This window comes from Somniosus microcephalus, chromosome 4 (assembly GCF_052327205.1).
Source record: "Somniosus microcephalus isolate GS21.2 chromosome 4, FLI_Smic_1.0, whole genome shotgun sequence".
Classification (NCBI taxonomy): domain Eukaryota; kingdom Metazoa; phylum Chordata; class Chondrichthyes; order Squaliformes; family Somniosidae; genus Somniosus; species Somniosus microcephalus.
Window position 1 is genome coordinate 65,587,341 of NC_140990.1, and position 72,089 is coordinate 65,659,429.

Genomic DNA, 72,089 nt, shown 5'->3' on the forward strand with positions numbered 1-72,089 from the left:
GGCCATTTATCACATTGCTGTTCATGGCAGCTTGCTGTGTGCAAATTGGCTACTGCATTTCCTACAACAGTGAATGCTCTTCAAATGTACTTTGATGTTGTTGTACTTCAATGTTGTTGTACTTCATTGTCTGTAAAGCATGTGAGGTGCTACATAAATACAAGTCTTTAATTAACAAAGGAGAAATGGCCCAAAAAAGGAACAGTCAGTAACAGGACAACAATTAGTCTCCTCTTATTATGGGAGAAATCAAGGTCTCGACACTGTGTTTGAAACAAAGCTGATTTATTTGTCAGATATTAAACTCCAGCCCAGTTACAGAGGAAACAAAGCCCAATTGTCAGAATGAACATGGTTCAGTCCTGGATGTGATTAATAACAGCAGAATCCAACCCCTGCAGTCAGTCGTGAACTCGCTGGTGTGTCAGCAAGTTGGCTGAACGAATGAATCCTCACACACGGAGCAGGTGAACGGCTTCTCCCCAGTGTGAATGCGTTGGTGTTTCATCAGATCATTTCTGCTTTTAAAGCTCTTCTCACAGTCAGAGCATTTAAACGGTCTCCTGTTGGTGTGAACAAGTTGGTGTATAGTGAGGTGGGATGACAGAGTGAATCCCTTCCCACACACGGAGCAGGTGAATGGCCTTTCCCCACTGTGAATGCATTGGTGAGCCACAAGGTGGGGTGAATTTGTGAATCCCTTCCCGCACACGGAGCAGGTGAATGGCCTCTCTCCAGTGTGAAAATGCTGGTGTCTCAGATGGAGAGATGATTTAATGAATCCCTTCCCACACATGGAGCAGGTGAACGGTCTCTCTCTAGTATGAACTCGCTGGTGTTCAGTGAGGTTGGATGAATGAGTGAATCCCTTCCCACACACGGAGCAGGTGAACGGCCTCTCCCCAGTGTGAACTCAATGGTGTGACTGGAGGCCGGATGGTGAAGTGAATCCCTTCCCACACATGGAGCAGGTGAACGGCCTCTCCCCAGTGTGACTGCATCGATGGGTTTCCAGCTGGCATGGGTAATTGAATCCCTTCCCACAGTCCCCACATTTACACGGTTTCTCCGTGGTGCTGGTGTCCTTGTGTCTCTCCAGGTTGGACGGTCAGTTGGAGCCTCGTCCACACACAGAACACGTGTACGGTTTCTCCCCGCTGTGAATGGTGCGATGTTTTTTCAGGCTGTGTAACTGGTTAAAGCTCTTTCCACAGTCAGTGCACTGGAACACTCTCACTCGGGTGTGTGTGTCTCAGTGCTTTTCCGGCCACACTGATGTTTGAAATTTTTTCCCACAGACAGAACAGACAAACATTTCTCCTTCCACATTCAATAGTCGATGATATTCAGGTCCTGATGAATCGAGTGACTCTGTCAGATCTTGACATGATGTTTGGTTTGAGTTTCCCGTCTGTAAATCCTCCCCTTCTAATACCCTGTAAAAGGAGTTTACAAAAGTCATCACTGTAAGTACAGGATAGAAATTCAGAACAGACAATTCTAGTTTCTATGGAGCATTCTTTCATAAAAACATAAGAAACAGGAGCAGGAGTAGGCTTTTTGGCTCTTCGAGCCTGCTCCACCATTCAATGAGATCATGGCTGATCTTCTACCTCATCTCCACCTTCCTGCACTATCCCCATATCCCTTGATTCCCTTAATATTCAAAAATCTATCGATCTCTATCTTCAATATACTCAACGACTGAGCCTCCACAGCCCTCTGGGGTAGAGAATTCCAAAGATTCACCGCCCTCTGAGTGAAGAAATTTCTCCTCATCTCAGTCCTAAATGGCCGACCCCTTATTCTGAGACTGTGAGCCCTGGTTCTAGACTCCCCAGCCAGGGGAAACATTCTCCCTGCATCTACCCTGTCGAGCCCTGTAAGAATTTTGTATGTTTCAATGAGACCACCTCTCATTCTTCTAAACTCTAGAGAATATAGGCCTAGTCTACTCAATCTCTCCTCAGAGGACAATCCCCCCATCCCAGGAATCAATCTTGTGAACCTTCGTTGCACTCCCTCTATGGCAAGTATATCCTTCCTTAGGTAAGGAGACCAAAACTATGCACAATACTCCAGGTGTGGTCTCACCAGGGCCCCAGTAAGACGTCTTTACTCTTATACTCAAATCCTCTTGTAATAAAGGCCAACATACCATTTGCTTTCCTAATTGCTTGCTTTACCTGCATGTTAACTTTCAGTGATTCGTGTACAAGGACACCCAGGTCCATCTGAACACCAACATTTCCCAATCTCTCACCATTTAAAAAATACCCTGCTTTTCTATTTTTCCTACCAAAGTGGTTAACTTCACATTTCTCCACATTATATTCCATTTGCCATGTCCTTGCCCACTCACTTAGCTTGTCTATATCCCCTTGAAGCCTCCTTGCATCCTCCTCACAACTTGCATTCCTACCCAGTTTTGTATCATCAGCAAACTTGGAGATGTTACATTTAGTCCCCTCATCCAAATCATTGATGTAGATTGTGAATAGTTGAGGCCCAAGCACTGAACCTTGCAGTACCCCATTAGTTAAAGCCTGCCAACCCGAAAATGACCTGCTTATTCCTTCTCTCTGTTTTCTGTCTGTTAACCAATCCTCAATCCATGCTAGTATATTACCCCCAATCCCATAAGCCCTAATTTTGTTTAACAACCTCTTGTGTGGGACTTTAATCAAAGGCCTTCTGAAAATCCAAATACACCACATCCACTGGTTCCCCCTTATCTATTCTGTTAGTTACAACCTCAAAAAATTCTAACAGATTTCTCAAACACGATTTCCCTTTCATAAATCCATGTTGACTCTGCCCAATCCTGTCATTATTTTCTAAGTGCCCTGTTACCATGTTCTTAATAATAGATTCTAGCATTTTCCCTACTACTGATATCAGGCTAACTGGTCTGTAGTTCCCCAGTTTCTCTCTCCCTCCTTTCTTAAATAGTGGGGTTACATTTGCTACCTTCCAATCTGCGGGAACTGTTCTAGAATCTATGGAATTTTGGAAAATGACAACCAATGCATCCACTATCTCTATAGCCACCTCTTTCAAAACCCTAGGATGTAGGCCATCAGGTCCAGGGGATTTATCAGCTTTCCACCCCATTAATTTCTCCAGTACTACTTTTTTTACTAATACTAATTTCTTTCAGTTCCTCATTCTCGTTAGACCCTTGGAACTTCATTATTTCCGGGAAGTTTTTTTGCGTCTTCTTCTGTGAAGTGAAACAAAGTATTTGTTTAATTTCTCAGCCATTTCCTTATTCCCCATTATAATTTCTCCTGTCTCAGCCTGTAAGGGACCCACATTTTTGCTAATCTTTTCCTTTTTACATACCTATAGAAGCTTTTACAGTCTGTTTTTATGTCTCTTGCTAGTTTACTCTCATATTCTATTTTCCCTTTCTTCATCAATTTCTTGGTCCTCCTTTGCTGAATTCTAGAATCCTCCCAATCCTCAGGCTTACAACACTTTTTGGCAATATTATACGCCTCTTCCTTTGATCTAACACTATCTTTAACTGCTATTGTTAGCCACGGTTGGACCACTTTCCTGTGGGGTTTTTGTGTCTTAAAGGAATGTATATTGGTTATAACTTATGTATTAATTCTTTAACGCTAGCCATTGCTCGTCCACTGTCATACCTTTTAATGTAGTTTCCCAATCTCCCTTAGCCAACTCGTCCCTCATACCTATGTAGTTTGCTTTGTTTAGATTTAAGACCCTAGTTTCGGATTTAACTAAGTCACTTTCAAACTCAATATAAAATTCTATCATATTATGGTCACTCTTCCCTAAAGGCCCCTTTACTACAAGGTTATTAATTAGCCCATTCTCATTGCACAATACTAGATCTAAAATAGCCTGTTCCCTCGTTGGTTCCTCAACATACTGATCTAGAAAACTATCTTGCATACATTCCATGAATTCGTCCTCCATACTATTACTGCAAATTTGGTTTGCCCAGTCTATATGTAGATTAAAGTCCCCAATGATTACTGTATTACCTGCGTTCTATGCACCTCTAATTTCCTGATTTATACTCTGCCCTGCATTACAACTACTGTTTGGGGGCCTATAAACAACTCCCACCAATGTTTTCTGCCCCTTGCTGTTTCTTAGCTCCACCCAAACTGATTCTACTTCTTGATTTTCGGAGCTCAGATACTTTCTCTCTCCTGTCTTCTCTCCTGGTTGTAATCTCTGGATTACTCCCGGTGCCACGTGCTAGTGAGTATAGGAATAGGAGGATAGAACAGATGAATGCGTGGCTAAAGGGATGGTGCAGGAGGGAGGGCTTTAGTTTCCTGGATCACTGGGTCTGCTTCTGGGACAGGTGGGACTTGTACAAGTCGGACGGTTTACACCTGAACCAGAGGGGAACCAATATCCTTGCGGGGAGGTTTGCTAGCACTGCTGGGGGGGGGGGGGTTTAAACTAATTCGGCAGGGGGATGGGATACAGAGTGGAGCTATAGTAGGGGGTGATGTACAGCCAAATAAGGAGGAAAAAACAAGTCAGCAGGGAAGGCAGAGCAAAGATGTGAAGGCAAAAGGGAATATGGCAGGGCTGGACGGCATTTATTTTAATGCAAGGAGTCTTGCAAATAAGGTGGATGAACTGAAGTTGTTGTTGAACACATGGGAGTACGATATTGTTGCTATCACGGAGACATGGTTGAGGGAGGGTCAGGACTGGCAGCTAAATATTCCGGGGTATAGAATCTTCAGGCGAGACAGAGGGGGGTGTAAAAGGGGAGGGGGTGTTGCAATATTAATTAAGGAGTCTATTACTGCTGTAAGGAGGGATGATATATTAGCGGGTTCCTCTAATGAGGCCATATGGGTAGAACTTAAAAACAAAAAGGGGTCAAGCACCTTGCTGGGAGTGTACTATAGGCCCCCAAACAGTCAGGGGGAGATAGAGGAACAGATATGCAGGCAGATATCAGAAAAGTGTGAAAATAATAGGGTAGTAATAGTGGGGGATTTCAACTTCCCCAATATAAATTGGGATAGTCAGAGTGTGAAAGGCTTGGAGGGAGCAGAATTCTTAAAGTGCATCCAGGAAAGCTTTTTGAGCCAACATGTAGAAAGTCCTACAAGAGAGGGGGCGGTACTGGACCTAATTCTAGGGAATGTAGCCGGGCAGGTGGTGGAAGTGTCTGTAGGAGAGCATTTTGGCGATAGTGACCACAATTCGGTGAGATTTAAGGTGGTCATGGAAAAAGACAAAGACGGCCCGGAAATCAGGGTTCTAAATTGGGGGAAGGCCGATTTTAATAAGATAAGACAGGATCTGGCAAAAGTGGACTGGGAGCAGCTACTTATAGGAAAATCCACATCAAAACAGTGGGAGGCTTTCAGAAGGGAAATAGAGAGAGTACAACACCAACATGTTCCTGTAAAGGTCAAGGGTGGGACCAACAAGCAAAGGGAACCTTGGATGACAAAGGATATACAAAAATGCATTAGGAAAAAAAGGGGGGCTTTTGGCAGTTACAAAAGACAAAAGATGGTGGAAGCCCGAGAGGAGTATAAGAGGTGCAGGGGCATACTTAAAAAGGAAATTAGGAGGGCGAGGAGGGGCCATGAAATAACACTGGCGAGCAAAATAAAGGAAAATCCTAAGATGTTTTATAAGTATATTAAGGGCAAGAGGATAACCAGGGAAAGGGTAGGGCCCATTAGGGACCAAAGTGGCAAGCTGTGTGTAGAGCCAGATGAAGTAGGTGGGGTTTTAAATGAATTTTTTGCCTCAGTGTTCACTATGGAGAAAGACGATGTAGACATAGAAGTCGGGCAAGGGGACTATGACATACTTGAACATATTAGCATCGAGAGGGAGGAGGTACTAGCGGTTTTAGCAGGCCAAAAAGTGGATAAATCCCCAGGCCCGGACGAGATGTATCCCAGGCTGTTGTGTGAGGAAAAGGAGGAGATTGCAGGGGCTCTGACACAAATTTTCAGAACCTCTCTGGCCACAGGGGATGTACCAGAGGACTGGAGAACAGCTAACGTAGTACCATTATTCAAGAAGGGTAGCAGGGATAAACCAGGGAATTACAGGCCAGTGAGCCTAACATCTGTGGTAGGGAAATTATTGGAAAAAATTCTGAGGGACAAAATTAGTCTCCACTTGGAGAGGCAAGGATTAATCGGGGATAGTCAGCATGGCTTTGTCAAGGGTAAATCATGTCTGACAAATCTGATTGAATTTTTCGAGGGGGTGACTAGGTGTGTGGATGAGGGAAATGCTGTGGATGTGGTTTACATGGACTTCAGTAAAGCTTTTGACAAGGTCCCGCATAGGAGACTGGTCAAGAAGGTAAGAGCCCATGGGATCCAGGGGGCCTTGGCGCGTTGGATCCTAAACTGGCTGAGTGGCAGGAGGCAGAGGGTGATGGTCGAAGGTTGCTTTTGTGACTGGAAGCCTGTGTCCAGTGGGGTACCTCAGGGATCGGTGCTGGGTCCCTTGCTGTTTGTGATCTACATTAATGATTTGGATGAGAATGTAAAGGGTATGATCAGTAAGTTCGCGGATGACACGAAAATTGGTGGGGTGGTAAATTGCGAGGAGGAAAGCCTCAGGCTACAGGACAATATTAACGGGTTGGTCAGATGGGCGGAAAAGTGGCAAATGGAATTTAACCCTGAAAAGTGCGAGGTGATGCATTTTGGACGGACAAATAAGGCAAGGGAATACACAATGAGTGGTAGGACCCTAGGAAGTACAGAGGGTCAGAGGGACCTTGGTGTACATGTACATAGATCCCTGAAGGCAGCGGAACAGGTAGATAAGGTGGTTAAAAAGGCTTATGGGATACTTGCCTTCATTAGCAGAGGCATAGAATATAAGAGCAGGGAGGTTATGATGGAGCTGTACAAAACGCTGGTGAGGCCACAGCTGGAGTACTGTGTGCAGTTCTGGTCGCCTCACTATAGGAAGGATGTGATTGCTTTGGAGAGGGTGCAGAGAAGATTCACCAGGATGTTACCTGGGATGGAGCGCCTCAGCTATGAAGAAAGACTCAACAGGCTGGGGTTGTTTTCCTTGGAGCAAAGGAGGCTAAGGGGGGACCTGATTGAGGTGTACAAAATGATGAGGGGCATAGATAGGGTAGATAAAGAGGAACTTTTCCCCTTAGTAGGGGGGTCAATAACAAGGGGGCACAGATTCAGGGTAAGGGGCAGGAGATTTAGGGGGGATTTGAGGAGGAACTTTTTCACCCAGAGGGTGGTTGGAAGCTGGAACTCACTGCCTGAAAGGGTGGTAGAGGCAGGAACCCTCACAACATTCAAGAAGCATTTGGATGAGCACTTGAAATGCCATTGCATACAAGGCTATGGCCCAAATGCTGGAAAATGGGATTAGACTGGACAGGGAGGGATGGGCGGCGCAGACACGATGGGCCGAAGGGCCTCTTTCTGTGCTGTAAAACTCTATGACTATGACTCTATGACTATGACTGTCTTTATCCCATCCTTTATTATCAGGGCTACCCCTCCTCCTTTTCTATTGTGCCTATCTCTTCTAAAAGTTATGTATCCTGAAATATTTAGCTCCCAACCTTGGCCACTTTGCAACCACATCTCCATTATGGCTATTAGATCAAACCTGTTCATTTCTAGCTGCGTTATTAATTCATCTATTTTGTTGGGAATGCTTAGCGCATTCAGATAGAGTGCCTTTAGCTTTGACTTATTTCTATTTTTCCCTGATGTCACCTTAGTCACTGATGCCTTATTACCTTTGTTACTCACTCTGTCCCTTCCTGACTCACTCTGCTTATTTTTATCCAAAACTCTACACTGCTCTAGAGCCATTACATTTCTCTTGTTGCTTTTAAATTTACTCTTTCCAGAATCCTCCCAACCCCCCTTCATTAGTTTAAAGCCCTGTCTATTGTCCTCGTTATTCGTCCGAACGGAACAGCTCCCTCTTTCCCCAGCACTGGTGCCAGTGCCCCATGAACCAAAACCCCTTCCTCCCACACCACTCTTTGAGCCACACATTTAAACCTCTAATCTGTTTGTCCCTACACCAATTTGCACGTGGCTCAGGTAACAATACAGAGATTATTACCTTTGAGGTTCTGCTTTTTAATTTGGATCCTAGCTCCTCAAACTCCCTCTGCAGAACCTCATTCCTAGTTCTACCTATGTCATTGGTTTCTACATGGACCACGACAACTGGATCCTCCCCCTCCCATTTCTTCTTCAGCTGCGAGGAGATGTCTTTAACCCCGGCACCAGGCAGGCAAAGGCTGAGGCTCCTCCAGCACTGCACCTGGGGACCCCTTACCTGCCTGAGTTGCAGTCACACCCTCCTGGATCAAAGGTAACTCTCCCCATCCCTGATGCCCCGCAATGTCTGCACCTCAGACTCCAGCTCAAAAACTCTGAGCTGAAGTTCCTCAAGATGCAGGCACTTACTGCAAGCGTGGTTGTCCGGGATCACAATGTTCTCCACAAACTCCCACATGCTGCAGTTGTGGCACAACACCTGCACTGCCAGCCCAATATGACCTTGATTTATTTAATTAAATTTAATTTGTAATTAGGTAACTTAGTTTACAGTGTAGTTTCCTGACTACTTACTTGATCTAGATTAATTAACTACCTGTAACACAAAGCACTACAAGTAGTTTAGGCAAAAAGCAACAACTCCTTCCCACTCTTTTCAAATTCCCAAACAAAGCAGTCTGTTCAAGTCCACTGCGTTTAATCCCGCTCTGTGCAGACCACGCAGAGACTGTGCTTTCCTCTCTTGTTCCCCCAAAGCTGTAAATCCCCGTCCCACACACTCTCCCTCCTCCCTGTGCTGGAATCCAAACCCATTGCACCATCTCCAACATTTCTTTCCTCCACTCCCAGTTTTCCCCCTCCCTCTGCTCTGGTTGGGTTCAGTTCTCCACCCGCTGTGTGCAGAGTGAGAATAAAATCAATGAGTCAATGATTGTCTCTCCTGGTCACTGGGACCCTGAAGCCCCGCCCACTCACTGTTCCTGGCCAAGATGGTCGCGCATGCGCCGTGATCCCGCCCTGTCCAAGATGGCGGGCAGTGACCCCGCTGACCTGGGCGGCCGGGACTGACACTGCGGGGCAAACACGGGGCCTGAGGCCTACACCGAGTGTTTATGAAGCTTCCCAGACCACCCACGGCTCCAATTCCTCCCAGAGCCCACAATCTCCTACCACCTACTAGTACGATAGCAAAATACTGCAGATGCTGGAAATCCGAAATAACAACAGAAAATGCTGGAAAAACTCCTACCGCCTCCCGGGAGTGTCTCTTCCGTCTCACTCTGTCTCCGCCACTCGCACTGCACATGCTCAGAGCACAGCCCCGTTCTGCGCACTTGGCTCCTGTAGTCATTGATAGGGCACATTCTGCCTCGCGGGGGATTCTGGGTTACTCAACCGCCATTGAAAGCCCCTATTGAGAGGGGCATTTTTTGACTACCAGCAGGGCCGACAGTAAGTAGTCCCACTGTCACCAGACAGGAACAAAACCGCTTAGGCAAGTGCACCACAAATATGAAACAAACAGTAATAACTATGTAGTGTACAGTGACACACACAAATACGATGGAAAGATGGCTACAAACTTCTCTTAACTCCTACCCTCTGATTTCTGTTTTGTAACCATCTTTCCATCCATTCTGCTGCCTGGCTCTTCACTGCACAAGGCCTGACTTTGGTCATCTTCTAGATCTTACATACAGTTTATGGATAGCAAGCTGGATACAAAACAGAAAACAGAGCGTCTGGGTTAGGATAGCTATTCAGACTGGCAAAAGGTGGAAAGTGGTGTTCCACAGGGATCGGTGCTGGGATAACTGTTTACATAAACGATTTGTACTCGGGAATCAGAAGTACAATTTCAAAATTTGTTGTTGGCACCAAGTTGGAGGGTTGAACACCAACGCCCCTCCGGAACCTTCTTCTCCTTCACTTTCCTCTGACCCCCCTTCTCCCAATCTCACCCCCTGCCGCGTTTTCACTATCCCCTCTGACCTTCCCCTCTCTGACCCCGAACGATCAGTCCTCAGCAAAGGCCTGAGCTTCATCCCCTTACGCCCCCACCTCAAGGAATTTCGAGCTCGGCACGATGTTGAGCTCTGTTTCTGCCGCCTTCGTCTCCGTGCCCACTTCTCTGGCCAGGAGTCTTCCCCCCGCACGACTGACCCTTTCTCCCGCTTGCAGAATTCCCGTTCTACCTGGACCCCTCCCCCTGGCCTCTTACCCTCTCTAGATCATTTCATCGCTAACTGTCGCCGTGACATCGGCCGTCTCCATTTCTCTGCTCCCCTCACTCACTCCAACCTACCTCCCTCTGAACTTGCAGCACTCCATTCTCTTAGATCCAACCCTGACATTGTCATTAAACCTGCTGACAAGGGTGGTGCTGTTGTTGTTTGGCGAACTGACCTCTACCTAGCGGAAGCTGAACGCCAACTCTCCGACACCTCCTCCTACCTCCACCTGGACCATGACCCCACTACCGAACATCAAACCACCGTTTCCAAGACTGTCATAACCTCATCTCCTCTGGAGATCTTCCCCCCGCTGCCACCAACCTCATAGTTCCTCAACCCCGCACATCCCGCTTCTACCTCCTTCCCAAGATCCACAAACAGGACTGCCCTGGTAGACCCATCGTTTCAGCCTGTTCTTGCCCCACGGAACTTATCTCTTCCTATCTCGACTCTATCTTTTCTTCCCTTGTCCAGTCTCTTCCCACCTACATCCGCGACTCTTCTGACACCCTCCGCCACTTTAACAGTTTCCAGTTTCCTGGCCCCAACCGCCTCCTTTTTACCATGGACGTACAATCCCTCTACACCTCCATCCCCCACCTTGAATGGAGGCCCAACCAGACCCCATCCACCACTACCCTCCTCCGCCTGGCTGAACTTGTTCTCACATTGAACAACTTCTCCTTTGACTCCACTCAAAGGTGTTGCTTTGGGTACTCGCATGGGTCCTAATTTTGCCTGCCTTTTCATGGGATATGTGGAACACGCTTTGTTTCAGTCCTACTCGGGTCCCCTCCCTCACCTCTTTTTCCGGTACATTGATGACTGTATCAGTGCCGTTTCCTGCTCTCGCCCTGAACTAGACAATTTCATTCACTTTGCCTCCAATTTCCACCCTTCCCTCACCTTCACATGGTCCATCTCCGACTCTTCTCTTCCCTTCCTCGACTTCTCCGTCTCCATCTCTGGGGATAGGTTATTGACCAACATTCACTACAAGCCCACTGACTCCCACAGCTACCAGGACTACACTTCCTCCCACCCCACCTCATGTAAGGACTCTATTCCATTCTCCCAGTTTCTCCGTCTCCGCCGCATCTGCACTGGTGATGCACCTTCCACACCAGTGCTTCCGACATGTCTTCCTTTTTCCTCAACCGAGGATTCCCCTCTAGCATGGTTGACACAGCCCTCGACCGTGTCCGTTCTATCTCCCGCACTTCTGCCCTCACCCCTGCCCCTCCCTCCCGGAACCACGATAGGGTTCCCTTTGTCCTCACCTTTCACCCCACCAGCCTCCACATTCAACGGATCATCCTCCGCCACCTCCAAAGTGATCCCATCACCAAACGCATCTTCCCCTTTCAGCATTCCGTAGGGACCGCTCCCTCCGAGACACCCTAGTCCACTCCTCTATCACCCCCAGCACCCCTTCCCCTGGCACCTTCCCATGCAAGCGCAGGAGGTGCAACACCTGCCCTTATACCTCCCCCCTTCCCACTGTCCAGGGCCCCAAACACCCCTTCCAGGTGAAACAGCGATTTACTTGTACTTCTTGCAATCTAGTATACTGTATTCGCTGCTCACGATGCGGCCTCCTCTACATTGGGGAGACCAAATGCAGATTGGGTGACCGCTTTGCAGAACACCTCCATTCAGTCCGTAAGGATGACCCCGAGCTTCCGGTCACCTGTCATTTTAATTCACCGCCCCATTCCAGCTCAGACCTCACCGTCCTCGGGCTCTTGCATTGTTCCACGGAAGCTCACTGTAAACTCGAGGAACAGCACCTCATCTTCCGATTTGGCACTTTACAGCCTTCCGGACTCAATATCGAGTTCAACAATTTCAGATCGTAACCTCGGCCCCCATTACATTTTTACTTATTTTTTATCCACACCTTTGTTTTGTCCCTTCCCCCCTTTTTCTCTCTCCCACATGGCAGCTGTCTCCCATCTGCCAGCACATTTCACACCGAATCTAGAGCCGTCTTTTGTCTCCACTGTCCTATCACCATCTTGTCTCGTTTTGAATACCTCTTAATGTCTCTTCTCTTTTGTTCTCTCCCAGCCCGGCCTCTTAATCTATTTCATTCCCTGTGCTTTTTCAGTCTTGACAAAGGGTTTGACCTGAAACGTTAACTCTGTTTTTCTCTCCACGGATGTTGCCTGGCCTGCTGAGTTTTTCCAGCATTTTCTGTTGTTATTTCGGATTTCCAGCATCTGCAGTATTTTGCTATCGTTGGAGGGTAAAGTTATTACTGAGGAAGACTGCGACAAAATACAAGATATTAATACCTTTGCAAAATGGGCATGTAATTGGCAAATGAATATTGTTGTGTATGTACCTTTTGGAGAATAACTGGTCTCAGACTGCAGTACCGGCAGTGACCACCCCTGTATAAAAGGCGCTAGTGAGCCTCTGTAGTTTCAGTTTCCCGATTGACTTCATTCAGTAAAGACTTGTTTTGTTCAACTCCTGCTGTCCGTGTCTCAATCATTCACGGACATAATAAATATCAAAATAGATAAGTGTGAGGTGGTGTATTTTGGAAGGAGGAATAAGGAGGCCACCTACTACTTGGAAAGTAAGAATCTAAATGGGGTAGAAGAGCAAAGGGATCTCAGGGTCCAGATACACAAATCACTAAAAGTAGCGACGCAGGTTAATAAGGCCATAAAATATACAAACCAAGCACTGGGGATCTCTAGAGGGATAGAATTGAACAGCAGAGAAGTTATGTTAAACTTGTATTGAACCTCAGTTAGACCACACTGGGAGTATTGTGCATAGTTTTGGTCTCCATATTATAAAAAGCAGAGGCACTGGAGAAGGTGCAAAAAAGATTTGCAAGGATGATCGTAGACCTGACAGGATATACTTATCAGGAAAGGCTGAACAGGAATGGCCTCGCCTCTCCCTAACTCTGTCATCTCCTCCAGCCCCACAACCATCCGAGTTATCTGCGCTTCTCTAATTCAGGCCTTTTGAGCATCCCCGATTTTAATCGCTCAACCATTGGTGGCCGTGCCTTCAACTGCCAAGGCCCTAACCTCTGGAATTCCCTCCCTAAAACTCTCTGCCTCTCTTAAGAGGCTCCGTAAATCCTACCTCTTTGCCCAAGCTTTTGCTCACCTGCCCTAATATCCCATTATGTGGCACGGTGTCAAATTTAGTTCTATAACTCTCGTGTAAAGTGCATTGGGTGGCTTTACTATGTTAAATGTGCTATATAAATACACGTTGTTGTTGTTGTAGTAACTCTGTGACTGTGCCTTCTGCCTGATGATGGAGCTGGGAAAGCTTTTGCTATTATTACCACATTTGTGCAGCATCATCTTTTCCAAAGATCTCTGAGCTTCTCTAATGGCTGTTTTTGTCTCCCTCAGTTGTGGGCGATATTTGTCCCTATTCTCCTGTAAACTGAATTCATCTTGTTCCAAACTGGGTTCAATGTAAGACAGTTCGGGGAGTCAGGCATCATTCACCCCTAGACCTACGCTGGCAGGTAAAACCCCAGACGGTTCCTTAGTAAGGATTCCACTGGTTCCTCGCCATATATTTGTCAGGATACTGAAACCCAGCTTCCTTACCATCCACTCCTGGAGGCCCCACTCCCTGAGCCTACAACCTTCAGCAGGGTTAGTGGTGGAGTTCCACAGCGGGAGTGATCCCAGAGTAACTGTCGGGATCGCACCCCCGTGGATGTTCCAGGTCGTGTATTTTTAGTTATCCTGGTGTCTAACACGCACACATCAATAAAACAGGGAATTCCTGGAAACACGCTGCAGGTCCTTCTTTATCTGGAGATCAAATGTCTGTTGTATAATTGTACCAGCAGTTAACAGGCTCCTGTGAACCCCTCCGTCTGCTATTTTAATGCAGACTTTAACTAACTTACTTTAATTGAATTAATGCCTGCCTTAAAATGGTAGACTCAGGACGGTCACACAAACATGTTAAATCTTCATAGAATAATTACCACAGTCATTTTTGACTGGAAACTTAAACCTGCTGTTTCACTTTCAGTCAGGAACAGATCGCAGTTTGACACCAATCTCTGATTTGACAGCACGTTTCCAGCATTCACCGTTGTTCTTCCTGACTCTAAACACAGTTGTAAAGGAGCCTTCTGTTCTGTGCCTAGGTGCTCTGGACCATGGCAGAGAGCGGCTGGGACACATTTCTTACACGCCTCAAGATTACCCGCACGGGGACTCTGCTGTCAGTGAAGAGAGATGAGAAAGACCAAAGTGCCGTTTGCCCCTCTCAGTGTGGCCCTGAAGGACTGTCCAGGCTGAAGTTCTGTTCCAGCCGTACGATCCTCCCCCAGATTGTCCTTTCTGAACTCCAGCCAGGTGATGCTAAACACTCAGGTGGGAAAGACAAAAATCTGCAACAATGTGTTTAAAACAAAGCTGATTTATTTGACATCTATCCAGAATATTAAACTCCAGCCCAGTTACAGGAGTTACTAACATCAGCAGAAACAAACCCCAATTTGGACAGGTTGGGTGATTGGGCAGATGCATGGCAGATGCAGTATAATGTGGATAAATTGGAGGTTATCCACTTTGGAAGCAAAAACAGGAAGGCACATTATTATCTGAACGGCAATAGATTGGGAGAAGGGGAAGTGCAACGATTCCTGGGTGTCCTTGTGCACCAGTCGCTGAAGATAAGCATGCAGGTGCAGCAGGCGGTTAAGAAGGCAAATGGTATGTTGGCCTTCGTAGCGAGAGGGTTTGAGTACAGGAACAAGGATGTCTTGCTGCAGTTGTACAGGGCCTTGGTGAGACCACACCTTGAGTATTGTGTGCAGTTTTGGTCGCCTTATCTGAAGGCTGGTGTGTCAGAAGGTGGGATAACTGAGTGAATCCCTTCCCACACTCGGAGCAGGTGAATGGTCCCTCCCCAGTGTGAACTCGCTGGTGTGTCAGCAGGGTGGATGAATCAATTAATCCCTTCCCACACATGAATCAGGTGAATGGTCTCTCCCCAGTGTGAACTCACTGGTGTGTCAGCAGGGTGGATGAACGAGTGAATCCCTTCCCACACATGGAGCAGGTGAACGGCCTCTCACTGGTGTGAACTCGCTGGTGTGTCAGCAGGGTGGATGACTGAGTGAATCCCTTCCCACACATGGAGCAGGTGAATGGCCTCTCACTGGTGTGAACTCGTGCGATGATGCCCTGAACCTCTTCCCACAGTGAGAGCAGCTGAACAATGTGTAAGCGCTGTGAATGTGCTGGTGCTCTCTCAGTGCCTCAGGGCGTTTATATCTCTTCACCCACTCGATGCATTTAAACTCTCTCTCGTTAGTGTGAACCCACTGATGTATCAGCAGGGCAGAGAAATAAGTGCATCTCTTGCCACACACGGAGCAGGTGAACAGCCTCTCCCCGGTGTGATCGCATGGATGAACTACAGAATTTATTCATCCCTGTTTGGCATAAAAATAAAACAAAAAAGGTGACTCAACATTGGCTAACAAGGGAAATTAGGGATAGCATAAGAGCCAAGGAGAGGACATATAAATTGGCCAGAAAAAGCAGCAAACCTGAGGATTGGGAGCAGTTTAGGATTCAGCAAAGGAGGACAAAGGGATTAATTAAGAGGGGGGAAATAGAGCATGAGAGTAAGCTTGCAGGGAACATAAAAACTGACTGTAAAAGCTTCTATAGTTATGTGAAGAGAAAAAGATTGGTGAAGTCAAGCGTAGGTCCCTTGCAGTCAGAATCAGAGGAATTTATAATGGGGAACAAAGAAATGGCGACCAATTAAATACATATTTTGGTTCTGTCTTCACAAAGGAGGACACAAATAACCTCCCAGAGATGTCGGGGAACATAGGGTCTGATGAGAGGGAGGAACTGAAAGAAATCAGTATTTGTAGGGAAATGGTGTTAGAGAAATTGATGGGATTGAAGGCTGATAAATCCCCAGGGCCTGATAATCTACATCCTAGGGTACTTAAGGAAGTGGCCCTAGAAATTGTAGATGCATTGCTGGTCATCTTCCAAAATTCTGTAGACTCTGGAACAGTTCCCATGGATTAGATAGAGGATCAGCCATGATCTTATTGAATGGCGGAGAAGGCTCGAAGGGCCGAATGGCCCACTCCTGCTCCTAATTTTCTATGTTTCTACACATGGTAGATGAAATTTAATGCAGGAAGGTGCGAAGTGATACATTTTGGTAGAAAGAATGAGGAGAGGTAATATAAACTAAAGGGTACAATTCTAAAGTGGGTGCATGAACAGAGAGACCTGGGGGTATGTGTGCACAAATCATTGAAGGTGGCAGGGCAGGTTGAGAAAGCGGTTAAAAAAGCATACGGGATAAATAGAGGCATAGAGTCCAAAAGCAAGGAAGTTATGATGAACCTTTATAAAACACTGGTTCGGCCTCAACTGCAGTATTGAGCCCAATTCTGGGCACCGCACTTTATGAAGGATGTGAAGGCCTTAGAGATGGTGCAGAATAGATTTACAAGAATGGTTCCAGGGATGAGGGACTTCAGTTACGTGGAGAGACTGGAGAAGCTGCGGTTGTTCTCCTTAGAGCAGAGAAGGTTGAGAGGAGATTTGATGGAGGTGTTCAAAATCATGAAGGGTCTGGACAGAGTAGATAGAGAGAAACTGTTCCCATTGGCGGAAGGGTCGAGAACCAGAGGACACAGATTTAAGGTGATTGGCAGAAGAAGCAAAGGCGACATGAGGAAAAACTTCTTTATGCAGTGAGTGGTTAGGATCTGGAATGCACTGCCTGAAAGGGTGGTGGAGGCAGATTCAATCACAGCTTTCAAAAGGGAATTAGATAAGTGCCTGAAGGAATTTTTTTTCGAGGGCTACGGGGAAAGGGCGGGGGAGTGGGACTAGCTGCAGAGAGCTGGCACGGGCTCGACGGGCCAAATGGCCTCCTTCTGTGCTGTAACCATTCTATGATTCTATGTGAGAGGTCAAAAACAGAATCTATTTGGTTAGATTTAAGGAACAATAGAGGAGCCATTACGCTACTGGGTGTATACTATAGGCCACCAAACAGTGGGAAGGAGATAGGGAAACAAGTTTGCAGGCAAATTACAGAAAGATACAGGAACTACAGTGTAGTGATAATGGAGGGTTTCAGTTATCCTAATATAGACTGGGATAGTAACAGTGTAAAGGACACAGAGGGGGAGAAATTCCTGAAATGTGTCCAAGAGAACTTTCTTAAACACTGTTTCTAGCTCAACGAGGAAAGAAGCAGGGCTAACTTAAATGAGTTAAAAAGGGATTTGGCCCAGGTGGATTGGAATCAAAAATTGGTGGACAAAACAGTAATTGAACATTGGGAGGCCTTTAACCAGGAGATAGTTCGAGTACAGAGTAGACACATTCCCACAAAGGGGAAAGGAGGGGCATCCAAAGCTAGAGCTCCCTCGATGACAAAAGATAGAGAGGTTAAAATGAGACAGAAAATGAAGCTTATGACAGAATACAGTAGAGAACCAAGCTGAATATAGAAAGTACAGAGGAGATTTAAAAGTGAATAAGAGGGACAAAGAGAGAGTATGAGACTAGATTAGTGTCGTGAGCGAAAACTTTTTTACGCAGCGAGTGGTTAGGATCTGGAATGCACTGCCTGAAAGGGTGGTGGAGGCAGATTCAATCACGGCTTTCAAAAGGGAATTGGATAAGTACCTGAAGTAAAGAAATGTGCAGGGTTACGGGGAAAGGGCGGGGAGTGGGACTAGCTGAAGTGGTCTTGCAGCGAGCTGGCACGGGCTCGACGGGCCAAATGGCCTCCTTCTGTGCTGTAACCATTCTATGATTCTATAAAATATTAGAAAGTTTGTTCCACAGAATCACAGAAACCCCACAGTGCAGATAGAGGCCATTTCGGCCCATCGAGCCTGCACCGACACATATCCCACCCGATCCCCGTAACCCCTACACCAACACATATCCCACCCTATCCCTGTAACCCCACATATTTAATCCCCCTAACACTAAGGGTCAATTTATCATAGCCAATCAACCTAACCCGCACATCTTTGGACTGTGGGAGGAAACCGGAGCACCCGGAGAAAACCCACGCAAACACGGGGAGAACGTGCAAACTCCACACAGACAGCCGCCCAAGGCCAGATTCGAACCCGGGTCTCTGGCGCTGTGAGGCAACAGTGCTAACCACTATGCCACCGTGCTGCCGGGGTTTATCTGCTTTTATTGATGAATTTAAAAAGTCTCTATTAAAACCTGAGCCAGTGTGTTGTGAGACAAAGAGCCTTGTGTCCAATAAGGGGAATAAAGGCCCACAGCCTCCCCTGGCCCCGGGCCCTGAACAAGGGACTGGAGAAACTCGCTGCCCTGCGAATCAGACAATCAGCCGGCGCTAGTCCCGCCCCTCGGGCTCCCCAATTGGTTGAAGGACCCGCTGCCGGCTCGCTCCTCCAGCCGCCCCCGCACTGCTCGCTCCCTATTGCTCGGAAGCTCCCATCAATCAGGCCGTGGGCCCAGGTCACGTGTCCCCGAGGAGATCACGTGGACCGTCCAACTGACGCCACTTGGTCCGGGGCCTCGCTAACTGTCAAGTTTTCCTATTTCTGTTATTCTCTCCCGATCCGCCCCTCCCCCCCCACCCCGCGCGATTCTCCACCCAATCGGAGCGGAGAAAACTCACTTTGCGTCACCGATCGTGACTCTGAAACCGACACCAAGGCCTTTCCCCGGAATGTCCCGCGCCGACTCCAGCCGACAGGATCCGAGTGCGCAGGCGCAGCTCCGAGTGGGGGAGGGGGGTTGGTCCCCTCTGGGTATGCGCGGTTGTTACACTTGGTGACCAGGAGGGGTCACTGTGCCTTCCTCGGCACAAACCGCCTTTCCGAGTGCGCATGCGCGGACTCTCGGCTGTGCATCAGCTAGAAGAGGTCGCTGGTGAGACCACTGAAGAAAGAAAGACTTGCATTTCTATAGCGCCTTTCACCACCACCGGACGCCCCAAAGCTCTTAACAGCCAATGAAGTACTTTTGAACTGTAGTCACTGTTGTAATGTAGGAAACGCGGCAGTCAGTTAATGCACAGCAAGCTCCCACAAACAGCAATGTGATAATGACCAGATAATCTATCTTTTTGTGTTGATTGAGAGATAAACATAGGCTCGGAGACTGGGGATAATTCCCCTGCTCTTTCCCACATTACAACAGTGACTACTTCATTGGCTGTAAAGCACGTCAAGACATCTGGTGGTCATGAAAGCACTATTTAAATGCAAGTCTTTCTTTCTTGAAATAGTGCCATGGGATCTTTTACATCCACCTGAGAGCAGACGGGGCCTCAGTTTAACGTCTCATCTGAAAGACATCACCTCCGACAGTGCTGCACTCCCTCAGCACTGCACTGGAGTGTCAGCCTAGATTTCTGTGCTCAAGTCTCTGGGCTGGGGCTTGAACCCACAACTTTCTGACTCAGAGGTGAGAGTGCTACCAACTGAGTCACAGCTGACACTAAAGAACAAGCAGTTCTGACGAAAGGTCATCGACCTGAAACGTTAACTCTGTTTCTGTCTCCACAGATGCTGCCTGACCTGAGTATTTCCAGCATTTTCTGTTTTTATTTCAGATTTCCAGCATCCGCTGTATTTTGCTTTTGTATCGGATCTTTTATGTCCAGTTGTGAGGGCAGAGGGGACCTCGCTTGAACGTCTTGTCCGAAAGACGGCACCTCTGACAGTGCCGCGCTCCCTCAGTACTGCATTGGAGTGTCGGCCGACATTTTGTTCTCAAGTCTCTAGAGGTGGACTTGATCCCACAACCTCCTGACTCAGAGACAAGAGAGAGAGAGAGAGAGAGTATTCCCACTGAGATACGACTAACACCCGATCATTACTGTAGATTGTTTCAGTTCTCATACCTTCAGTTAGCCTCATGGACAAGTCCCAACTCCCCAAACCTTCCAGAGTGCCTCCCCTAGCCTTGGTATCCAGGGGAGGTATCGGTAACATGTCCGTGTACCTGCCCCGGAAGTGTTTGATGGGACAGTGTAGAGGGAGCTTTACTCTGTATCTAACCCGTGCTGTATCTGCCCCGGGAGTGTTTGATGGGACAGTGTAGAGGGAGCTTTACTCTCTATCTAACCCGTGCTGTACATGCCCTGGCAGTGTTTGACAGGACAGTGTAGAGAGAGCTTTACTCTGTATCTAACCCGTGCTATACCTGCCCTGGGAGTGTTTGATGGGACAGTGTAGAGCGAGCTTTACTCTGTATCTAACCCGTGCTATACCTGCCCTGGGAGTGTTTGATGGGACAGTGTAGAGGGAGCTTTACTCTGTATCTAACCCATGCTGTACCTGTCCTGGGAGTGTTTGATGGGACAGTGGAGAGGGAGCTTTACTCTGTATCTAACCCATGCTGTACCTGCCCTGGGAGTGTTTGATGGGACAGTGCAGATCAGGGGTTCTCTGAGGCCCCTCCTGTGTTATAAAAATTCCCCGGACCCCCTGTAACACAACACAAGTATCCATTGTCTGTAAGCGCTTTGGGACATCCTGAGATCACAGAAACCTCTCTGTAAATGCAAATCACTGCTTTAGTTTTTGAAATAAATAGTTATTTGACGATTAAGTGCAGTAATAGTATGTTTTAAACTCCCTCCTCCTTGATTCTCCAATACAAGAGGCCTAGTGACCACATAAGCTGCCTTGTGACCACCTTCCTTCCAGCCCATGTGATCTGCTCACCTGAGCAAAGCCCAGCTCCCAGGCGGTGGCGGGGAGTGCACTGATTTGCCCTTTATCGCCCCGCCCACCCCCGCAGCCGCCAATCAGAGAGTGAGTAGGGTGCAGTGGGCGGGGCTGGCCTTTGATTGACAGTTTGGGCTCCCGCTCGCGGCGCTTTGAATTTCGCCCCAACAATGGACGGCGGTTGGAGGCGGGACTTGGTCCAAGCGGATTGGCTGCTGGCCTTTGATTGACGGTTGACGGGACCAATCCCCAAGGCCACGGGCTGTCCTGCTCAGTGGCGCCGCCTGGTGTGAGGGCGAGCGGCGGCTGGAGCTGCGGGTCCCGCAAACTGCGCCTGCGCACTGCTCCTGTTCCAGTGGGAGAAGGTGTTAAACGGGCTGGGCTCCTGGGATTAGGAATGGCCCCACCCTCCAATAAACCCCAGCCTGGATTTGTAGGGGGGAAGGGGGGAGATGGGGGCAACAGGCTGGATGGAGATGAAGGGAATCTGGATCAACCCAATTGGCAGCGAGCGAGGGGCGGTTTCCGCAGCCTTGGCCCCATCGCGCCCCACATCGCTTCCCCCGCGGCTGCTCAATGGGAACTGAGCCGGCGCCCGGTGTGAGGGCTGCTTGTGAGAGAAAGAATGAAAGAGGGAGAGAGTTTCTGGGCCCACCCCTTGAAACCTTCTCACGCACCCCAGTTGAGAGCCTCTGATCGACAAGAGGCGCTGCAGCAACTCGCCAAGGCTTCTTCGGCAGCACCTCCCAAACACGCCACCTCCACCACCTAGAGGGACAAGGGCAGCAGGCGCAGGGGAACACCAGCACCTCCAAGCTCCCCTCCAAGTCACACACCATCCCCACATGGAAATATATCGCCGATCCTTCATCGTCGCTGGGTCAAAATCCTGGAACTCCCTCCCTAACAGCACTGTGGGAGCACCTTCACCACACGGACTGCAGCGGTTCAAGAAGGCGGCTCACCACCACCTTCTCAAGTGCATTTAGGGTTGGGTAATAAACACTGGGCCATCCAACGATGCCCACATCACATGAATGAATAAAAAAATCTTTTCTACCACAGTCGTTAAATATAGGAATACCATATCTTCTCCAACTTTGACGAGGTTATCCTGTGCAACCAACCAATCACTGACCCGAATCTCCTCCTGTCTGATATAAACCGACCCCACAGTCACTAACACCAATCTCCTCCTGTCTGATATAAACCAGCCCCACAGTCACTGACACCAATCTCCTCCTGTCTGATATAAACCAGCCCCACAGTCACTGACACCAATCTCCTCCTGTTTGATATAAACTAACCCCAGTCACTGACACCAATCTCCTCCTGTCTGATATAAACCAATCCCAGTCACTGACACCAATCTCCTCCTGTCTGATACAAACCAACCCCACAGTCACTGACACCAATCTCCTCCTGTCTAATATAAACCAACCCCATAGTCACTGACACCAATCTCCTCCTGTCTGACATAAACCGACCCCACAGTCACTGACACCAATCTCCTCCTGTCTCATATAAACCAACCCCACAGTCACTGACACCAATCTCCTGTCTGATATAAACCAATCCCACACCCACTGACACCAATCTCCTCCTGTCTGATATAAACCAGCCCCACAGTCACTGACACCAATCTCCTCCTGTCTGATATAAAAAAAACACAGTAACTGACACCAATCTCCTGTCTGATATAAACCAGCCCCACAGTCACTGACACCAATCTCCTCCTGTCTGATATAAACAAACCCCACAGTAACTGACACCAATCTCCTCCTGTCTGATATAAACCAACCCCACAGTCACTGACCCCAATCTCCTCCTGTCTGATATAAACCAACCCCACAGTCACTGACACCAATCTCCTCCTGTCTGATATAAACCAACCCCACAGTCACTGACACCAATCTCCTCCTGTCTGATATAAACCAACCCCACAGACACTGACACCCATCTCCTCCTGTCTGATATAAACCAACCCCACAGTCACTGACACCAATCTCCTCCTGTCTGATATAAACCAGCCCCACAATCACTGACACCAATCTCCTCCTGTCTGATATAAACCAGCCCCAGTCACTGACACCAATCTCCTCCTGTCTGATATAAACCAGCCCCAGTCACTGACACCAATCTCCTCCTGTCTGATATAAACAAACCCCACAGTAACTGACACCAATCTCCTCCTGTCTGATATAAACCAACCCCACAGTCACTGACCCCAATCTCCTCCTGTCTGATATAAACCAACCCCACAGTCACTGACACCAATCTCCTCCTGTCTGATATAAACCAACCCCACAGTCACTGACACCAATCTCCTCCTGTCTGATATAAACCAACCCCACAGACACTGACACCCATCTCCTCCTGTCTGATATAAACCAACCCCACAGTCACTGACACCAATCTCCTCCTGTCTGATATAAACCAGCCCCACAATCACTGACACCAATCTCCTCCTGTCTGATATAAACCAGCCCCAGTCACTGACACCAATCTCCTCCTGTCTGATATAAACCAGCCCCAGTCACTGACACCAATCTCCTCCTGTCTGATATAAACAAACCCCACAGTAACTGACACCAATCTCCTCCTGTCTGATATAAACCAACCCCAGTCACTGACACCAATCTCCTCCTGCCTGATATAAACCAGCCCCACAGTCACTGACACCAATCTCCTCCTGTCTGATATAAACCAGCCCCACAGTAACTGACACCAATCTCCTCCTGTCTGATATAAACAAACCCCACAGGCCCACAAAGTTTAAACTCAGCCCGTTACTTGGTTTGGACTTGTCCCCATTCCCATGCCAAGGGTATTGCTGTACCAGGCGGGAGGGGCAACATTTGAGGATTTGCCACCAATTCCCATTCCCCTTCTTTCTGGTGGATAATGGAGGTTCCACTGTGTGTAATGTGCAAGTCAGTAAGAATTGTCAGCAAGGATTTTATACCAAAGATCAATTTAGGGTTAAAGTAAAATTCATAATTTTATTGTAAAATAATTGAAGTAAAAGTTCATAATTTTATTGCAAACAAATTTCTGACGCGAGTCCCTGAATTAAGGAGAATGATCACAGACAGCGGCTCTTAAAGGGACACTGCAGCCCCAACAAGTCAATCAGTTATATATCCAGAATATTAAACTCCAGACAGTTATAAGGGTTAGTAACATCAGCAGAAACAATCCCCAACTGTCAGAATGAACATGGTTCAGCCCCAGATTAGCGTGTAAAGTTAAGGCACATGGGATTGGGGGCAAGGTACTGACTTGGATAGAGAACTGGTTGGTAGACAGGAAGCAAAGAGTTGGAATAAATGGGTCTTTCTCCGAGTGGCAGGCAGTGACTAGTGGGGTACCGCAGGGATCGGTCCTTGGACCCCAGCTATTCACAATATATATTAATGATCTAGACGAGGGAACTAGATGTAATATCTCCAAGTTTGCAGACGACACAAAGCTGGGTGGGTGTGTATGCTTTGAGGAGGATGCCGAGAAACTCCAGTATGATTTGGACAGGTTGTGTGATTGGGCAGATGCATGGCAGATGCAGTATAATGTGGATAAATGCGAGGTTTTCCACTTTGGTGGCAAAAACAGGAAGGCAGATTATTATCTGAATGGCAATAGATTGGGAGAAGAGGAAGTGCAACGATACCTGGGTGTCCTTGTGCACCAGTCGCTGAAGGTAAGCATGCAGGTGCAGCAGGCGGTTAAGAAGGCAAATGGTATGTTGGCCTTCGTAGCGAGAGTGTTTGAGTACAGGAACAAGGATGTCTTGCTGCAGTTGTACAGGGCCTTGGTGAGACCACACCTTGAGTATTGTGTGCAGTTTTGGTCGCCTTATCTGAGGAAGGATGTTCTTGCCATGGAGGGATTGCAGCGAAGATTCACCAGACTGATACCTGGGGTGGCAGGAATGACGTATGAGGAGAGATTGGGTCGATTGGGCTTGTACTCGCTGGAGTTTAGAAGAATGAGAGGGGATCTCACTGAAACTTATAAAATTCTAACAGGACTAGACAGACTAGATGCAGGAAGGATGTTCCCAATGGTCGGGGAGTCCAGAACCAGGGGTCACAGTCTAAAGGTAAGGGGTATGCCATTTAGGACAGCGATGAAGAGGAATTTCTTCACCCAGAGAGTGGTGAACCTGTGGAATTCTCTACCACAGAAAGCAGTTGAGGCCAATTCATTAAATATATTCAAGAAGGAGTTAGATATATTTCTTAAGGCTAAAGGGATCAAGGGGTATGGGGAGAGGGCAGGGACAGGGTACTGAGTTTGGATGATCAGCCATGATCTCATTGAATGGTGGAGCAGGCTCGAGGGGCTGAATGGCCTCCTCCTGCTCCTATCTTCTCTGTTTCTATAATGTGATTAACAGCAGCATTAACAGCAGAATCCAACCCCTGCAGTCACTTGTGAACTCGCTGATGTTTCAGCTTGTTGGATGAATGAGTAAATGCCTTCCCACACACAGAGCAGGTGAACGCCCTCTCCCCAGTGTGAACTCGCTAGTGTGTCAGAAGGTCGGATGACTGAGTGAATCCTTCCCGGCACACGGAGAAGGTGAACGCCCTCTCCCCAGTGTGAACTCGCTGGTGTCTGAGAAGGTTGCATGTCTGAGTGAATCCCTCCCCACACATGGAGCAGGTGAACGGCCTCTCCCCGGTGTGACTGCATCAATGTTTTTCCAGATCTGACGGGTAATTGAATCCTTTCCCAGTCCCCACATTTACAGTCCTCACATTTCTCCGTGGTGCGGGTATCCTTGTGTCTCTCCAGGTTGAATGATCAGTTGAAGCCTCGTCCACACACAGAACACATATACAGTTTCTCCCCGCTGTGAACGGTGCGATGATTTTTCAGGCTGTGTAACTGGTTAAAGCTCTTTCCACAGTCAGTGCACTGGAACACTCTCACTCGGGTGTGTGTGTGTCTTGGTGCTTTACCAGTCACACTGATGTTTGAAATCTTTTCCCACAGACAGAACAGACAAACATTTCTCCTTCCATATTCAAAGGCTGATGATATTCAGGTCCTGATGAATCGAGTGACTCTGTCAAATCTTGATGTGATGTTTGGTTTGAGTTTCCCGTCTGCAAATCCTGCCCTTCCAACTATTAAAGGAGTTTACAAAGTAATCACTGTAAGTACAGGATAGAAATTCAGAACAGACAATTCCAGTTTCTGTGGAACATTCTTTCCTCTCTTGTTTCCCCAAAGCTGTAAATCCCCGTCCCACACACTCTCCCTCCTCCTGTAAAGGGTTTCCCTTGAGAGATTTCCCTGAGGTTTCTCTCTCTAGAGGCCTCACTGTCTTGCACAGTAAAACCTTGAGTGGTTCGACCCACTCGCCCCTTAGATTCTATACTCTGGACTTAGGTGCAGGAACTACAATGTAGAGAAAACTCTTGTAGACCAAGTTTGATGAAACAAAATGAAATTTTATTGCATAAGGAAAAATATCAAATCAAATGCAAGCAGATAAGAGAGTACATGGGAGGGAAAAACACACAAACAAATCATAACGACACAGTACTAACTAAGGCAAATACAGGCATCTTATACTCTACAAAGATCATCATGAAATAAGGAAACACACGGAACATCGAGGGACAACAACTCATGTTAATTGTACCCTTAAATCCACCCCCTTATTAAACCTATCTAGATCTGATTGTGAAGGGCCAGAAACATGCTCACCAATCCCACTAGGAAGTGCAAGGTTTTGAAATCGAGTCTGTGTTTGGTCCTTTCAGGCGTCTCGTCTCCATGTGGATCGTGGAGCCCCTGCGAGCTGTGCCACACCTCCCTCCTGAGGTGGGGGTCGGGGGCGGATGGACACCGGCGGGCCTGGATGTCGGCGGGTGTGGTGTATGTAACTTGTTCCACCTTAAGAGAACTTAAACCTGTTCCACCTTAAGAGATGTACTACATTCTCTGGCTGCTGTATACGGTAATACCGGTGCTGACCACACTGGTATATAAGTGCTGTGTAGTAATTTGCTGGGTAGTTCAGCCCTGACCTTCAACTAGTAAAGACCTGTTAAAGTTATTCTTGTGGTCTGTGTGCATTGATTCATATTAACCATAACTGGAACACACAGACTTAACAGTGGCGACGAGTACGATCTTACCCTGCGGCAGAGATACATCCAAGGCAGTTTAACGGGCGTCGAGAAGAGGCGTCCGCCCTCATCATCCTGCTGAGAAAAGACTCGGGTCTGAAGAGCAAAGGAAGAATCCTGACACGAAGCCTTCCATCAGCGACAGGCAGTGATCATCCCTTCTACCACGGTGGTGGGTAAGCCGATCAGCGACGAGCAGCAAGTCGGCCACGTTGGCTGTGGAGTAGGGGAGGGAAAATGGAGGATATAAGGGCGGAGAACTCGACCACGGCCAGGGAAAAGAGCCGGACAGAAGTCGGGGCCAGAGGTGCTGAGACTGGGGCAGCGTAAGGCACGGGAGCCGCGGTGAATGCAAACGCAGCCGGTGTAAAAGACCGGGCTGCAAGTGGGCTGGGAGACGCAACAGCGTCGAGAGAGAGCTCGACCGCGACCGGTGAAAAAGGCCAGGCAGCTACCGAGGCTGCGAGGCGCAGCGACCGGGACAGCGTAAGGCGCGGGAGAAAATTTAAAAAAACGCGGAGAACTCAGCCGCAGCCGGTGGAAAGGACCGGACTGCAAGAGGGGCTGGGAGGCACGAATTGAGAACCGCTGGGGAGGTGCGAACGGCAGCAATACGGCAATCGCCATTACAGCCAGCGGGGGAGAAAGGCAAATGCGGGAAGCCACCATTTTCATAGGCGGGGGAAGAAGACAAGCGCGTGAAACCGCCATTTTAAAATAAAAGAAAAAAAAAAATTTTTTTGTTTCTCAAGAAGATTGCAAGGATGCCGAAGCGTGGCAACATCAACGATTTCGATGCCGATGTTGAAGATTGGGCCACGTATGTAGAACGCATAGAAGTTTATTGTAAAGCAAATAAGATATCAGATGAGGATAAAGCACTAACCTTATTAAACTTAATGGGTGCGAAGACATACGGGCAATTGAAACACCTTCTATCACCAGAGAAACCGGCAGATAAGACTTTTGCGGATATTGTTACCGTCTTGAAAAATCATTTAAGCCCCACGCCGCTGATGCTAGCGGAATGATTTAAATTTTACAGCAGAAAGCAGCTGAAAGATGAAAGCAATACCGAATTTTTAATTGAATTGCGTAAGCTAGCAAAGTACTGTCAGTTTGGAACAGGACTAACAGATGCGCTAAGAGATAAATTTGTGTGTGGATTGTTAAAAGAAGAGACACAAAAGCGACTGCTTGAGGAGAATGAGCTGACGCTTGATAAAGCTGTCGCTATGGCAGCATCGCACGAAGCCGCAGCGAGAGGCACGGCGGTAATGCAGCTACAGTCACCGGAACTCAGCACAAATCAAATGGTCTTGGGTACAGTAAAATGTTATCGTTGTGGAAAGACAACGCACGATCAGAACCAGTGCTGGTTCAAAAATAAGGAATGCAGAAAATGTGGCAGGCTTGGTCACATAGCTAAAGTATGCCGGTCAGGAGAGAAGACCAGCAACAAAAAGTCACCGCAGGGAAAGTACAGAAAGGTACACAAGGTGACAGAGAATAATTTGAACGAACAGAAGTCAGATTCAGACGCCAGCAGTAATGAAATGGGTAGCTTAAGAGTACACAACGTTGGTAAGGAAGCAGACCTCCAGACAATTTGGGTCACACTTCAGATAGCAGGAGTCCAAGTGAAGATGGAATTGGACACTGGATCAGCATTGACGGTCATGAATAAGAAAGATTACAAAAGGTTATTCCAACATATTCCCCTACGGGATACGGAGATTGTATTGAAAACATACACGGGGCAAAGAGTATACCCCATCGGAAAGATAGAGGTAAAGGTGGTCCACAAGGGCAAAAAAAGTATGAGGAATGGACTTATATGTGCTACCTGAAGGAGGTCCACCACTACTGGGACGGGAGCGGATTAGAAAAATGAATATGGACTGGCATTCCTTAAAAGCACTAATGGTAGATGCCAGGGAAACAGATGTCAAACCTAAACGATTGTCCAGAATATTGGACGATGCTAAAGAGGTGTTCCAGCAGGGACTGGGAACACTGAGAGGAATTACGGCAAACATCAAGATTGAAGAACATGCACAACCAAAATTTTTCAAAGCCAGACCGGTACCCTATGCGATACGACCTGCTGTGGAAGCGGAGCTGGAAGCGCTAGAACGTTCAGGAGTACTGTCTAAGGTAGACTGGAGTGAGTGGGCTACGCCCATTGTTCCCGTGATGAAACGTCCTTTGAGCAACAAGCCGGGAGAACCAGGGAAGGTTCGCATCCGTGGAGATTTCAAGATCACTGTTAATCCGGTGCTTCACACGGTGCAGTATCCGCTTCCGCGGATTGAGGATATCTTCGCTTCATTGTCGGGCGAGAAACACTTCACCAAGATAGACCTGGCGCAGGCGTACTTACAGATGGAAGTTGAGGAAGAGTCACGCCAGTACCTCACGATCAACACGCATAGAGGCTTGTACCGGTATAATAGATTGGTTTTTGCAGTGGCATCGGCTCCAGCAATTTGGCAGAGGGCCATGGAGCAGGTATTACAGGGAATTCCAGGCACACAATGTTACCTGGACGATATTCTGATTACAGGAGAGGGTGACGAGGAACACCTCGCAAATTTGGAACTGGTGCTCATCAGATTGAAAGAATATGGACTTTGAGTTAATCGGCAGAAATGTGAGTTCTTTCAGAAGCGGATCTCGTACTGTGGCCATGTCATTGACCAGGAGGGGCTTCATAAGTCTCCTGACAAGATCGAAGCTGTTGTGAAGGCTCCCGCTCCGGATAATGTATCCCAATTGAGGTCGTTTCTAGGGTTGATTAACTATTACCATAAGTTTCTGCCAAATTTATCCATGGTGCTGCACCCGCTGAACGCTCTTTTGCAGAAGGGAGGACCATGGAAGTGGAGCGAGGACTGTAAGAGGGCCTTTCGCGAAAGCAAGGCATTGATCACCTCAGAGGAAGTGTTGGCTCACTTCAACCCAACGCTGCCTATTCGTTTGGCTTGTGATGCTTCTCCATATGGTATTGGGGCAGTACTCTCACAAGTTGCCAAATGGCCAGGAGAGGCTTAAACGGCTGGGAACAGGCCCATCTCATGTTTGGAATTACCTCCATTGTTTTGAATGGCCTGCTGATCTCATATCTAGTCCTGGGTGCTGTTCTCATGAATATGAAATTGTCCCCTTTTGTCTGGGGCAGCATCTTGATGGCCTCTGTCTCCAGGCCGATCTTGACTGGATCTGCATCTAATCCATATGCATATGTGTGGGTCTGGTTTCGTTCTCTCAGAAACGGCTTCCAGAACTTAATGTGGGTTGAATCCACAAAGTTGTCTGAGGTTGCGCAGGAACCATTATAAAGTGTCCCAATAAGCTGGTCACATGGTATGGCGGCCATTTTGTATGCCCCTTTTTCTGGGCTACTTTTAAAACAGTCTTTAAAATCATGGCCTCTTCTGCCATTTGACCCTTATTAATATAAAGTCCAATTTTGCGAATCCTACAACTCCATTATAAGAGTGGGGAGAGAAGCCAGGTAACTACAGGCCGATCAGTCTAACGTCACTCCATTATAAGAGTGTGGAGAGAAACCAGGTAACTACAGGCCGATCAGTCTAACATCACTCCATTATAAGAGTGGGGAGAGAAACCAGGTAACTACAAGCCGATCAGTCTAACATCACTCCATTATAAGAGTGGGGAGAGAAACCAGGTAAATACAGGCTGATCAGTCTAACATCACTCCATTATAAGAGTGGAGAGAGAAACCAGGTAACTACAGGACGATCAGTCTAACATCACTCCATTATAAGAGTGTGGAGAGAAACCAGGTAACTACAGGCCGATCAGTCTAACATCACTCCATTATAAGAGTGGGGAGAGAAACCAGGTAACTACAGGCCGATCAGTCTAACGTCACTCCATTATAAGTGTGGGGGGAGAAACCAGGTAACTACAGGCCGATCAGTCTAACATCACTCCATTATAAGAGTGGGGTGAGAATCCAGGTAACTACAGGCCGATCAGTCTAACGTCACTCCATTATAAGAGTGGGGCGAGAATCCAGGTAACTACAGGCCGATCAGTCTAACATCACTCCATTATAAGAGTGAGGTGAGAAACCAGGTAACTACAGGCCGATCAGTCTAACATCACTCCATTATAAGAGTGGGGAGAGAAACCAGGTAACTACAGGCCGATCAGTCTAACATCAATACATTATAAGAGTGGGGAGAGAAACCAGGTAACTACAGGCCGATCAGTCTAACATCACTCCATTATAAGAGTGGGGAGAGAAACCAGGTAACTACAGGCCGATCAGTCTAACGTCACTCCATTATAAGAGTGGAGAGAGAAACCAGGTAACTACAGGCTGATCAGTCTAACATCACTCCATTATAAGAGTGGGGAGAGAAACCAGGTAACTACAGGCCGATCAGTCTAACATCACTCCATTATAAGAGTGGGGAGAGAAACCAGGTAACTACAGGCTGATCAGTCTAACATCACTCCATTATAAGAGTGTGGAGAGAAACCAGGTAACTACAGGCCGATCAGCCTGACATCACTCCATTATAAGAGTGGGGAGAGAAACCAGGTAACTACAGGCCGATCAGTCTAACATCACTCCATTATAAGAGTGGGGAGAGAAACCAGGTAACTACAGGCTGATCAGTCTAACATCACTCCATTATAAGAGTGTGGAGAGAAACCAGGTAACTACAGGCCGATCAGTCTAACGTCACTCCATTATAAGAGTGTGGAGAGAAACCAGGTAACTACAGGCCGATCAGTCTAACATCACTCCATTATAAGAGTGGGGAGAGAAACCAGGTAACTACAGGCCGATCAGCCTAACATCACTCAATTATAAGAGTGTGGAGAGAAACCAGGTAACTACAGGCCGATCAGTCTAACGCCACTCCATTATAAGAGTGTGGAGAGAAACCAGGTAACTACAGGCCGATCAGTCTAACTTCACTCCATTATCAGAGTGGGGAGAGAAACCAGGTAACTACAGGCCGATCAGTCTAACATCACTCCATTATAAGAGTGGAGAGAGAAACCAGGTAACTACAGGCCGATCAGTCTAACATCACTCCATTATAAGAGTGGGGAGAGAATCCACGAAACGACAGGCCGATCAGTCTAACATCACTCCATTATAAGAGTGGGGAGAGAATCCACGAAACGACAGGCCGATCAGTCTAACGTCACTCCATTATAAGAGTGGGGGGAGAATCCAGGTAACTACAGGCCAATCAGTCTAACATCACTCCATTATAAGAGTGGGGAGAGAAACCAGGTAACTACAGGCCGATCAGTCTAACGTCACTCCATTATAAGAGTGGGGAGAGAAACCAGGTAACTGCAGGCCGATCAGTCTAACATCACTCCATTATAAGAGTGGGGAGAGAAACCAGGTAACGACAGGCCGATCAGTCTAACATCACTCCATTATAAGAGTGGGGAGAGAAACCAGGTAACTGCAGGCCGATCAGTCTAACGTCACTCCATTATAAGAGTTTGGAGAGAAACCAGGTAACTACAGGCCAACCAGTCTAACATCACTCCATTGTAAGTGGGCGGAGAGAAAGCAGGTAACAACAGGCTGATCAGTCTTTGTGATGAAATATGCCATTCATCAGGCACTGTATTTCCTGTGTTTAGTTTAGTTTCAGTTTCATTTCCTTACCTGTATTGTATTGTGTGTAGGGCTCCACCCATACCTGGCCCCTACTTAAGCAAGCCCCAGCATGTCTCACAGCAGTACAGCAGATCTCTGGATGAGAGACACTTCTCCAATGTGTATTACTTTCTGAGTTAATAAAAGCCTTGCTTTGCTCCGTTACCGTCGAGCCTCGGATTCATTGAGGCACATCAATTTAATTAACTCAATTTTCAACGCAACGGACCAACTCTTGAAACCTGAACATTTGGATTTGGACCCGCATGCTTCGGATGCATCAGCATGATTCGGACACTCGTTTAAGTGTATGGAATTCTTCCTGGACAATTCCGCAGCCATCACAGGTGCTACGGACGCTGAGAGTATGAAACTCAGAATCCTGCGGAATTGGGTAAGCCATCGGGTTTACCCCCTCATCCAAGACGCCGACACGTACCCGGCCGCCTGCGCCACCCTAAAGGCGCATTACCAGCAGCCTACGAACGAGGTGTACGCTAGGCATCTGCTCGCTACTCGCACACAGCGACCTGGGGAATCGCTGGATGAGTTCCTAGTCACCCTGAAAACGCTTGGCAAGGACTGCAAGTGCCAAGATCTAAAAGCCGCATTGTGCACTGACGAGCTTGTAATGACGAGCTTGTTCATGATGCCTTTATCGCAGGCCTCAGCTCCACTTACATCCGGCAGAGACTACTGGAAAAAACGGGATTGGACCTGAAACAGGCTGTGGACACAGCGCGATCCCTGGATGTGGCCCAGAGAAACTCGGACGCCTACTCTTCGGCCCGCGCCGCCCACGCCGCCACGTGTGCACCAAGGGCGCCGCCATCTTGGAAGGCATCTTCCCCGCCCGGCAGCCCAACACCGTCGGGGCCCCGCTCTCCCCCCAGAAGCCCTACGACAGCCGCGACACGTCGGGGCCCCAACTGCTACTTCTGCGGGCAGCCGAAGCACATCAGAAACCTGTGCCCGGTGAAAGGCACCACCTGCTTTAAGTGCGGTAAGAAGGGGCACTTTGGGAAGGTGTGCAGAGGGAACCACGCTGGAAAACCCGCCACCGCCACGTGTGCGCCGTGGGAGCGGCCATCTTGGACTCTATCTTGCCCGACCTCGTGGGGTCCGCCATCTTGTGAGCAGACAGCGTGGACGCCATTCTGTCTCGATCAGGGCCCTACAGTGGCATCAGTCACAGTGGGCCAGACCAGACCGCACCCGCTATCCAAATCAATGGTGGACATCGAGGTAAACGGGTGCGGGGTTAAATGTTTAATTGACAGTGGAAGCACGGAGAGTTTTATCCACCCTGAACTAGCACAACAACTCTCTCTAACGGTGGTCCCTGCTCGGGGCACTATCTCTATGGCTGATAAAACCCAGAGATCGACCATTATGGGTTACTGCGCGGTACAATTGTCCATTAACGGAACTGTATACGATAATTTTAAATTACTAATCATGAAGAATCTATGTGCGAGCGTGATCTTGGGCCTGGATTTCCAGTGCCACCACCAAAGCATCACGCTCAATTACGGTGGGTCCCAGCCGCCCCTCACAGTGTGCGGTCTGGCTACCCTGAAGGTAAAGCCGCCTTCGCTATTCGCGAACCTTACTCCCAACTGCCAGCCAATAGCGACCAAAAGCAGGAGGTACAGCTGGGAGGACAGGCGGTTTATCGCGACCGAGGTAGACAGGCTCCTGAAGGAGCGCATTATCGATCGCAGCAACAGCCCGTGGCGCGCCCAAGTGGTGGTGGTGAGGGGTAGCGAGAAGAAGCGGATGGTGATAGATTATAGCCAGATGGTTAATCTATACACCCAGCTAGACGCCTACCCGCTACCCTGCATATCCGAGATGGTGAACCAACTCGCCCAATACCGGGTGTTCTCCACCATCGACCTCAAGTCAGCGTACCACCAGCTCCCTATCAGACCAGAGGACCGCCCGTACACCGCCTTCGAGGTGAACGGACGCCTCTACCAATTCCTCAGAGTCCCCTTTGGGGTGACGAATGGGGTCTCGGTCTTCCAGAGGCAGATGGACCGCATGGTCGATGACCACCACTTGCAGGCAACCTTCCCCTACCTCGACAACGTCACCATCTGCGGTCACAACCAGCAGGATCACGACTCGAACCTCGAGAGGTTCCTGAAAACCACACAAAAACTCAACCTCACTTACAACGAGGACAAGTGCGTTTTCAACACCACGCGCCTCTGCATACTAGGCAGCGTGGTGGAGAATGGGGAAATCGGACCAGACCCCGACCGATTGCGCCCCCTACGGGAGCTCCCCCTGCCCAACACTCCCAAAGCCCTGAAAAGGTGCCTGGGGTTATTTTCTTATTATGCCCAATGGGTCCCCAACTACTCCGACAAAGCCCGCCCCCTCTTGAAAGCATCCTCTTTTCCGCTCTCTGCTGAGGCCCATGCCGCCTTCAAAAGCATTAAGCGGGATATTGAGCGGGCCACGCTACAGGCAGTGGATGAGAACACTCCCTTTCAAGTGGAAAGTGGTGCGTCTGACTTTGCCTTGGCGGCCACCCTCAACCAGGCGGGGTGGCCCGTAGCTTTCTTCTCGAGGACCCTCCAAGGGCCCGAGATCAGACACTCCTCTGTGGAAAAGGAGGCCCAAGCCATCGTGGAGGCAGTGCGCCACTGGCGGCACTACCTAGCCGGCAAACGCTTCACCTGTAGTGTATGTAACCGTTCCACCTTTAAGAGAGCTATTTTAGTAACCGTTCCACCTTAAGAGAACTATTTTAAGAGTTGCACTACTTTATCTTGGCTGCTGTATACTGTAATACCGGCGGTGACCACACCGGTATATAAGTGCTGTGTAATGACTTATTGGGCAGTTCCGCCCTGACCTTCGATTAGTAAAGACCTGTTAAAAGTTACTCTTGTGGTCTGTGTAGTAATTCTCATTATAACACACAGACTTAACAGTGGCGGCGAGTACGATCTTACCCTGCGGCAGAGATACATCCAAGGCAGTTTAACGGGCGTCGAGAAGAGGCATCCACCCTCATCATTCTGCTGAGAAAAGACTCGGGTCTGCAGAGCAAAGGAAGAATTCTGACATGAAGCCTTCCATCAGCAACAGGCAGTGATCGTCCCTTCTCTCACGGTGGTGGGTAAGCCGATCAGCGACGAGCAGCCAGTCGGCCACGTTGGCTGTGAAGTAGGGGAGGGAAAAACGGAGGATATAAGGGCGGAGAACTCGACCACGGCCGGGGAACAGAGCCAGACAGAAGTCGGGGCCAGAGGTGCTGAGACTGGGGCAGCGTAAGGCACGGAAGCCGCGGTGAATGCAAACGCAGCCGGTGTGAGAGACCGGGCTACAAGCGGGCTGGGAGACGCAACAGCGTTGAGAGAGAGCTCGACCGCGACCGGTAAAAAAAGGCCAGGCAGCTACCGAGGCCGCGAGGCGCAGCGACCAGGACAGCGTAAGGCGCGGGAGAAAATAGCGGGCTGGGAGACGCAACAGCATCGAGAGAGAGCTCGACCGCGACCGGTGAAAAAGGCCGGGCAGCTACCGAGGCTGTGAGGTGCAGCGACCGGGACAGCGTAAGCGTGGGAGAAATTTTTTTTAAAAACCGCGGAGAACTCAGCCGCAGCCGGGGGGGAAAGGACCGGACTGCAAGAGGGGCTGGGAGGCACGATTTGAAAACCGCTGGGGAGGGCGAACGCAGCAATACGGCAATCACCATTTCAGCCAGCGGGGGAAGAAGACGAGCGCGGGAAACCGCCATTTTTGAAAAGAAAAAATAAATAAAATAAAAATTTCTTTTTGTTTCGCAAGAAGATTGCGAGGATGCCTAAGCGTGGTAACATCAACGATTTCGATCCCGATGTTGAAGATTGGGCCACGTATGTAGAACGCATAGAGATATATTGTAAGGCAAATAAAATATCAAATGAAGATAAAGCACTAACCTGACTAAACTCAATGGGCGCGAAGACATACGGGCTATTGAAGCATCTTCTATCACCAGCTAAACCGGCGGATCAGACTTTCGCTAATATTGTTGCTGTCCTGAAGGATCATTCGAACCCCACACCGCTGATGTTAGCGGAACGATTTAAATTTTATGCGAGAACGCAACTGAAAGAGGAAAGCAACGCGGAGTATTTAATTGAACTGCGTAAGCTAGCGAAATACTGCCAGTTTGGGGAAAGCCTGACAGAGGCACTGAGAGACAAATTCGTGTGTGGATTGTCGAAAGAAGGAACACAAAAGCGGCTGCTTGAAGAGAATGATCTTACACTTGATAAGGCTGTCACTATTGCAGCATCGCACGAAGCCGCAGCGAGAGGCACTGCAGAAATGCAGCTGAAGGCAGCGGTACTCAGCGTAGATCAAATGGCTTTGGGTACAACAAAATGTTATCGTTGTGGAAAGAAAGCACACGATCAGAACCAATGCTGGTTTAAAAACCAGGAATGTAGAAAATGTGGCAAGCTTGGTCACATAGCTAAAGTATGCCGGTCAGGAAAGAAGACCAGCAACAAAACGTCACCGCAGGAAAAGTGCAGAAAGGTACATAAGGTGGCTGAGAAGAGTTCGGATGAACAGAATTCGGACTCAGACTCCAACAGCAAGGAACTGGGTGGTCTGAGAATTCACAATGTGAGTAAGGAAGCTGACCGACAAACTATCTGGGCCACACTGCAGATAGCAGGAGTCCACGTGAAGATGGAATTGGACACCGGATCGGCGTTGACTGTCATGAATAAGCAAGATTACAAAAGGTTATTCAAACATATTCCCCTACGGGATACGAAGATAGTATTGCAGACATACACGGGGCAAAGTGTATACCCCATCGGAAAGATAAAAGTCAAGGTGGTACACCAGGGTAAAGAACACCAAGGAATGGACATATATGTACTACCTGAGGGAGGTCCACCACTTCTGGGACGGGAGTGGATCAGGAAAATAAATATGGACTGGCACTCCCTAAAAGCAATAACGGTAGTTTCCGGAAAAAACAAAGATGTCAAACCTGCACGATTGTCCAGAATATTGGATGAGGGCATATGCAGCAGTGACAGTGACAAAGCAGAGAGTGAGAACTCGGTGAAGATAATCAGCTCAGACTCTGGAACTGATGATGGTGAGACCAGCCCATGTGCAAAAGACAAGTCTAAAATGGACTTGCAGACTAATGATGGAAAAACGAAGGAGTGCATAAATGCTTCAGAAGAGAACAAAGTATCAGAACAGAATTCCACTGAACAACAACAACATAGTTTGACAGAGAATTCTGAGTCTGTCCAGTCTACAGACATGCACATTTCTGAGGAACACCGGGCTCGAACTCAACTCAATTTCAAACTACAACAGCAATTAGAACAAATGATTCGCCGTTTTGAGCAAGAGATGAATGCAAAGAAAAAGTTCTTTGACACAGAGTGGGAGAATCTGGAAAGACAGCAGAAGCAGCTGATTGAGGAAATGGAACAGGAACACACAAACCGTCTGCGCGATGAGGCCAAACGAATCAAAGCTGAGCAAGAAAGGGAATATGTCAAATTCATCGATCAGTTGAAAGCTAAGAAGAAAGAGCACCCTTTTGTGAGCAGTGTCAGCAGTAATAAGCCACTCAGGGAATTGGTGGCAGAGGCAAAAACTGAAGATGCTGCAGAGATCAAGTTTGTTGCTGAAAGCGCTACTTCCAGAGCTTTGCTTCAAATTAAAGAATTGCCAGTTAAAATTGTGAAACCCTTAAGAGAGAAGATTGGCATGGAGAAACATCGTGTCATTTTCGAATGCAAGGTTTCCAGGCCAAATGCTGCTGTCAAGTGGTATTACAAAGACAAAGAGATTCATCCCAGTAATAAATATGAGATTGTGAGTGAAGAGGTGTACAGGAAGCTCGTTATTAATAATGTCGCTTTTGAAGATGAAGGCAACTACATGTGCGATGCCATAGATGACCAAAGCACAGCAAAGTTATATGTAGAAGAGCAATCAATTGCCATCATTAAACCCATATGTGATGTGGAAGTGACAGAGCCAAGTGACGCCATTCTTGAGTGTGAGCTTTCAGTTGCTGACGTGAAGCCTCCAAAATGGATACTAAATGGTGAAATTCTTCATGCTTCTGAAGATGTGGACATTGAGCATTGTGGCACTATTCATCGCCTCACTCTGAAAAAAAACAACTTGTAAGATGACCGGCTTGCTGCAGTTTATCGCAGGGAAATCAAAATCTGAGGCGAGGCTGACTATTAAAGAGCCTCCGTCAAAGGTAGTCAAAGATCTACAGAACATTACAGTGGAAGAGAAGCATTCTGCTACTTTGAGCTGTGAGTTTACACCTACTTCCAAGATGGTCAGATGGTACAAAGACCAGAGCTTAATCGAATCTTCTGACCGATATAAATTTAAACAAAATAAGAATGTGATAGAACTTACCATTACAAATCTCACACCCAAAGACTCTGGTGAATATAGCTGCAAATCAAGTAATGCACAGACCGCAGCCACACTCACAGTTGAAGCTCCAAAAATAGAAATAATAAAACATTTGGAGGACGTAGATACTGAGGAGGACAGCAATCCAGTATATTCATGTGAGTTGTCCCATGATGATGAAGATGATGACTCATCTGAACCATTATCACCCCTACCAGGTCACGCACGTGGTCCCTCCGAACTGAGCCAAATCAGTCTGGAAGCAGAAAAACTTCCCAAGGTACTCGAGCCTTTAGAAGTCAACAATGCTGGTTCTGAAGTTACGAAAATTCAAGCTGTTAAGTCCAGTGAAGGACTATTAGATAAGTCACCACAGCAACGAAAACCTACTACACCACCGAAAACTACTAAACCACCGAGGCGTTATCCGGACCGAGTCAGGAGGTGCAGGAGGCGCCGCCGCAGAGACTGAATCTGAGAACTGTTTTTACATGAAGTTGTGTATATATGTTATGATGTTATGTTTAATGGGAAATATATATACTGTTAAGCTAAAAAGGGAGGATTGTAGTGTATGTAACCGTTCCACCTTTAAGAGAGCTATTTTAGTAACCGTTCCACCTTAAGAGAACTATTTTAAGAGTTGCACTACTTTATCTTGGCTGCTGTATACTGTAATACCGGCGGTGACCACACCGGTATATAAGTGCTGTGTAATGATTTATTGGGCAGTTCCGCCCTGACCTTCGATTAGTAAAGACCTGTTAAAAGTTACTCTTGTGATCTGTGTAGTAATTCTCATTATAACACACAGACTAAACATCACCCTACTTACCGACCAGCGGTCGGTAGCGTTTATGTTCAATAATAAACAGAGGGGGAAGATTAAAAATGATAAGATCCTTAGGTGGCAGATCGAGCTCTCCACCTTCGAGTACGACATCATTTACCGGCCAGGGGCCCTTAACGAATCCCCCGATGCCCTCTCACGAGGGATGTATGCCAGCGCCACCGGGGATCGGCTACAGACCCTCCACAACGACCTCTGCCACCCAGGGGTCACACGGCTGTTCCACTTCATAAAGTCCCGCAACTTACCCTACTCGATTGAGGAAGTTCGGTCTCTGACCAGGAACTGCCGCACTTGCGCTGAGTGCAAGCCTCGGTTCTACCGCCCAGATAGAGCCCACTTAATCAAAGCTACACGGCCCTTTGAGCGGCTCAGCTTAGATTTCAAGGGCCCCCTCCCGTCAGTCGACCGCAATGTTTACTTCCTGAACATTGTGGACGAATACTGCCATTTCCCATTCGCCTTCCCCTGCCCAGACATGACCAGCGCCACGGTCATTAAATGCCTCAACAGCCTGTTCTGCCTGTTCGGTATGCCGAGCTACATCCATACGGGTAGGGGGGCGTCCTTCATGAGTGAAGAGCTACGCCAGTACATGCTGTCCAGGGGGATCGCCACGAGCCGTACCACCAGCTACAACCCCCAGGGTAACAGCCAGGTGGAGCGAGAGAACGGGACAGTATGGAAAGCAGTCACTCTAGCTCTAAGGACCAAGGGCCTCCCTATCTCCCACTGGCAGGAAGTCCTCCCAGATGTGCTCCATTCGATACGGTCGCTATTGTGTACTGCCACTAATGCCACGCCTCATGAACGAATGTTTGTCTTTCCCCAGAAATCCACCTCAGGCGTATCCATGCCATCATGGCTCTCCACCCCAGGTCCGATATTTGTACGAAGGCATGTGAGGGGCCACAAGATGGACCCCCTCGTGGAGTCAGTGCACCTACTCCATGCCAACCCCCAATACGCGTATGTCCGGCACGCCGACGGAAGGGAGGACACCGTGTCCATAAAAGACGTCGCCCCAGCCGGTAATGACAACAACCACGACAACAACAGCAACAACGATCACAGCAATTCTTACCCACCCACTATCCTTTCACCACCCCCGGAAGAACATCGACCAATGGTGCCCCCACCAGCTACCCCTTCAACAACCCTGGCGGCGCCCCCGGCAAAGACCCAGGAGGCCACCGGGGACACCCAGCCGACACCCGCGGCACCACAACAGCTACGTCGGTCACAGAGGACTATCAAACCCCCGAACAGACTAAATCTGCAGAAGGGGTGAATGTGATGAAATATGCCATTCATCAGGCACTGTATTCCCTGTGTTTAGTTTAGTTTCAGTTTCATTTCCTTACCTGTATTCTATTGTGTGTAGGGCTCCGCCCATACCTGGCCCCTACTTAAGCAAGCCCCAGCGTGTCTCACAGCAGTACAGCAGATCTCTGGATGAGAGACACTTCTCCAATGTGTATTACTTTCTGAGTTAATAAAAGCCTTGCTTTGCTCCGTTAACGTCGAGCCTCGGATTCATTGAGGCACATCAATTTTATTAACTCAATTTTCAACGCAATGGACCAACTCTTGAAACCTGAACGTTTGGATTTGGACCCGCATGCTTCGGATGCATCGGCACGATTTGGACACTGGTTTAAGTGTATGGAATTCTTCCTGGACAATTCCGCAGCCATCACAGGTGCTACGGACGCTGAGAGTATGAAACTCGGAATCCTGCGGAATTGGGTAAGCCACCGGGTTTACCCCCTCATCCAAGACGCCGACACGTACCCGGCCGCCTGCGACATCCTAAAGGCGCATTACCAGCAGCCTACGAACGAGGTGTACGCTAGGCATCTGCTCGCTACTCGCACACAGCGACCTGGGGAATCGCTGGATGAGTTCCTAGTCACCCTGAAAACGCTTGGCAAAGACTGCAAGTGCCAAGATGTAAAAGCCGCAGTGTACACTGATGAGCTTGTTCGTGATGCCTTTATCGCAGGCCTCAGCTCCACTTACATCCGGCAGAGACTACTGGAATAAACGGGATTGGACCTGAAACAGTCTGCGGACACAGCGCGATCCCTGGATGTGGCCCAGAGAAACTCGGACGCCTACTCTTCGGCCCGTGCCGCCCACGCCGCCACGTGTGCACCAAGGGTGCCGCCATCTTGGAAGGCATCTTCCCCGCCCGGCAGCCCGACACCGTCGGGGCCCCGCTCTCCCCCCAGAAGCCCTACGACAGCCGCGACGCGTCGGGGCCCCAACTGCTACTTCTGCGGGCAGCCGAAGCACATCAGAAACCTGTGCCCGGCGAAAGGCACCACCTGCTTTAAGTGCGGTAAGAAGGGGCACTTCGGGAAGGTGTGCAGAGGGAACCACGCTGGAAAACCCGCCACCGCCGCGTGTGCGCCGTGGGAACGGCCTTCTTGGAAGCCATCTTGCCCGGCCTCGTGGGGTCCGCCATCTTGTGAGCAGACAGCGTGGACGCCATCTTGTCTCGATCAGGGCCCTACAGTGGCATCGGTCACAGTGGACCAGACCAGACCGCACCCGCTATCCAAATCAATGGTGGACATTGAGGTAAACGGGTGCGGGGTTAAATGTTTAATTGACAGTGGAAGCAAGGAGAGTTTTATCCACCCTGAACTAGCACAACAACTCTCTCTAACGGTGGTCCCTGCTCGGGGCACCATCTCTATGGCTGATAAAACCCAGACATCGACCATTATGGGTTACTGCACGGTACAATTGTCCGTTAACGGAATTGTATACGATAATTTTAAATTACTAATCATGAAGAATCTATGTGCGAGCGTGACCTTGGGCCTGGATTTCCAGTGCCACCACCAAAGCATCACGCTCAATTACGGAGGGTCCCAGTCGCCCCTCACAGTGTGCGGTCTGGCTACCCTGAAGGTAAAGCCGCCTTCGCTATTCGCGAACCTTATTCCCAACTGCCGGCCAATAGCGACCAAAAGCAGGAGGTACAGCTGGGAGGACAGGCGGTTTATCGCGACCGAGGTAGACAGGCTCCTGAAGGAGCGCATTATCGAATGCAGCAATAGCCCGTGGCGCGCCCAAGTGGTGGTGGTGAGGGGTAGCGAGAAGAAGCGGATGGTGATAGATTATAGCCAGACGGTTAATCTATACACCCAGCTAGACGCCTACCCGCTACCCCGCATATCCGAGATGGTGAACCAAATCGCCCAATACCGGGTGTTCTCCACCATCGACCTCAAGTCAGTGTACCACCAGCTCCCTATCAGACCAGAGGACCGCCCGTACACCGCCTTCGAGGCGAACGGACGCCTCTACCAATTCCTCAGAGTCCCCTTTGGGGTGACGAATGGGGTCTCGGTCTTCCAGAGGGAGATGGACCGCATGGTCGATGACCACCACTTGCAGGCAACCTTCCCCTACCTCGACAATGTCACCATCTGCGGCCACAACTAACAGGACCTCGACTCAAACCTCGCGAGGTTCCTGAAAACCACACAAAAACTCAACCTCACTTACAACGAGGACAAGTGCGTTTTCAACACCACGCGCCTCTGCATACTAGGCAGCGTGGTGGAGAATGGGGAAATCGGACCAGACCCCGACCGATTGCGCCCCCTACGGGAGCTCCCCCTGCCCAACACTCCCAAAGCCCTGAAAAGGTGCCTGGGGTTATTTTCTTATTATGCCCAATGGGTCCCCAACTACTCCGACAAAGCCCGCCCCCTCTTGAAAGCATCCTCTTTTCCGCTCTCTGCTGAGGCCCACGCCGCCTTCAAAAGCATTAAGCGGGATATTGAGCGGGCCACGCTACAGGCAGTGGATGAGAACACTCCCTTTCAAGTGGAAAGTGATGCGTTTGACTTTGCCTTGGCGGCCACCCTCAACCAGGCGGGGCGGCCCGTAGCTTTCTTCTCGAGGACCCTCCGAGGGCCCGAGATCAGACACTCCTCCGTGGAAAAGGAGGCCCAAGCCATCGTGGAGGCAGTGCGCCACTGGCGGCACTACCTAGCCGGCAAACGCTTCACCCTACTTACCGACCAGCGGTCGGTAGCGTTTATGTTCAATAATAAACAGAGGGGGAAGATTAAAAATGATAAGATTCTTAGGTGGCGGATCGAGCTCTCCACCTTCGAGTATGACATCATTTACCGGCCAGGGGCCCTTACCGAATCCCCCGACGCCCTCTCACGAGGGATGTGTGCCAACGCCACCGGGGATTGGCTACAGACCCTCCACAACGACCTCTGCCACCCAGGGGTCACACGGCTGTTCCACTTCATAAAGTCCCGCAACTTACCCTACTCGATTGAGGAAGTTCGGTCTCTGACCAGGAACTGCCGCACTTGCGCTGAGTGCAAGCCTCGGTTATACCGCCCAGATAGAGCCCACTTAATCAAAGCTACACGGCCCTTTGAGCGGCTCAGCTTAGATTTCAAGGGCCCCCTCCCGTCAGTCGACCGCAATGTTTACTTCCTGAACATTGTGGACGAATACTGCCATTTCCCATTCGCCTTCCCCTGCCCAGACATGACCAGCGCCACGGTCATTAAATGCCTCAACAGCCTGTTCTGCCTGTTCGGTATGCCGAGCTACATCCATACGGATAGGGGGGCGTCCTTCATGAGTGAAGAGCTACGCCAGTACATGCTGTCCAGGGGGATCGCCACGAGCCGTACCACCAGCTACAACCCCCAGGGTAACAGCCAGCTGGAGCGAGAGAACGGGACAGTATGGAAAGCAGTCACTCTAGCTCTAAGGACCAAGGGCCTCCCTATCTCCCACTGGCAGGAAGTCCTCCCAGATGTGCTCCATTCGATACGGTCGCTATTGTGTACTGCCACTAATGCCACGCCTCATGAGCTAATATTTGTGTTTCCCCGGAAATCCACCTCAGGCGTATCCATGCCATCATGGCTCTCCACCCCAGGTCCGGTATTTGTACGAAGGCATGTGAGGGGCCACAAGATGGACCCCCTCGTGGAGTCAGTGCACCTACTCCACGCCAACCCCCAATACGCGTATGTCCGGCACGCCGACGGAAGGGAGGACACCGTGTCCATAAAAGACGTCGCCCCAGCCGGTAATGACAACAACCACGACAACAACAGCAACAACGATCACAGCAATTCTTACCCACCCACTATCCTTTCACCACCCCCGGAAGAACATCGACCAACGGTGCCCCCACCAACTACCCCTTCAACAACCCTGGCGGCGCCCCCGGCAAAGACCCAGGAGGCCACCGGGGACACCCAGCCGACACCCGCGGCACCACAACAGCTACGTCGGTCACAGAGGACTATCAAACCCCCGAACAGACTAAATCTGCAGAAGGGGTGAATGTGATGAAATATGCCATTCATCAGGCACTGTATTCCCTGTGTTTAGTTTAGTTTCAGTTTCATTTCCTTACCTGTATTCTATTGTGTGTAGGGCTCCGCCCATACCTGACCCCTACTTAAGCAAGCCCCAGCGTGTCTCACAGCAGTACAGCAGATCTCTGGATGAGAGACACTTCTCCAATGTGTATTACTTTCTGAGTTAATAAAAGCCTTGCTTTGCTCCGTTAACGTCGAGCCTCGGATTCATTGAGGCACATCAATTTTATTAACTCAATTTTCAACGCAATGGACCAACTCTTGAAACCTGAACGTTTGGATTTGGACCTGCATGCTTCAGACGCATCGGCATGATTCGGACACTGGTTTAAGTGTATGGAATTCTTCCTGGACAATTCCGCAGCCATCACAGGTGCTACGGACGCTGAGAGTATGAAACTCGGAATCCTGCGGAATTGGGTAAGCCACCGGGTTTACCCCCTCACCCAAGACGCCGACACGTACCCGGCCACCTGCGACATCCTAAATGCGCATTACCAGCAGCCTACAAACGAGGTGTACGCTAGGCATCTGCTCGCTACTCGCACACAGCGACCTGGGGAATCGCTGGATGAGTTCCTAGTCACCCTGAAAACGCTTGGCAAAGACTGCAAGTGCCAAGATGTAAAAGCCGCAGTGTACACTGATGAGCTTGTTCGTGATGCCTTTATCGCAGGCCTCAGCTCCACTTACGTCCGGCAGAGACTACTGGAATAAACGGGATTGGACCTGAAACAGGCTGTGGACACAGCGCGATCCCTGGATGTGGCCCAGAGAAACTCGGATGCCTAATCTTCGGCCCACGCCGCCACGTGTGCACCAAGGGTGCCGCATCTTGGAAGGCATCTTCCCCACCCGGCAGCCCGACACCGTCGGGGCCCCGCTCTCCCCCCAGAAGCCCTACGACAGCCGCGACGCGTCGGGGCCCCAACTGCTACTTCTGCGGGCAGCCGAAGCACATCAGAAACCTGTGCCCGGCGAAAGGCACCACCTGCTTTAAGTGCGGTAAGAAGGGGCACTTCGGGAAGGTGTGCAGAGGGAACCACGCTGGAAAACCCGCCACCGCCGCGTGTGCACCGTGGGAGCGGCCATCTTGGAAGCCATCTTGCCCGACCTCGTGGGGTCCGCCATCTTGTGAGCAGACAGCGTGGACGCCATCTTGTCTCGATCAGGGCCCTACAGTGGCATCGGTCACAGTGGACCAGACCAGACCGCACCCGCTATCCAAATCAATGGTGGACATCGAGGTAAACGGGTGCGGGGTTAAATGTTTATTTGACAGTGGAAGCACGGAGAGTTTTATCCACCCTGAGCTAGCACAACAACTCTCTCTAACGGTGGTCCCTGCTCGGGGCACCATCTCTATGGCTGATAAAACCCAGACATCGACCATTATGGGTTACTGCACGGTACAATTATCCGTTAACGGAACTGTATACGATAATTTTAAATTACTAATCATGAAGAATCTATGTGTGAGCGTGATCTTGGGCCTGGATTTCCAGTGCCACCACCAAAGCATCAAGCTCAATTACGGTGGGTCCCAGTCGCCCCTCACAGTGTGCGGTCCGGCTACCCTGAAGGTAAAGCCGCCTTCGCTATTCGCGAACCTTACTCCCAACTGCCGGGCAATAGCGACCAAAAGCAGGAGGTACAGCTGGGAGGACAGGCGGTTTATCGCGACCGAGGTAGACAGGCTCCTGAAGGAGCGCATTATCGATCGCAGCAACAGCCCGTGGCGCGCCCAAGTGGAGGTGGTGAGGGGTAGCGAGAAGAAGTGGATGGTGATAGATTATAGCCAGACGGTTAATCTATACACCTCGGATTCATTGAGGCACATCAGTCTAACATCACTCCATTATAAGAGTGGGGGGAGAAACCAGGTAACTACAGGCCGATCAGTCTAACGTCACTCCATTATAAGAGTGGGGAGAGAAACCAGGTAACTACAGGCCGATCAGTCTAACGTCACTCCATTATAAGAGTGGGGAGAGAAACCAGGTAACTACAGGCCAATCAGTCTCACATCACTCCATTATAAGATTGGGGAGAGAAACCAGGTAACTACAGGCCAATCAGTCTAACATCACTCCATTATAAGATTGCGGAGAGAAACCAGGTAACTGCAGGCCGATCAGTCTAACGTCACTCCATTATAAGAGTGGGGAGAGAAACCAGGTAACTACAGGCTGATCAGTCTAACATCACTCCATTATAAGAGTGGAGAGAGAAACCAGGTAACTGCAGGCCGATCAGTCTAACGTCACTCCATTATAAGAGTGGGGAGAGAAACCAGGTAACTACAGGCCAATCAGTCTAACATCACTCCATTATAAGATTGCGGAGAGAAACCAGGTAACTGCAGGCCGATCAGTCTAACGTCACTCCATTATAAGAGTGGGGAGAGAAACCAGGTAACTACAGGCCGATCAGTCTAACGTCACTCCATTATAAGAGTGGAGAGAGAAACCAGGTAACTACAGGCCGATCAGTCTAACATCACTCCATTATAAGAGTGGGGAGAGAAACCAGGTAACTACAGGCCGATCAGTCTAACGTCACTCCATTATAAGAGTGGGGGGAGAAACCAGGTAACTACAGGCCGATCAGTCTAACGTCACTCCATTATAAGAGTGGGGAGAGAAACCAGGTAACTACAGGCCGATCAGTCTAACGTCACTCCATTATAAGAGTGGGGAGAGAAACCAGGTAACTACAGGCCGATCAGTCTAACGTCACTCCATTATAAGAGTGGGGAGAGAAACCAGGTAACTACAGGCCGATCAGTCTAACGTCACTCCATTATAAGAGTTTGGAGAGAAACCAGGCAACTACAGGCTGATCAGGCTAACATCACTCCATTATAAGAGTGTGGAGAGAAACCAGGCAACTACTGGCTGATCAGGCTAACATCACTCCATTATAAGAGTGGGGAGACTGATGCGCCTCAATAACTTCAAGGCTCAAAGTTAACTGGATAAAACAAGGCTTTTATTAGCGAAGAAAGATGCCTGTGTCTTCACCTAGCATTCTGCTGTTCTGCTGCAAGACAAGCCCGGGCTTGTCTTAAGTAGGGCCAGGTATGGGCGGGGCCGACACACCCAATGGGGAGAAAGGGGGCGGTGCACTATATACAATACAAGGTAAAAGCACAGGAGCAGTCAATGCAATATATGTAGTTAAATTTCGAGTCTGATGAATGAGATATTTCATCACATTCACCCCTTCTACAGATTTAGTCTGTCCGGGGGTGTGATAGTCCTCTGTGACCGACGTAACGGTTGCGGTGCTGTGGGTGCCGCTGGGTGTCCCAGCTGACCTCCTGGGTCTCTGCCGGGGGCGCCACCGGGGTTGTTGAAGGAGTAGGTGGTGGGTGTACCGTTGGCTGGTGTTCTCCCGGGGGTGATGAAAGAATTGTGGGTGGAGTGGGTGGGTAATAGTTGTTGTGGTTGTTGTCGTTGTTGCTGTTGTTGTTGTAGTCATTGTCGTTGTTGCTGTTGTTACCGGCTGGGGCGAGGTCTTTTATGGGCACAGTGTCCTCCCGTCCGTCGGCGTGCCGGACGTACGCATATTGTGGGTTGGCGTGGAGCAGGTGCACTGGCTCCACGAGAGGGTCCGTCTTGTGGCCCCTCACATGCTTCCGCAAAATTACCGGACCTGGGGTGGAGAGCCATGACGGTATCGATACGCTTGAGTGAGTTCTCCATCGGTACACTTCGGGACAGACTCCATCGGAACTAAGCAGCACTTCGGTTCGGACCGTGTTCGGTGTTCGGCCAGGCAAGGCCCGGCCACGACGGGAAGACGACGAGGGAGGCCCGGGTACTTTTGTCGGGAGATCATCGACGACCCAGGCCGGAGAAGAAGACCCTCAGGGCCCAGGTACTCCAATCAGAAGGACAATTCTGACTGTATAAAGTGTCATCGGGAGATCATCGACGACCCAGGCCGGAGAAGAAGACACCCAGGGCCCAGTACTCCAGTTCGTCAACATCACATCGGCGAGCGCTCATCGCAGGAGAACCAAGAGGAAAACAAGCTGCGCCAGGAGCTTCCAAACCCAGGTGATGATAGAAAGCTGTGTCGAAAGGCTGCAAAGCCTTTTTCGCAATTCTTAAAGTGGTGAGCATGATCCCGAGTCCCTCAAATTGAAACTTAGTTAGGTCTAGGGGAGGGGGTTAAGGGTAATTGTAATGTGTTACCCCTTTCACGATGTGCCGTGTGTTCCCCATTTCTATAGAGTTAAGTTTATAGATGTGTGCATGCTTGTAGTTGCTTTAATCTGTGCTTATGACATGTATTTTATAATGCTGCAAACTGTTCAATAAAGGCATCCATTTCGTGCTATTCAACCTGGTCTATTGAGTTTTTCTGCACTACAGTTCCCTGCACCTAAGTCCAAGGTCTAGAACCGTAGGGGCGAGTGGGTCGAACCACTCACGGGTAATTATTGCAAGAAGCCTGGCAGGAGACCAGAGCAAGCAAGAGAAACCCCCTACACCAGTCTGGCTTCATGGCAACAGCTGCCCCCCTCCCCAATTATATTCCTTCAAAAACAACCTAATTATAACTTTACATCGTTAGCTAAGCCTCTTCTTCTAGTTCTGTCTTTTATCTAAGTTTGTCCAGTTATCTGGACAGCAGGGTCCTTTCTTACTTCATTGTGGCTTCGGCCGATCAGTGACGCGTGATTGGACATGGCTCAAAGGTTAATCAGCTTCTCATATCTCCACATGCTTAATCACTTTTGTAGTTCAGTCCATTGTGTTTTTAAACTAGTCTCGACTGAAACTAGGTTGTCATGCTGTGTCGCTCGACTGCAACATTCAACTGGTTCAAATCCCAATCCTTCAATTATCAAAATGGCAATAGATTGGGAGAAGGGGAAGTGCAACGAGACCTGGGTGTCCTTGTTCACCAGTCGCTGAAGGTAAGCATGCAGGTGCAGCAGGTGGTTAAGAAGGTAAATGGTATGTTGGCCTTCATAGCGAGAGGGTTTGAGTACAGGAACAAGGATGTCTTGCTGCAGTTGTACAAGGCCTTGGTGAGACCACATCTTGAGCATTGTGTGCAGTTTTGGTCGCCTTATCTGAGGAAGGATGTTCTTGCCATGGAAGGAGTTCAGCGAAGATTCAACAGGCTGATACCTGGGATGGCAGGAATGACGTATGAGGAGAGATTGGGTCGATTGGGCTTGTACTCGCTGGAGTTTAGAAGTATGAGAGGTGATCTCATTGAAACTTATAAAATTCTGACAGGACTGGACAGACTAGATGCAGGAAGGATGTTCCCGATGGTCAGGGAGTCCAGAACCAGGGGACACAGTCTAAGGAGAAGGGGTAAGCCATTTAGGACAGAAATGAGGAGGAATTTCTTCACCCGGAGAGTGGTGAACCTGTGGAACTCTCTACGACAGAAGGCGGTGGAGGCCAGTTCATTAAATATATTCAAGAAGGAGTTGGATATATTTCTTAAGGCTAAAGGGATCAAGGGGTATGGGGAGAAAGCAGGGACAGGGTACTGAATTTGGATGATCAGCCATGATCGCATTGAATGGCGGAGCAGGCTCGAGGGGCCGAATGGCCTACTCCTGCTCCTATCTTCTATGTTTCTATGTTTTAGCAGAGAATGTTGAGAGGAGATTTGATAGAGCAGTTCAAAATCATGAGGGGTCTAGACAGAGTAGATAGAGAGAAACTGTTCCCATTGGCGGAAGGGTCGAGAACCAGAGGACACAGATTTAAGGTGATTGGCAGAAGAACCAAAGGCGACATGAGGAAAAACTTTTTTACGCAGCGAGTGGTTAGGATCTGGAATGCACTGCCTGAAAGGGTGGTGGAGGCAGATTCAATCACGGCTTTCAAAAGGGAATTGGATAAGTTCCTGAAGTAAAGAAATTTGCAGGGTTACAGGGAAAGGGCGGGGAGTGGGACTAGCTGAAGTGATCTTGCAGAGAGCCGGCACGGGCTCGACGGGCCGAATGGCCTCCTTCTGTGCTGTTGTAGGAATCAACGGATTCCTATCTAAATCACTGAGGTTGAGTCAGTTCAGTAAATTAACCGAATTTAATTAAACTGGTGAACAAAACAAAAACATGCAGGAGCAACAGCAAGCAGGTCTATACAGTAGCTTGTTCCACGAGGTCTGAACTCAGAACCTCCCACCTCTGACGTCATGATGTCAACACGTTTCCCGCCACTCGGGGCACCACGTGACCAACGTGATTACGTCATCGCGTTGTTTCAGGGTTTTTACAGAAAGCTTGTTTACACTCAGCAAACGGACATAGGTGCTGTAACATTGCTTTAAAGAAAGTTATTCATTTGTACAGGAGTTCATTGGTGGTTTTACCACATGCGCCCCCCCAGAAGTGTCTGTAATCATCAAAGTCAATGGCAGAGGAGGTCGGACAATCCTGTTGGAGTGACTCCGATATTCCTGGAATCACCAACTATCATTGTGGAGGCGAAACCGACCTCGGGGCTTCCCTTCCGGTCGCGCAATCGGTGTTGCTGCTTTCTCGGTGCCGGCGGCACGAATTTACACGGGGGTCGGCAGCATCTGGCTTTCTGACCGAAACGGGCGTGGTAGTAGCAAAGGCCGGTCTCTGGAGGTGCCGAGGCGGGGTTCCTGGAGGTGGGGCGCGTCGAGGTGGCGCAATACTGTTGCATCACCGAGTAAATGGTGTCGGCTTCGGCTGTGAGCGCCACACCGTCTGTAGCCGTCGACCTGGCCAGGGCTGCTTGTACCTGCTCAGGGAGCTGGCTCAGGAACAGTTCACAAAATATAAAACACTGCGGCTCAGACCCGAGGAGGGTGAGCATGTGGCTCATCAACTCGGAAGGCTAGCATCGCCTAACCCGGGGAGCGCGAGCAAGCGTCGTGTGCGCTCCGCCTTTGTGAGACCGAATACTTGCATGAGGCGTGCCTTGAGCGTTTTGTACTTGTTCTCCACGGGCGGGGTCTCCAGTAGGCTGATAATGCGGGAAGCCGTCGAGCTTTCCAGTGCGGAGACCACATACAGGTAACGGGTCTGATCCAGCACTATGTTTCGCAGTTGGAACTGAGTCGATGCTTGAACGAACCAGGAGGCTGCCTGTTGTTCCCAAAATTGAGGGAGCTTCAAACTCGCTGCATTTACATCCATCTTGTTCTCGAGCTTGCCTCCGTGAAAATCGTCCGCAAAGCTTCGGGGTCACCAATGTAGGAATCAACGGATTCCTATCTAAATCAGTGAGGTCGAGTCAGTTCAGTAAATTAACCGAATTTAATTAAACTGGTGAACAAAACAAAAACATGCAGGAGCAACAGCAAACAGGTCTATATAGTAGCTTGTTCCACGAGGTCTGAACTCAGAACCTCCCACCTCTGACGTCATGACGTCATCACGTTTCCCGCCACTTGGGGCACCACGTGACCAATGTGATGACGTCATCGCGTTGTTTCAGGGTTTTTACAGAAAGCTTGTTTACACTCAGCAAACAGACATAGGTGCTGTAACATTGATTTAAAGACAGTTATTCATTTGTACAGGAATTCATTGGTGGTTTTACCACACTGTAACCATTCTTTGATTCTATAAAATATTAGAAAGTTTCTGCCACAGAAGCACGGGGTTTATCTGCTTTTATTCATGAATTTAAAAAGTCTGTATTAAAAGCTGAGCCAGTGTGTTGTGAGACAAAGAGCCTTGTGTCCAATAAGGGGAATAAAGGCCCACAGCCTCCCCTGGCCCCGGGCCCCGAACAAGGGACTGGAGAAACTCGCTGCCCTGCGGATCAGACAATCAGCCGGCGCTAGTCCCGCCCCTCGGGCTCCCCGATTGGTTGGAGGACTCGCTGCCGGCTCACTCCTCCAGACCCGCCCCGCTCGCTCCCTATTGGTCGAAAGCTCCCGTCAATCAGGCCGCGGGCCCGGGTCACGTGTCCCCGAGGAGATCACGTACACTGTCCAACTGATGCCGCTCGGTCCGGGGCCTCACGGACTCTCAGGTTTCTCTATTTCTCTTTATTCTCTCCTGATACACCCCTCCCCCCCACCCCGCGCGATTCTCCACCCAATCAGAGCGGAGAAAACTCACTTTGCGTCACTGATTGCAACTCTGTAACCGACACCAAGGCCTTTTCCCGGAATGCCCCTCGCCGACTCCGTCCGTCAGGATCCGAGTGCGCAGGCGCAGCTCCGAGTGGGGGAGGGGGTTTGGTTTCCTCTGGGCATGCGCGGTTATTACCCTTGGTTATCGGGAGGGGTCGCTGTGCCGGACTCGGCCCAAACCGCTGTCCCACGTACATATGCGCAGACTCGGCTGTCAATCAACCAACAGCCAGAAGAGATCACTGGTGAGGCCAGTGAAGAAAAAGATTTGTATTTATATAGCGCCTTTCACCACCACCGGACGTCCCAAAGCGCTTTACAGTCAATGAAGTACTTTTGAAATGTAGTCACTGTTGTAATGTCGGAAATGCGGAAGTCAATAATCGCACAGCAAGCTCCCACAAACAGCAATGTGATAATGACCAGATAATCTATCTTTTTGTTATGTTAATTGAGGGATACACATTGGCTGGGACACCGGGGATAACTCCCCTGCTCTTTCCCACATTACAACAGTGACTACACTCCAAAAGTACTTCATTGGCTGTAAAGCACTTCAAAACGTCTGCTGGTCATGAAAGCACTGTATAAGTGCAAGCCTATCTTTCCCAAAATAATGTCATGGGATCTTTTACATCCACCTGAGAGAGCAGACAGGGCCTCAGTTTAATGTCTCATCCGAAAGACGGCACCTCCGACAGTCCAGCACTCCCTCAGCACTGCACTGCAGTGTCAGCCTAGATTTCTATGTTCAAGTTTCTGGAGTAGAACTTGAACCCACAACTTTCTGACTCACAGGCGAGAGTGCTACATTTTCTGTTTTTATTAAAGAAACGAGGGAGTGATTGCTGACAGGAAGAATGTTGGGTCATCCTGCGCATGCACACCTCCCTGGCGGCTGAGGTGAAACACTGACTCACCCCCACCTGAGCCGTGCAGACGTACCAGATGTTGCGGCTCCGCATGCGCGCCCGGTGTTCCAACCGCGGGGTTTTGTGCACTGAGCACGTGCGTTGCAGACCGATCGGGACGGGCGATTGTGGAGCAGGAGGGAGAGCGCGGGGGCCATGTGGCGCATGCACGGGACTCAGCCTCAACAGAGCGCTTTCTGGAGTGCCAGGGCTTGTGGGTATTACAGCCGCCATTACTGCTGATCCTTTCAACCAACCTGTGTAGCAACTGGAGGTTGAAAATCAGCTTCACTGCCCCTGGGTTCGGAAAGAGGAAAATAAAACAACAGTTTGCCTCTGATCCTTTTCTGATCTCAATTTACAGGGTTATAGAAGTGGAGCAGTTACAGGCGGGAAGCTCAGACCAAACATCACGTCAAGATCTGACAGAGTCGCTCGATTCATCTGCACCTGAATATCATCGGCCTTTGCACATGGAAGGAGAAAGCAGCGATCGCAGCGATGACAAACCGCACACGTGTTCGGTGTGTGGACGCGGATTCAGCCGATCGCCTGACCTGTCGAGACACGTGCACCGTCACACCGGGGAGAAACCGGGTAAAGGTGGGGACGGCGGGAAGGGATTCCGTTTCCCGTCTGCATTGGAAGTTCAATGGCGCAGTCACACCAGGGACAGTCCATTCACCTGCTCCGTGTGTGGAAAGGGATTTGTTTGTTCATCCCACCTGCAAGCACACCAGCGAGTTCACATTGACGAGAGACCATTTCAGTGTTCTGACTGTGGGAAGAGCTTTAAAAGCGCAGGGGATCTGAAGGGACACCAGCTTGTTCACACTGATGAGAGACCATTTCAATGTTCTGACTGTGGGAAGAGCTTTAAAAGCCCCTGGGAACTGAAGCGACACCAGCTTGTTCACACTGGGGAAAGACCATTTCAGTGTCCTAACTGTGGGAAGTTTAAAAGCCCTGGGGACCTGAAGAAGCACCAGCTTGTTCACACTGGGGAGAGACCATTTCAATGTTCTGACTGTGGGAAGAGCTTTAAAAGCCCCTGGGAACTGAAGCGACACCAGCGAGTTCACACTGACGAGAGACCATTTCAGTGTCCTAACTGTGGGAAGAGCTTTAAAAGCCCCGGGGAACTGAAGGGACACCAGCGAGCTCACACTGATGAGAGACCATTTCAGTGTTCTGACTGTGGGCAGAGCTTTCAAAGCCCCCAGGATCTGAAGGGACACCAGCTTGTTCACACTGATGAGAGACCATTTCAGTGTCCTAACTGTGGCAAGAGCTTTAAAAGCCCCGGGGATCTGAAGCAACACCAGCTTGTTCACACTGACAAGAGGCCCTTTAACTGTCCTGACTGTGGTAAGAGCTTTAAGAGCTCCGGGGAGCTGAAGGGACATCAGCGAGCTCACACTGGGGAGAGACCCTTTAAATGTTCTGAGTGTGGGAAGAGTTTTAAAAGCTCCGTGGAGCTGAAGAGACATCGGCTCCTCCACACTGGTGAGAGACCATTCACCTGCTCCGTGTGTGGGAAGGGATTCACTCATTCATCCACCCTCCAGTCACACCAGCTTGTTCACACTGACGAGGGGCCCTTTAAATGTTCTGACTGTGGGAAGGAGGTTATTCGGCCCATCGTGTCTGTGCCGGCTCTTTGAAATAGCTGTCCAATTTAGTCCCAAACCCCAGCTTTATCCCCAGAACTCTGCAAACTAGTCCTCTTCAAGTATATGTCCAATTACCGTTTGAAAGTTCCTGTGGAACCTGATTCCAGCATCCTTTCAGATGGTGCGTTCCAGATCTTAACAACCCTCTGTGTAAAAACAATTCTCCTCATTCACCTCTAGTTCTTTTAGCAACTATTTTAAATCTGTGACCTTTGGTTACCGACCCACTTGCCAGAGTGAACAGTTTCTCCCTACTTGCTCAATCAAAACCCCTCATCAATTTGAACACTTCTATTCGGTCTCCTCTTAACCTTCTCTGCTCTAAGGGGAACAATCTCAGCTTCTCCAATCTCTCCACATAACTGAAGTCCCTCATCCCTGGTACCATCCTGGTCAACCTCCTCTGTACCCTCTCCAAGGCCTTGACATCCTTCCTAAAGTGTGGTGCCCAGAATTGTACACAAGACTCCAGCTGAGGCCAAAACCCTGCAGCTGTACAAAACCCTGGTTAGACCACACCTGGAGTACTGTGAGCAGTACTGGGCATCAAACCTTAGGAAGGATATATTGGCCTTGGAGGGAGTGCAGCGTAGGTTTACCAGAATGATACCCAGACTCCAAGGGTTAAGTTACGGGGAGAGATTACACAAATTAGGGTTGTATTCCCTAGAATTTAGAAGGTTAAGGGGTGATCTGATCGAAGTTTTCAGGATATTAAGGGGAACAGATAGGGTAGATAGAGAGAAACTATTTCTGCTGGTTGGGGAATCTAGGACTGGGGACATAGTCTAAAAATTAGAGCCAGACCTTTCAGGAGTGAAATTAGGAAACACTTCTACACACAAAGGGTGGTAGAAGTTTGGAACTCTCTTCCGCAAACGGCAATTGATGCGAGATCAATTGTTAATTTTAAATCTGAGATTGATAGGTTTTTGTTAACCAAAGGTATTAAGGGATATGGGCCAAAGGCAGGTGTATGGAGTTAGGTCACAGATCAGCCATGATCTCATTGAATGGCGGAACAGGCTCGAGGGGCTGAATGGCCTCCTCCTGTCCTATGTTCCTAACTAGTGATATGTAAAGGTTTAGTGTAACTTCCATGTTTTTGTATTCAATGGCCCTATTTACAAAGCCAAGTATCCCATCCGCTTTCTGAACCGCCTCACCAACTTGCCACGGCACTTTCAAAGATTTGTGAATATGGACCCCCAGGTCCCTCTGCTCTTGCACCCCCTCAAAATAGTCCCATTTAGATTACACGGCCTCTCCCTGTTGTTTCTCCCAAAGTGCATCACTTCACACTTATCCTCATTTAATTTAATCTGCCTTGTGTCTGCTCATTTCACAGTCTGTCTCTGTCCTCCTGAAGTCTGCTACTACTATGCTCACTATTTACTACGTTGCCAAGTTTTGTATCATCCGTAAACTTCAAACTTGTACACCTATACCCAAGTCCAGGTCAGTTATATATAACAAGAAAAGCAATGGTCCTAATCCCGACCACTGGGGGAACCCACAGCATACTTCCCTCCAGTCAGAAAAACATCTCTCAGCACTGCTCACTGCCTCCTCTCCCTTAGCCAATTATATACCCAAATTACCATCAGCCCTTTAATTCCCTGTGCTTCTATTTTCCGAGTAAGTCTCTTGTGTGGTACTTCATCAAATGCCTTTTGAAAATGTGGTAAACCACTAATCTGCCTGTACAGAACATGTCTGGGCATGCCTCAGCTGGCTCCGCCCCTGGCTCCACCCCTAAGCCCAGGTATAAAGGTGATTGACCTCCAGTCCCCCTGGCTTTAAGGATTGGTCTACCAGCAGAGGCATGCTCGTATTCTTTTGTTAATAAAAGCCTACTTGTTATAAGTTTAACTCTTAGTCTTCTGGAGTTATTGATGGCGCATCAGAAAGTCCATATAAACATCATCTACTGCACTACCTTCATCAACCCTCTGTTACTTCATCAAAGAACTCAATCAGGTTAGTCAGACACGATTTAACTTTAACAAATCCACACTGGCTGCCCCTTATTAACCCATGCTTCTCCAAGTGAGAATTAATTTTGTCCTTGACAATGGTCTCTAGTCGTTCATCCACCACTGACATTAGACTGATTGGCCTGTAGTTACCAAGTTTATCCCGCTCCCTTTTTTAAACAGGGGTGTAACATTTGCAATCCTCCAGTCCTCTGGCACCACTCCCATATATCTGAGGGAGATTGAAAGATTGTGGTCAGAGCTTCTGCTGTCTCCACCCTAGCTTCCCTCAGCAACCTAGGATGCATCCCATCTGGACCGGGTGACTTGTTAACTTTGAGTGATGACAACCTATTTAGCACCTCCTTTCTAACTATTTTTATCCAATTTCTCTACTCCCCCCTCTACTGCGACATTAACTTCATCCTCTTCTTTTGTGAAGACAGATGCTAAGTATTCATTCAGTACCTCAGTCACGCCCTCTGCCTCCGTATGATGAGCTCCTATTTGGTCCCTAATCGGCCCCACCATTCCTTTAACTATCCTTTTACTTTTCATATGTTTATAGAAGATTTTTGGATTCTGTTTTATGCTACCTGCTAATCTTTTCTCATATTCTCTCTTTGCCCTTCTTATATCCTGTTACATTTTCCCCCGCACTCTCTGTATTCTCCTGGTTTTTGACTGTATTCTGTACCTGACATTTGTCGTAAACCTCCTTTTTCTGTTTTATTCTAACTTCGATATCCTTTGTCATCGGGAGCTCTAGCTTTGGATGCCCCATCTTTCCTCCTTATGGGAATATGCTTGGTTTGTACCCGAACTATCTCAGCCTTGAAGGCCTGCCATTCGTCATTCACTCCTTTTCTGGACAATTTGTTTTCAGTCCACCTGTGCTCGATCCCTTCTCAAATCACTGAAATTGGCTCTCTTCCAGCTGGGTATTTTCACCATTGATTTTTCTTTGTCCCTTTCCACAACTACTTTAAACCTAATGATATTGTGATCACTGTTAACCAGATCCCTCCTGCCCCAGAACCGATGAGAGACCCTATAAATGTTCTGACTGTGCAAAGATGTTTCAGAGTTCATCCAACCTGCTGAGTCACCAGCGAGTTCACACATATCTTCAAAGAAAGGAAGATGTTTTAGAAAGGCTGGCAACACTAAAGATTCGTAGCCATCTCAGAGTAGTGATCCTTTAATTACAATCTCACAGAATAAGAAGAATTCACCAGACTGATACCTGGGATGGCAAGAATGACGTATGAAGAGAGATTGGGTCGACCAGGCTTATACTCGCTGGAGTTTAGAAGAATGAGAGGGGATCTCATTGAAACTTATAAAATTCTAACAGAACTAGACAGACTAGATGCAGGAAGGATGTTCCCGATGGCTGGGGAGTCCAGAACCAGGGGTCACAGTCGAAAGATAAGTGGTAAGCCATTTAGGACAGAGATGAGGAGGAATTTCTTCACCCAGAGAGTGGTGAACCTGTAGAATTCTCTACCACAGAAGGCAGTTGAGGCCAATTCATTAAATATAGTCAAGAAGGAATTAGATATATTTCTTAAGGCTAAAGGGGTCAAGGGATATGGGGAGAATGCAGGGACAGGGTACTGAGTTTGGATGATCAGCCATGATCTCATCGAATGGCGGAGCAGGCTCGAGGGGCCGAATGGCCTACTCCTGCTCCTATCTTCTATGTTTCTATGTAATCACTGTCCCTTTAACAACCACAAATTCCTGTGTGGAGGAGAGGGGGAGATACAGTCTGTCCCAGTAACTGTCACAGAACAGAATTAGCAACCCTGTCCCATAAGGGTTTGACCCTCCCCCACTCCCTGCTTTTCCTCAAGTATCTCATTCTTAAATTTCTCATCCTTGTTTTCAAATCCCTCCGTGGCCTCGGCCCTCCCTATCTCTGTAATCTCTTCCAGCCCCTACAACCTCCGAGATATCTGCGCTCCTCTAATTCTGGCCTCTTGTGCATCCCCGATTTTAATCGCTCCAGCATTGCCTTCAGTTGCCTGGGCCCTAATCTCTGGAATTCCTTCCCTAAACCTCTCCATCTCTCCACCTCACTCTCCTTCTTTAAGATGCTCCTTAAAACCTACCTCTTTGACCAAGCTTTTGGTCATCTGCCCTAATATCTCCTTATGTGGCTCGGTGTCAAATTTAGTTTTATAACAATCCTGTGAAGAGCCTTGGGATGTTTTACTACATTAAAGGCGCTTTATAAATACAAGTGGTTGTTGTTTCCTGAAACTAATAATAAATTCCCCAGAGGGAAAGAAACTTGTACTTTTATTCCCAAATATTAAAAAGTTTGTTCTACAGAAGCACGAGGTCTTTCTGCATTTATTAATCAATTTAAACAGTCTCTATTAAAACCTGAGCCAGTGTGTTGTGAGACAAAGAGCCTTTTGTCCAATAAGGGGAATAAAGGCCCACAGCCTCCCCTGGCCCCGGGCCCTGAACAAGGGACTGGAGAAACTCGCTGCCCTGCGGATCAGACAATCAGCCGGCGCTAGTCCCGCCCCTCGGGCTCCCCGATTGGTTGGAGGACCCGCCGCCGGCTCGCTCCTCCAGCCCCGCCCCGCTAGCTCCCTATTGGTTGGAAGCTCCTGTCAATCAGGCCGTGGGGCCAGTTCACGTGTCCCTCACCGACTTTACAAAGAAACGTTGAATTTAATTTCTCTCCATGGATGTTGCCTGGCCTGCTGACTTTTTCCAGCATTTTCTGTTGTTATTACAAAGAAACCCTCGTGCGGTCGCCGGGCAGAGCTGCAGGTCGGCGGGAGTGGGGTCAGGAGATTAATAAACTGCGGGTAGGCCACGCCACAGGGTTTATAAAGTTGGAGAACAGCCTCAGGCCCGAATGAGATCCCGCGGCCCGGTCTGTGATCCACCGGACGGCAGCGGTGAGGCTTTTTCTCGGTGACAGGCCCGGGTTAGGTGCCGCCATCTTCGTGGAGGAAAGACAGACCGGTTCCACCTGCAGCACGGCGCATGCGTGGCCATCTTGGTACAGGAACAGTGAGTGGGCTGGGCTTCAGGGTCCCAGTGACCAGGAGAGACAATCATTGACTCATTGATTTTATTCTCACACTGAACACAGCGGGTGTAGAACTGAACTCAACCAGAGTAGAGGGAGGTGGAAAACTGGGAGCAGAGGAAAGGAAACTTGGAGATGGTGCGATGGATTTGGATTTCAGCACAGGGAGGAGGGAGAGTGTGTGGGACGGGGATTTACAGCTTTGGGGGAACAAGAGAGACAAGAATGTTCCATAGAAACTAGAATTGTCTGTTCTGAATTTCTATCCTGTACTTACAGTGATGACTTTTGTAAACTCCTTTTACAGGCTGTTAGAAGGGGAGGATTTACAGACGGGAAACTCAAACCAAACATCACAATAAGATCTGAGAGTCACTCCATTCATCAGGACCTGAATATCATCAGCCTTTGAATGTGGAAGGAGGAATGTTTGTCTGTTCTGTCTGTGGGGAAAGATTTCAAACATCAGTGTGACTGGAAAAGCGCTTTAACCAGTTACACAGCCTGAAAAAATATCGCACCATTCACAGTGGGAAGAGAGAGAAAGGGAGTGAGAGAGAAAGGGAGCAAGAGAGAGAGAGGGAGAGAAAGGGAGCGAGAAAGAGAGATAGAGAGAAAGGGAGCGAGAGAGAGAGAGAGAAAGAGAGCGAGATAGAGAGAGAGAGAGAAAGGGAGCCAGAGAGAGAGAGAGTGTTCCGTGTGTGGACGAGGCCTCAACCGATCATCCAACCTGGAGAGACACAAGGACACCCGCACCACAGAGAAACCCTGGAAATGTGGGGACTGTGGGAAGGGATTCAATTATCCATCCAAGCTGGAAACGCATCAGCATACTCACATCAGGGAGAGGCCGTTCACCTGCTCCGTGTGTGGGAAGGGATTTGCAGAGTTATCCACGCTCCAGATACACCAGCGAGTTCACACTGGGGAGAGGCCGTTCACATGTACTGAATGTGGGAAGGAATTCACTCAGTCATCCAGCCTCCATAGACACCAGCGAGTTCACACTGGGGAGAAACCATTCCCCTGCTCCGTGTGTGGGAAGGGATTTGCAGAGTTATCCAAGCACCTGATACACCAGAGAGTTCACTCTGGTGAGAGGCCGTTCATGTGTATTGAATGTGAAAAGGGATTCACTCAGTTATACCATCTCCAGATACACCAGCGAGTTCACACTGGGGAGAGGCCATTCACCTGCTCTATGTGTAGGAAGGGATTCACTCAGTCATCCCATCTTCTGACACACCAACTTGTTCACACTGTTAAAAGACCATTTAGATGTTCTGACTGTGAGAAGAGCTTTAAAAGCACAAGTGACCTGCTGACCCACCAATGCACTCACATTGGGGAGAGGCCATTCACCTGCTCCGTGTGTGGGAAGGAATTCACTCAGTCATGCACTCTGCTGAGACACCAGCAAGTTCACACTGAGGAGAGATCTTTCACCTGCTCTTATTGTGGGAAGGTTTTCACTTGGAAGTCTAACCTGCTTAATCACCAGCGAGTTCACACTGGGGAGGGTCCGTTCACCTGCTCCATGTGTGGGAAGGGATTCATCCGTTCATCCCATCTGCTGAGACACCAGCTAGTTCACCAGTGACTGCAGGGGTTTGATTCTGCTGTTATTGCTGCTGTTCATCAAATCCAGGACTGAACCATGTTTCTCTGGCAATTGGGCTTTGTTTCTGCTGATGTTAATAACCAGATTAACTGGGGTTGATATTAATATTCTGGACCAATATTAAATAAATCAGCTTTGTTTCAAACACACAGTGTGTCTAATATTTGATTTCTCCATGATAAAAGGAGACTAATTGATGTTCTGTTACTGACTTTCTTATTCTGGATTATTTCAGCTCTCATCTAACTCGCCTTCTACCACATCAAATCCCAAGCTTGTTCCATTTGTGTACACGGTCTGTGGGTGTCAGACTGAATTATAGTGTCTCACTTTACTCTCATCTGAAATTCCTTTGAACCACCCCTTTACAGAACTAACTTGTATAAGATTTGAAATCTGTTATTTTCTGTATCATTTAACCTCTTTTGGATCCGATTTTTTTAAAAACTCCACACACACTGCATGTGTTCTGATCTTTGTAATTGTCATTGCTGATTTTGATGGTCCCATCAATTAATCTCGTTACTGACATACCTTGCACTATTTCTTTAATCGAGATAATTGTTTCAAATACTTCTTTATCAGGACTTTAGCTCCTCCATTGATCCCTGTCAATATTCCTTGGTCAGGGGCTGGGGTTAGGGTGTAGGCTTAGGGGTTAGTGGTTGGGGTTCACAGTTATTGGTTAGGATTGGGGCTAGTGGTTATTGGTCAGGATTGGGGTTAGTGGTTGGGGCTTGTGGTTATTTGTCAAGATTGGGGTTAGTGGTTGGGGGTAGCCAATAGGATATTAGGCTTAGGAGATAGTGATTAAGGTTACAAACCACTATTGACAACACCAGTGTCACTAGATGCGTCCTTTTTCATTTCATGTTTTTGAACCTCACACAGACGAGTCACAAAACAGCCTCATGAATTGTTCATTCAAGGAACCTTCTTTCTGGCCTGAGCCTGATTTCTTCCCTTCTTTCACATCTCTACAATTCTCACAGAAATAGACATCACGGACATTAGGCTTTGTGATTTGAGACAAGAACAGGCGGATCCAGGTATTGTGCAGATTACATCCAATCATCGGCCTGCCTGAAAAGGGCTTCTGACAGTAACCTGTCACCAAGCCCCACCAATCACCATCTGATTCCACCATCATATCTGTGATGAAATATATGCCTTCATCAGCCCATGTGTTTTACCTGCTTGTATTGTGTGAACCGCCCCCTTTTGTTCCTATTGTGTGTATTGGCTATGCCCCTGTCTTTTGCCATATAAAGGTCTCAAGAGCTGTATGAGTCATTCCTACCAGACGAACCCGATGTGGGAAGACCTGCAATGCTGCAATGTTCTTAGTGATTAAAAGCCTTTAGTTGAATCCTTTAAACTCCTTGTCTTTGAGTTATTGAAGGCACATCAATTTTAATCACTAAAACACCAAGATGGATCGACTCCTGAAACCAGAGCGCTTGGATCTGGACCCCCATGCCTCAGACGCAGCCACACAGTTCAGACACTGGTTCCGATGCTTCGAATTTTTCATTGCAAACTCATCCACCGCCATAGCAGCCGCAACCGCTACCGGAGACATGAAACTGGGAATCCTGCGAAACTGGGTGAGCCATCGGGTCTCCCCTCTCATCCAAGATGCCACCAGCTACGGGGATGCCTGCTCCATTCTGAAGGCCCACGATATGCGGCCAATAAACGAGGTGTACGCCAGGCATCTTCTGAGTACTCGCACACAGCGGCATGGTGAGTCACTAGAGGACTTTATACTAAGCCTAAAAGTACTGGGTAGAGACTGTAACTGTAAGGCCGTGTCTGCCATCGTGTACATGGAGGAGCTGATTCGAGACTCCCTTATTGTGGGCCTCAGTTCAAATTACATTCGGCAGAAACTGTTTGAAAAGGAGGGACTGGACTTAAAACAGGCTATAGATATAGCGCGATCGCTGGATATGGCCAAGAAGAACTCTAAATCCTGTTCCCCAGGCCACGCGGCCCACTCCGCCTTGTGCGCGCCGTGGGGGCCATCATCTTGGAAGCCATCTTCACCTCCCAGGTCTCAGGCCAGCCCAGCACCATCGGAGCCCCAGCCTCCACCCAGGAGCCCCACTACTGCCGCGATGCATCGGGGCCCGAAATGCTACTTCTGCGGCCAGGACAAACACTCCAGGCATCTGTGCCCAGCGAAGGGTACCACCTGTTTTAAATGCGGGAAGAAAGGACATTTCAGCAAAGTCTGCAGAGGGAACCCCGCCTCCAACTCCACCACCGCCGCGTGCGCGCCGTGGGGGCGGCCATCTTGGATGCCATCTTGTCCACCCTCATGGAGTCCACCATCTTGCCCCGACTACACGGACCTCCAGGACCCACTAGTGGCCTCGATCACAGTGGATCAATCCAGGCCACATCCGTTGTCCAAATCGATGATGGACATAGAGGTAAACGGGAACAAGGTTAAATGCTTGATTGACTGCGGGAGCACCGAAAGCTTTATTCATCCTAGCCTGGTAAAACGACTTTCACTAACGATAGTCCCCACACAGGGCAAAATCGCCATGGCCGATAAGACTCATACCTCAAAAATTACAGGTTTCTGCGCGGTTATGTTGTCGGTAAAAGGCAATGATTACAGAGATTTTAAACTGTTGATAATGCCAGATCTCTGTGTGAGCATGATCTTGGGTCTGGACTTCCAGTGCCACCACCAAAGTATCACGCTTACCTACGGTGGGTCCCAGCTGCCCCTCACAGTGTGCGGTCTGGCTACCCTGAAGATCAAGCTGCCCTCTCTGTTCGCCAACCTCGCACCCAACTGTCGACCCATAGCGACCAAGTGTAGGCGGTGCAGCTGGGAGGATAGGCGGTTCATTGCATCGGAAGTAGAAAGACTCAAGCGGGAGGGTATCATCGAATGCAGTACCAGCCCGTGGCGCGCCCAGGTAGTAGTAGTTAAGGGTAGCGAAAAGAAGCGGATGGTGATAGATTATAGCCAGACGGTTAATCTATACACCCAGCTAGACGCCTACCCTCTGCCCCGCATAGCGGATATGGTTAACCAAATCGCGCAATACCGGGTGTTTTCCACCATCGACCTAAAATTGGCATACCACCAGCTCACCATTAGGCCGGAGGACCGTCCATACACCGCCTTCGAGGCGAACGGACGTCTCTACCACTTCCTCAGAGTCCCCTTTGGGGTAACGAACGGAGTCTCGGTCTTCCAGCGGGAGATGGACCGCATGGTCGATGAGAACCAGTTAACAGCCACCTACCCATACCTAGACGACGTCACCATCTGCAGCCACGACCAGCAAGACCACGACTCGAACCTCGCGAGATTTCTGAAAACCGCCCTCAGACTCAATCTCACCTACAACGAGGATAAGTGTGTCTTTAGCACCACGTGCCTCTGTATCCTAGGCTGCGTGGTGGAAAACGGGGAAATCGGTCTGGACCCCGACCGATTGCACCCCCTACGGGAGCTACCCCTACCAAACACTCCCAAGGCCCTGAAAAGGTGCCTGGGGTTCTTCTCCTATTACGCCCAATGGGTCCCCAATTATTCCGACAAGGCCCGTCCCCTCCTGAAATTAACGTCCTTCCCACTCACGGCCGAGGCCCACGCCGCCTTCAACAGCATTAAACACGACATTGAGAAGGCCGCGCTGCGGGCAGTGGACGAAAACATCCCTTTCCAGGTCGAAAGCGATGCGTCCGACTTCGCTTTAGCAGCCACCCTCAACCAGGATGGGCGGCCCGTAGCCTTTTTCTCAAGAACCCTCCAAGGGCCCGAGATCAGGCACTCCTCAGTAGAGATAGAGGCCCAGGCCATAGTGGAGGCAGTGCGGCACTGGAGGCACTACCTAGCCAGCAAACGCTTCACCCTGCTTACCGACCAGCGGTCGGTAGCCTTCATGTTTAACAACAAATAGAGGGGGAAGATCAAGAACGACAAAATTCTCAGGTGGCGGATCGAACTCTCAACATTTGAGTACGACATAATATATAGGCTGGGGGCCCTCAATGAATCCCCCGACGCCCTATCACGAGGGATGTGTGCCAGCATCCAGGGGGACAGGCTACGGGCCTCCACAATGGCCTCTGCCACCCGGGGGTCACCCGGCTATTCCACTTTATAAGATCCCGTAACCTGCCCTATTCCATCGAGGAGGTCCGGTCTATGACCAGGGACTGCCGCACCTGTGCGGAATGCAAGACCCGTTTTTTCAGGCCCGACCGAGCCCGCCTGATCAAAGCTACATGGCCATTCGAGCGCCTGAGCTTAGATTTCAAGGGACCACTCCCCTCCACCGACCGCAATGTGTACTTTCTCAACATTGTGGACGAGTACTCCCACTTCCCATTCGCCTACCCCTGCCCAGATATGACCAGTGCCATGGTCATCAAGTGCCTCGGCAACCTGTTTTGCATGTTCAGCATGCCTAACTACATCCACACTGACAGGGGGGGCGTCGTTCATGAGCGATGAACTGCGCCAATACCTGCTGTCGAAGGGGATAGCCATGAGTCGGACCACTAGTTATAACCCCCGGGGTAATGTGCAAGTGGAGAGGGAGAACGCGGCAGTGTGGAAGGCGGTCACCTTAGCACTAAGGTCTAAAGGCCTCCCCAACTCCCGCTGGCAGGAGGTCCTCCCAGACGTACTCCACTCGATAAGGTCGCTACTGTGTACTGCTACTAACGCCACTCCTCACGAGAAGATGTTTGTTTTTCCCTGCAAATCAACCTCAGGAGTATCGCTACCTTCGTGGCTCTCCACCCCAGGGACAGTCCTCTTACGGAAGTATGTGAGGGGTCACCAAACGGATCCCCTCGTGGAGGCAGTACACCTACTCCACGCAAACCCACAGTACGCGTACGTCAAGCACGCCGACGGGCGTGAAGACACCGTGTCCATAAAGGACCTCGCCTCGGCAGGAAGCGACGACGACGACCAATCACCACCACCCCCAGAAGAACCTCCACCATCCCCAGAGGTATCCTCACCACCCCCAGAAGTACCTGCAACACCCCCAGCACATGGGTATGCCCAGGAGGGCACCACGGACTCCCGGTCAGAACCCGAGGTACTGTTGCGACGTTCAGGAAGGACTATCACACCCCTGGACAGACTAAATCTGTAGAAGGGGTGAATGTGATGAAATATATGCCTTCATCAGCCCATGTGTTTTACCTGCTTGTATTGTGTGAACAGCCCCCTTTTGTTCCTATTGTGTGTATTGGCTATGCCCCTGTCTTTTGCCATATAAAGGTCTCAAGAGCTGTATGAGTCATTCCTACCAGACGAACCTGATGTGGGAAGACCTGCAATGCTACAATGTTCTTAGTGATTAAAAGCCTTTAGTTGAATCCTTTAAACTCCTTGGCCTAGAAATTGAGTAGCCTTAGCGCCGCATTTGAGGCGCTAGAGGGCCTAGCGCTGGAGTTATGGCCAGTTTAGAAATTCCCTGGGGCCCTAGAATCGGCGGTAGACCGGTTGCGCTGCGCCGGCACCGATGACGTCATCGGTGTGCGCAGCGTCCCGGTTGCCGTGGTGACGGGCCCCAGCGCCGAAATTGAGTTGCGGCCGCCTCGCCCGTGGCAGCCGCAACTAAGATTTTTTCAACCGAGTCTTCCCCGAGTTAGCGCCGGTGCATTAAGGTCGCGCGGCGGCCGGCCGCTTTCCCGCCGGCCGCTTTCCCGCCGGCCGCCTGCCCGCACCTCCCTCCCCGGACTCCTCCACCCCCCCCCCGCGGAACAGATGCGTCTGGCCTGCAAGCCTGGCACTTGTCCGAGGTGCCGGGCTCATTTTTTTCAATATTTGAACGGACAGCGGGCGGGTGCAGGCAGCTCCTCCTTAACTGAAGGAGGAGGCCTGCACTTCCCCAGCCTGCCGCACCGCATCGGGTCCCGCAGCGCCGGATTAGCGCCGCAATGTGGCAGTCAGCGCCCATTGGGAGGCACTCACGCCCGCCAGTAGCGCCGGCAGCCGTCTGGGCGCGGCGCTACTGAATTTTTGGCGCGCGCAGGGGGACTTAGCGCCGGCGCTAAATTTCCGGCGCTAAAGCCCTGGCGCGGCGCCAACTCAATTTCTAGGCCCTTGTCTTTGAGTTATTGAAGGCACATCAATATCTTCCTCCGTTACCCACCTTTCACCCTCACTAGAGATGGTTTCACCACCATGACCATTCCCCATACCGAGGCTCTCTGATTCCCATTTATAATCACCTGGATTTGGTGTCTCAGTGTAAGTGGTCCCTGGATTTGGTGCCACAATGTAAATGGTACCTCGATTTGGTCTCAAAGTGTAAATGGTCACAGGATTTGGTGTCACAGGCAACAACAATAACTTGCATTTATATAGTGCCTTTAACTAATAAAACATCCCATGTTGCTTCACAGGAACGTTTTCAAACAAAATTTGACAGTGAGTCATATAAGGAGATACAGGAAACTCGTTTAAACGGCACCTAGATATCCGGAATTCGCTATTAACCGGCAAAATTCATACTCCGAAAACAACACCTCAATAACCGGAAATGTTGCCGAGTCCGAGTCTCCCGCGGTGGCCGAGTTAGTCAATGGGGGTAGTTCTCCAAACTGCCACTACTCGGCCTCTTGGCGCTATTGGAAGTCCGAACACCTCAATAACAGGAGTCTGACTCTCCCACGCTGCCGGTAGTATCTTCCAATCTGCCATTTTTCTGTTTACTGTATAAGTTTTGTTTTACTGTTAAGCAATTAAAGAGTTATGGATTACCCTCAACTGGCAGTACTGTACTAAATCAAGCATCTTCTGCCATCCATTTAACACAACATTCTGTATGTGAGTACCCAATTACTGTATACTGCACATTTCTTGATTTTTTAAATTTTTGTTTGTTAAAAATAGCCTTGGTAGATAACTCTCTCCATCATCCGGAATTTTTAATCAACCAGCACCATCCCGGTCCCGTCGGTGCCAGATACCAAAGAGTTTCCTGTATTAGGGCAGGTAACCAAAATCTTGGTCAAAGTGGTAGATTTTAAGGGGCATCTTAAAGTAGGAAAGCGAGATGAAGAGGTTTAGGGAGGGAATTCCAGAGCTTGGCAATATAGAAACAGAATGTTAATAACACCATTCAGCCCCTCGAGCCTGCCCACCATTCAATGAGATCTTACTCCATATACCCACCTTTACCTCATAGTCCTTAATACCTTTGGTTAACACAAATCTATCAGTCCCAGGTTTAAAATTAACAATTGACCGAGCATCAACTGCTGTTTGTGGAAGAGGGTTCCAAACTTCTACCACCTTTTGTGTGTCGAAGTGTTTCCTAACTTCACTCCTGAAAGGTCTGGCTCTAATTTTTACATTCTGCCCCCTAGCCCTAGACTCCCCAACCAGCAGAAATAGATTCTCTCTATCAGTTCCCCTTAATATCTTGAAAACTTCAATCAAATCACCCCTTAACCTTCTAAATTCCAGGAAATACAACCCTAATTTATTTAATCTCTCCTTGTAATTTAACCCCTGGAATCCGGGTATCATTCTGATAAACCTACGCTGCACTCCTCCCAAGGCCAACATATCCTTCCCAAGGTGTGGTGCCCAGAACAGCTCTCAGTACCCCAGGTGTGGTCTAACCAGGGCTGTGTGTAGCTGTAGTGTAACTTCTACCCACTTGTATTCTAGTCCTCAAGATATAAAGACCAGCATTCCATTAGCCTTTTTGATTATTTTCTGTACCTGTTCATGACATTTTAATGATCTGTGTACCTGGATCCCCAAGTCTCGATGGACCTCCACTGTTTCTAGCTTTTCACCATTTAGAAAGTACTCTGTTCTATCATTTTTAGGTCCAAAGTGGATGACCTCACATTTGCCTACATTGAAATCCATTTGCCACAGTTTTGCCCATTCACTTAATCAATTAATATCTCTTTGTAATTTTATGCTTCCATCTACACTGCTTACAATGCCACCTATCTTTGTGTCATCAGCAACTTGGATATGTGACTTTCTATCCCATCATCTAAGTCATTAATAAATACGGTGAATAGTTGAGGCCCCAACACAGATCCTTGCTGGACAGCGTTAGTCACATCCTGCCAATTAGAGTCCCTGCCCATTATCCCCACTCTCTGTCTCCCACTACTCAGCCAATTCCATGGGCTTCAACTTTAGCTAACAGACTCTTATAAGGGACTTTATTAAATGCCTCCTGGAAGTCCATATAAATAACATTCATAGACATTCCCCTGTCTACTTCAATCACCTCTTCAAAAAATTCAATCAGGTTCAGCAGGCATGACCGACCTTTCACAAATCCATGCTGACTCTCTCTGATCAACTGAAAATTTTCAAGGTGTTCAGTCACCCTGTCCTTAATTATAGACTCTAGTAATTTCCCCACAACAGATGTTAGGCTAACTGGTCTCTAATTCCCTGGTTTCCCTCTCTCACCTTTCTCAAATAGCGGAGTGACATGTGCAATTTTCAAATCTGATGAAATGGTTACCAAATCGAGAGAACTTTGGAAGATTATAGTTTGGGCATCTGCAATGTTCTCACCTACTTCCTTTAAAATCCTGGCTTGGAAACCATCTGGTCCTGGGGATTTGTTACTCTTTAGTGCCATTATTTTCTTCGTTATTTTGGTGAGTCCCCATCCCTGATTCAATATTAGTTCCCTTGGGATGTCCGGCCTGCTATCCTCTTCCACTCTGTCAATACTGACACAAAATAATTATTCAACATGTCCGCCTTTTTATTATCATTTACAATGTCACCATTATCAGTTTTCAAGGGGCCCACGTTGCTCCAGACCACCCTCTTTTTCCTTAGATAATTGTAATAAAAATTGTGTTGATTTTGATAATCCTTACAAGTTTCTATTCATACTCCCTTTTTGTAGCTCTTACTGTCTGTTTGTCACCCTTTGTTGTTCTTTGTATTTCTCCCATTCACCAGGATTTGTGCTATTTATTGTATTTCGGTGTACTTGTTCTTTTAGTTTGATGTTGTCCCTTCTCTCTTTAGTCGTCCATGGCTGGGGTTTTTTGGCAAGTAGAGCTGTACTGGCCATGCTAGACGTGCTCCTATCTAGCTATCCAGCAAGTTAAACACTCATTCAAAATAATTCTTCCCTGAAGCCGTTTGCTGTTTTGAAGCTTTTACTTGAACAAATTTGTGAAACTGTAAACAAAGACAAAGTATGTTTTGTACATAAACTGAGTACTACACATTCGATATTACACAAGATATAAACATATTTACAACAGTAGAATAGACTAATTGTATAACTAA

The 72,089-nt window shown here is 48.8% G+C and overlaps 1 protein-coding gene and 1 pseudogene across 1 annotated transcript; one reads left to right on the top strand and one right to left on the bottom strand.

Moving 5' to 3' along the window:
* Window positions 1-274: 274 nt before the first annotated feature.
* Window positions 275-25,657, bottom strand: LOC147119091 (uncharacterized; annotated as a pseudogene).
* Window positions 25,658-61,002: 35,345 nt separating this feature from the next.
* Window positions 61,003-62,779, top strand: LOC147119092 (uncharacterized). Its single transcript, XM_085984029.1, has 2 exons — window positions 61,003-61,045; window positions 61,941-62,779. The coding sequence occupies exons 1-2, from the start codon at window positions 61,003-61,005 to the stop codon at window positions 62,777-62,779; spliced, it is 882 nt and encodes a 293-aa protein (XP_085840155.1).
* Window positions 62,780-72,089: the final 9,310 nt, after the last annotated feature.

Bases quoted from the DNA above. Each gene is read 5' to 3' on its own strand.
- LOC147119092 (XM_085984029.1), top strand. From the start codon at position 61,003: ATGAGATCCCGCGGCCCGGTCTGTGATCCACCGGACGGCAGCG. The intron at 61,046-61,940 runs GTGAGGCTTTTT...CCCGCACCACAG, and splicing joins TGATCCACCGGACGGCAGCG to AGAAACCCTGGAAATGTGGG.